The sequence below is a fragment of the Phragmites australis genome, chromosome 7 (assembly GCF_958298935.1).
Source record: "Phragmites australis chromosome 7, lpPhrAust1.1, whole genome shotgun sequence".
NCBI lineage: Eukaryota > Viridiplantae > Streptophyta > Magnoliopsida > Poales > Poaceae > Phragmites > Phragmites australis.
The window spans coordinates 32,335,731-32,406,131 of record NC_084927.1 but is presented as its reverse complement, the minus strand read 5'-3'; the positions used below and the strand labels follow the sequence as shown (position 1 = coordinate 32,406,131).

The following is a 70,401-nucleotide window of genomic DNA, read 5'->3' as shown; positions in this document are numbered from 1 at the left end:
AGACAAGCCTATCTGACCCAACTACTTGTACATTGTACTACCCCAGCTGATGGGCCAATTTGGGCTGGGTTACCATAGTAGCTGCGAAGTGCGCGAACTTTTTTTAAATAAAAATTGAAATCTCCAACCCAAGTCACTGTTTGCCTGACAGGATCAAGAAAACCACAGAAGCAATTTTGAAATATATATTGGGGGAAATATTTAGTGAAAACTAGTAAGTGAGTATAAACTTATAAGGTCATGTTTGTTTCAGCTTAGTATTATAATAAACGGCTTACAGATGTTAGATTATAATAAGTTGGATTATGATAAGCTGGAGGGAAATAAGTTGTGAGCTGTTTGACAACCTAGATTATTGGAGTATAGATTATTGGTAAAAGTTTGCGATGCCCTCAATAAGGAGCGGGGGATTCGGGTGTAGGATGGGGGGAGTGGTATTGACGGGTAATTTCCTCTAAATTTGATGGGTAGTACAATAAAAGACCAAATAAGCTGAAATAAGCTTATTTTCACAGCTTATGAGATTGTTATAATCTGAGCTTCAGCTTATAATAATCTGGACAAATAAACTAGCTATTTGTTTTAGCTCAGAATAAATAAATTAGTTTATTATAATCCTGAGCTGAAACAAACGGGATCTAAATAGTGAATGTTGTTTGTTCGATTTCATTAGAAGGTTACGGTTGATACCACTATTCTATAAGTGGAGAGATTATTTTGTGATATTTCGTGACAATATCTTTTTCCTCAAATTAACTCTTAATTCGTGTAAATATACAAATTTCGAATGAGGATTAGACGAATAACTTGCAATTTGTATATTTACACTTATTTGCTTGTTTGCATTTTTTCATATATTGGAGCGTCAAATAATCCTTTAATTCTTGCCGGCCTGCACATCTAGTAATCTTTGCGTCTATTTTATCCATGGTCACCAGCAACACCCGATCGGATACGTTGTTTCGGATCCACTCCTCTTACGGGAATGCACCTAGTAGCTCGCCCTGCCTCCACATGGCACCCATAGTTTTTTTCTACCTCGTCCCCACAAAATAACCAAGGCTCCCCATGCCGGAGTCAACGACATCGCCGGTCAAGCCCCCCACGCCGCCGGGACCGCCAGTCAATGCCGCCACGCCGCACCCGGTGGCGGCATTGCTGCTGCGAGGCTCCTTGCTGTTCTCTGTTGATGTAATCCTGTATTTCCTGTCACGTTTGTTTGCATTTAGGTGCTTAGTCTGTTAGCGTAGAATCGCGGGTGGTAGTGATGTGCCTAGTCCACGCCGCGACCGCATCCATCGCATAGTCTCGCCACGACGCGCTCGCCGGGCATATCGCACGGGTGACCGAGTAAAATGGCACTCCGTGCAGCTTGTGCGGCGTGGCGGGAATGTCGGGCTTCAAGCTCATGTATGCATGTTTCCTTTTCGTATAAGATGAAACAGAAAACAAGAAAAAGGGCTGCGGTTATTGGCAGCAAGAAAAACTCTTTCCACTTCGCATGCGTGTGTGTTCATTGCACTCCTGAGTTCGCCGGAGACGATCCAGAGCTCGGTGGTCACCGCCGGTTCCAACAACTGGTATCAGAGCCGGCCGCTGGCGTCCAGGCGTGTAGGAGCACCGGCGTGAGGGGCTCTCGGTGTTGAATGCAAGATATTCCATTCGAGAGGCCACCCTCACCCAAAAGACCGCGCATTGAAGAGGACAAGGAGATGGCTGGCGATGATGATACGTCGGGATCAGGAGGATCAGGCGGTCACCGCGTCGTCAAGGAGAGCACGTTGATGTGGCCGATGCTTTCCCGCACGAATTATGCAGATTGGGCGATGATGATGAAGATCAACTATGAAGCCTTGGAGGTGTGGGATGCAATCGAGCCCGGAAAGGACGTGCCACGACCGATAGACCGGCAGGCCATGGGCGCTCTGATGCGTTCTGTGCCCAGTGACATGTGGGCGGCGCTGGGTGCGAAAGCGAACGTTAAGGAGGCGTGGGATCTGCTCAAGACCATGAGGCAAGGTACTGATCGTGTCAAGGCAGTCAATGCACAGAAGCTCCTCAAGGAGTTCGAGAACATCGCGTTCAAGGAGGGTGAGAGCGTGGAAGATTTCGGCATGCGGATCACAAATCTCGTCGCCAATCTGAAAGCCCTCGGAGAGACGATCGAAGACATTCGTGTCGTCAAGAAATTCCTCCGCGTCGTGCCGGCTCGATTCAATCAAGTCGCTGTTTCGATTGAGATGTTCTGTGACATGGACGGACTCACAATCGAGGAGTTGGTGGGCAGACTTCGCACGGCAGAGGATCGCTTCGAGGACAAGGTGGAGCAGATCGTGGACAAGGCTGGCAGGTTGATGCTCGCAGAGGATGATTGGCTTGAAAAGAACAAACATCGCTTCACCTCCACTTCTGCCAGGGAGGGGAGCGGTGGGAGTGGCGGCCAAGGAAGAGGGAAGGCGCCGCATCGTTCTGATGGCGGCAGCTCCAGGAGCACTGGCAATGTAAAACTCACGTCAGAGGGGACACCCCGCCGGAAAGGTCAGTGCCACAACTGCGGCATCTACGGGCATTGGGCCGAGGATTGCAAGCGTCCGAAGAAGAAGAAGAAGGAGCCGAAACACGAAGAGGTGAACGTCGCCGTCACAGGTGCTGATCAGCCGGCGCTGCTACTGGCATCCACAAAGATCGTTCATCTGACGGAGAACAATGTTGTCCCGTTGGAGTGCGAGGACAACATCTGGGTTCTAGACACTGGTGCAAGTAATCACATGACAGGCACTATATCGGCTGTGACACACCTAGACAAGTCAGTGGGGGGCACTGTTCGTTTTGGGGATGGGTCCTGCGTGGAGATCCATGGACTTGGCTCAGTCGTCATGAATGGTCGACACAATGAACACAAGGTACTATCTGATGTCTATTACATTCCAAAGCTTCAGAGCAACATTATTAGCCTTGGGCAGCTCGAGGAAGGGGGGTGTAAGGTGGTGTTGGAAAATGGTCGTCTGAAGGTGTTTGATCAGGAACACACACTGATAATCAGTGCGCCACGTACTGGGAACCGGTTATACACAATCAAGCTTGGTGTGGTGCCACCTGTATGTTTACTGACAAAACTGAATGATGAAGCTTGGAAGTGGCATGCAAGGTATGGGCACCTGAACTTCAGAGCTCTTCGTGATCTAGGCAGAAAGCATATGGTAGAAGGAATGCCAATCGTGGACAGGGTAGAACAAGTCTGTGATGGTTGTGTTTTGGGTAAACAGCACAGAACTCATTTTCCACAAGCGTCCACGTACAGAGCTGAAAAAGGCTTAGAGTTGGTCCATGCAGACCTGTGTGGTCAGATTAGACCACCAACTCCAGGAGGCAAGTCATATTTTTTGTTGATTGTTGATGACTTCAGCAGATACATGTGGGTCGAGATGCTGAAAACAAAAGATGAAGCTTTAGCTTATCTGAAGAAAATCAAGACCAGAGCAGAAATTGAGCAAGGCAGCAAAGTCAAAGCACTGAGAACAGATAGAGGGGGGGAATTCAATTCCAATCTGTTCACAGTGTTCTGCAATGAGGCAGGAATCAAGCACTATACAACTACCCCATATTCACCTCAGCAGAATGGAGTAGTTGAGCGTCGAAATCAGACAGTGGTGGAGATGGCAAGGTGCATGTTAAAGAGTAAGTCAGTACCTGCCCGATTTTGGGGAGAAGCAGTAGCAACTGCAGTATATGTGTTGAATAGAGCACCAACCAAAAGCTTGCAGGATAAGACCCCATTTGAAGCCTGGCACGGCAGAAAACCTCAAGTTACTCATTTGAGAACCTTTGGTTGCATTGCTCATGTAAAGGACTTAGGCCCTGGAGTGACAAAATTATCTGACAGGTCAAGGAAAATGGTACTGTTGGGATATGAAGCTGGAACAAAGGGATATCGGTTACTAGACCCTCTGACAGGTCGTCTACATGTTAGTAGGGATGTGATCTTTGAGGAAGATCAGGTGTGGGACTGGAATAGCTCAAGTAGAGAGAATGGAGACACTGAAACTTTCACTGTCGAGTTTCAGAGCACTGTACACAATCCTGCAACAGGCAATTCTGAAGCAAATGCAGAGACAAATTTTCAGCCACAAACTGATCAAAATGAAAATTGGTCTCCACCACATAGCCCTCAGATTCCTACAGGACATGGATCACTTATGACACCACCAGCACCACAACAACCTGAGATTCAGTGGGCCACTCCACCCTCAAATACAGAAGCAGATTCTGAAGGTATTGGTCTCAGGTTCAGAACACTGTCAGACTTGTTTGATAGCACAGATGAGGTCCAGAATTTCGAATACAGTGGTCTGTGTTTGTTAGCAGCAGATGAGCCATTAAGTGTTGAAAATGCTCTAGAAGTTAAGTGCTGGAGGGATGCAATGCAAGATGAACTCCAGTCCATTCATGAGAACAAAACATGGACTGTGTCTGATCTGCCAAAAGGACAAAAGACTATTGGATTGAAATGGATTTTCAAAGTGAAAAGAGATCCATCTGGGAATATAATCAAACACAAAGCCAGATTGGTGGCAAAAGGATATGCTCAAACACAGGGGGTGAATTTTGATGAAGTCTTTGCACCTGTAGCAAGGTTGGAGTCTGTCAGGCTGCTTCTTGCTCTTGCTGCACATGGAAATTGGGAGGTACACCATATGGATGTCAAATCGGCATTTTTGAATGGAGATCTTCTTGAAGAGGTGTATGTTCATCAGCCACCTGGCTTCTGTGATCCCAAATTGGAAGGCAAAGTGCTGAAACTTCAGAAAGCACTATATGGCCTGAAACAGGCACCAAGAGCCTGGAATGCAAAATTGGATCAAGAACTGAGAAGTCTAGGGTTCAGAAGGAGCAATGTTGAGCATGCAGTTTACAGAAGAAGTGAGGGTGACTCATTCTTGTTAATTGGAGTATATGTTGATGATCTCATTATTTGTGGACCTGACAGCAGCAAAATTGGAAAATTCAAGCATCAAATGAAAAGGCTATTCAGTATGAGTGATCTAGGGCTGTTGAGCTACTATTTGGGCATGGAGGTGAAACAGAAAACTGGAGAATTCACACTCTGTCAGAGTGCCTATGCTGCCAAAATAGTTGAGATCAGTGGCATGAAAGGGTGTAACCCAGTAGACACTCCAATGGAACAGCATGTGAAAGTATTGGCTGGAAATGTAGGCAGTGAAGAGGATGCTACCAGGTACAGAAGCATCATTGGGAGCTTAAGGTACTTGGTTAACACTAGACCTGATTTGGCTTATTCAGTGGGAGTTGCAAGTCGATTTATGCAAACACCAACAAAAGAACATTGGGCACTGGTCAAAAGAATTGTCAGATACATATCTGGGACAATCAACTATGGCTGCAGATTTGTGAAGGGAAGAAATTCAGAGCTGAAGTTACTGGGATATTCAGATAGTGATTTAGCTGGAGATCTTGTTCATCGCAAAAGCACCACAGGGGTTGTTTATTTCCTTGGACCAAATCTGGTGACTTGGACCTCACAGAAGCATAAAGTTGTAGCATTGTCCTCATGTGAAGCTGAATACATTGCTGCAGCAGCTGGTGCTTGTCAGGGTGTCTGGTTGAGCAGGTTGGTGGCTGAACTGACAGGAGGAAAGACTGAAAAGTTCAGACTACTGATTGACAACAAGTCTGCAATTGAACTCAGCAAGAATCCTGTGTACCATGAGAGAAGCAAACATATAGATACACGGTTCCATTACATTCGTGAGTGTATCAGTGATGGAATGATTGAAGTCGATCACGTTGGCACAGACGGACAACTGGCTGATATACTGACCAAGCCTCTCGGTAGAGTCAAGTTCGTCGAGATGAGACAGAAGTTGGGCGTCATCGATGTTCAACAGGATTAAGGGGGTGATTTGTTGATGTAATCCTGTATTTCCTGTCACGTTTGTTTGCATTTAGGTGCTTAGTCTGTTAGCGTAGAATCGCGGGTGGTAGTGATGTGCCTAGTCCACGCCGCGACCGCATCCATTGCATAGTCTCGCCACGACGCGCTCGTCGGGCATATCGCACGGGTGACCGAGTAAAATGGCACTCCGTGCAGCTTGTGCGGCGTGGCGGGAATGTCGGGCTTCAAGCTCATGTATGCATGTTTCCTTTTCGTATAAGATGAAACAGAAAACAAGAAAAAGGGCTGCGGTTATTGGCAGCAAGAAAAACTCTTTCCACTTCGCATGCGTGTGTGTTCATTGCACTCCTGAGTTCGCCGGAGACGATCCAGAGCTCGGTGGTCACCGCCGGTTCCAACATTCCTTGCCTTCCTAGCCCTCCAGTTCGTGCTTTTCAGGAACATCCTCAGCGGCTCAGCTTCCCCAGCTCCCGCTTCCTCCCGGCACCGCGTCGCAGCAACACTACCTGGGCCAACGGCGAGGTCGACACCGGCGTGTGCAAGGCCGGGCTCATCTACGTCTATGACCTTCACGTTGGAGTTCAACCACGACGTCATCGACGACTGCGAGAGCCTGTGGCCGTGGTACTCGTTCTGCCCGTACCTAACCAACGGCGGCTTCGGCCAGCCGGCCGCCACGTTGCCCGTCTTTTTCAACGTCACACCGAACGCGTCGTTGCCCAACTGGTACAACACCGACCAGTTCCTTCTCGTCGTTCTCGAGGTCATCATTCACCGCCGCCTCCTCTCCCACCGGTGCCGCGCCACCGACCCGTCGCTGGCCGCCGCGTTCTACGGGCCGTTCTACGCCGGACTTGACGTGGCAGCCACCTTTGGGGGTGGGGGGGGGGGGGGACAACTCCACCGTTTCTGACCGCGACAGGGCAGGCTTACGGCTGCTCCGGTGGCTCAAGAACCAGACGTCCTTCCAGAAGTCCGGCGGGTGGGATCACTTCATCACGCTCGGGCGCATCACGTGGGACTTCCGCCGGTACGGCGACGACGGGTGGGGCACCAACTTCGTGCTCATGCCGGGGATGGAGAACGTCACCCGGCTCGTTATCGAGGCCGACCGGTTGGACCCCTGGACGTCGGCGTCCCCTACCCGAACAGCTTCCACCCCCGTGCCGCCGCCGACGTGCGCGCGTGGCAGCGGTACATGCTCTCCCGCGCGCGCACAAAGCTCTTCGGGTTCGCCGGCGCGCCGCGCGCCGGGTTCCGGGACGACTTCATGGACGTGCTGCTGGAGAAGTGCGAGGACGCCGGGCGCGCCAACTGCTGCCCCGTGGACTGCCGGGCCACAAGGTGCACCGACAACGGCGCGGCGGTGCTGGAGCTGTTCCTGGACTCCAGGTTCTGGCTACAGCCGCGCGGGGACAGCTTCACGCGGCGGTCGCTGTTCGACTGCATAGTGGCCGGCGCCGTGCCGGTGCTGTTCTGGCGGCGGACCGCGTACGACCAGTACCGATGGTACCTGCCGGCGGAGATGCGCAGCGAGGAGAAGTGGCATCGACCGGCAGGCGCTGCGCATGGGCAACGTGAGCGTGCGGGAAATTCTGGAGGGGTTTAGCGAGCGGCTGGTGCGGCATATGCAGGAGCGCGTGGTGGAGATGATCCCGAGGCTCGTGTACGGGTCGTCGTCTGACGGGCTCGGCGACGGCATGGCGGACGCGCTGGATGTGGCTCTGGCTGGCGTGCTGAAGCGGTTCCAATGGCGTCGGTGGAGCATTGTCCATGAAGGTGAGTTGCATCGGTTCTCTCTGCCGTCTTTCCATTGCTGTATTTTGTCACTGCTTCATGTACCATTTTGGATCAATGTGATTTTGTTTCGATCAAGCCAGCATGATGTTTTTACTGAATTGCCCCTGATCCTTTGTGCCAGTTACTGTCCATTCAAAAGCAGCATTGTGATTTTTCGTTTTTCCAAACCTTTGAACAGCCCTTTCGGCGCTCGGCGTGTCAACAGCAAATCGACGGCGCCTCCTCCTAACGGCCAAAATGGATCGGCGGCGGCGATCAGTCGGCACGTCTCAGGGGATAAATCATTGGACAACTCTTCGTCATACATAAAAATCGTCCTCTCTGAATCATCGGCATCAAGAAGCAAGAGCCTGCAGATATCCTGAACAACAACCGAAGACCTTGAAGCGTCAATTTAAAAATGTTCGATGCAATAATTGATTCCTGCTGTATCTTAGACCATACATGGAGAGTTGACCAAGCATATGAGCCCGAGGGGTCAACAGTAACAGAGAGTGAGATCCAGGGAGGTGAGCTGGCTCCCGTGGAAATCGATAATGGGGAAGTGCTGCCTGCAATTAGCTCATGATTTAAGAAATGGTTATCTCGTTGTTGATTGCCACACTGCCGCGGTTGATGCGCTGGTGTTAATTGCAGTTGACCGAGGGATGTATTTCGAGCTAGGGCTGGGCAAAAACCTCCGGGAACCAAAAACCGATCTGAAACCGAAAAACAAGATTATCGGTTTTTTATTCGTTTCGGTTCGGTTTCTATTTTTAGACTATTCGGTTTATTATATTCGGTTTGGAAAAACCGAACCGAAAAAAAAAACCCAGCTCATCCTACATTCCCATCCACCCACGACCCACTTTGAATTATTGTCCACTCCATCAAACACGGCCTATAGGCCATCACACATTCCATTATAATGTGAATTTCGGTAAAAATTAAAAACTAAATTGTAAAAACCGAAACCGAACTAGACGGTTTTCCAATATTTTCTAACTACTTCGGTTTGTATATTCTGAAAACCGTTCAAAAACCAAAGTTCATGGAACATGCCAGAGCGCTTCTAGAGTACCTATATGTGGCGAGGCTCTGAAAATCACTAGTTTTTCTTTTTAAAATGAACTAAATTCTATATATCAAAACGAGACATGGACCCACTGGACCAATGGGGTGATTCCCCCCACCCTCGCCCTCACACCAACAACACTTAGGCCACCGGCCCAACATCATTCATTACTTCAGCTTCAAATTGCACGAGGCTTCTTCCTGGAGTCGTCACCGAGCGTCGACGGGCCACTGCTACCTATAGGGGCATGCAACGGCTTGACGAAGGCCTATTTACCATCTTTAGTCCTCCTATAGTATCAAAATTTTATGGAACATTCCAGAGTGCTTCTAAAGTACCCGTCTTCGACATGACTTCTGAAAATTATTAGTTTTATTTTTTTCCGAACAGAAATCCATATAATAAAGTCAACTATAAAAATACTTATTTAAAAAAGAAATATTTGTTCATCAATTGTATGTATCAAAGAGTAAAATATGATATTATATATACACACACACACCTCCTTTAGGATAATAGCCACGCAACCCATTTTTCCTTTATTAATCTCAGAAGAAGACTAACGTAATGGGGGGGGGGTGTATCGATCTATTCCTATGAATCTCGGCATGCTCTCTCGTGTTTAGATCCTGAAGCTTTTATTAGAAATCATCTCCGATTGAATGGAACCTTCTTTGATCAAAAACCTCCACCAACCGAATATAATTTACTCGTATAGGCCTACCTAGTTGGGAAATTACATCCGACCGTAAAAGCCCAAGGGTTAACTTCTCTTTTTTATGTCCTCAAAGAATATCGCTGATGAGGCGGCCCCGGCGGAGGACGAGAGGATGCGGCCGGTACTGAACCGCATCGACGACCTGCGCCGGGCGAGGTTAACGTCGGTGATGGTGGTGGCTGATTATCTGCGCCGCCGCCTGTCGCCCCTGCAGGAACGGGCCCGCCCTTGCTGGATGTACACGGGCCCCAACGACATCACCAGGACCCAGATTGGCGAGAACGGGAACCTGGATGAGGAAGCGCTGGCGGTCCTACTACGGGTGGTGACCGGCATAGAAGACCTCACCCGGGCGGTCCTGTCCCGGGAGCAGCTGGCGCTCTACGCGGACCCGGGCAGGGTGGCGCTGCAAGCGACGCTGCCGAAGTTCGACACCCAGGGCCTGATGGACCGTCCGGGGCGCCGGAACCCCAGGACTATCCAGATTCCCGGGGTGGATGAAGAGGCGGGCGGCGCGCAGACAACCGGCTGCAGGGACGCCGCGGGCGGCAGGCCGCAGGCCGACCGTGGAGCTGCTGCAGGCAGCAGCCATCAGGCTGGCGGTAGAGGCACCGCCGGTAGCGGAGCGGTGGCCCCGGGGGACAAAGGAAAACGCCCCCGGGCGTTCATGCCCCAGCCATCGTCTTCGTCATTGTCGTCGTCTCCACGTTAGCGGCCGGCGGCGGGCGGCGCGAAGGAGGGAGGCTGGGGTGGCCAGTCGTCGGGCGCGGAGTCCGCGACGGAGGCCAGGTCTAGGGCACGGGGGCCCCGAAGACCAAGGTCGGGCCGGCTGCGCTACAGCAGGCGCCCGGGCCGACCCGCCACCGGAGGCAGGCTCCACGGCGGCCCCTCAACGGCCCGGGGGACAGAGCCCCCAGCCGAAGAGGAGGAAGGCGAACCCCGGGCCGAAGCCGCAGGGCCCGAATTTTAAGATTCCAGAGTCCCGGTGGCAATACCGCGGACCGATTTAAGTTGTATACAAAATACTAACACTGTCGATTTTTCACTGGTTATTGCAAAAAATCGATACTTATCACTGCCAATTCTCAATAAAACCAGCAGTAATAGTATCATTATCGGTTTGTATTACGAACCGACAGTGATAAGTCAATTTTTAGTGCTGATTTTCAATAAAAACCGACAGTAATATTATCACTGCCGGTTTGTATAAGAACCGGTAGTGAAACTAGCCTGCACCCGATCCGATCCCTAACAAATATCAAAGTCTCCACCAGCATACCCATCTCTCTCATCCTCATTTCTCCTCCCCCCCCCCCCTCTCTCCCTCTCTATGTTCCTTCCTCGTCTGTGCATAGAGAAGGCCGTCCCTTTCCCTTCCCCACCTGTCTCCGGGTCTTCACCATGAGTAGAGGAGGTTGGAGCCGTCATCCCCTTCACTGTGAGCAGAGGAGGCCAGAGCCGTCGGTCACCTTCACCACGAGCAAAGGAGGCCAGAGCCGCTGTCCTCTTGGGCTCCCCCGCCTTCGGCTTCACCGCTTCCGGCGTGAGGGGGTGGTTGAATCCGTGGGGCAGTGGCTACGACAGCGGCGCCTGTCGTGGTTGGATCCATAGCTTTTTTTTCTTTTTTTTTTTGTTCTATGAAAAATGCATCACTACCGGTTGGGAACCTGACAGTGATAATGCTCGACTATCATTGCTGCTTACGCACTGTCAGTTCCAAAACTGATAGTAATGTCGATTTGGAACCATCAATGATCACATTTTTTTGTAGTAGTGATTTTGTTTAGAAGCAACTACCGCGAGGAATGAGAAATCTTATGTCATGCCAAATAAATATCTTCTAGAGCATAAGATGATTATTAATTGGATAGGATGAAGTGCTCATATTTGTTGTAATATTCTTATTACCATGCATTAATCAAACAAGAATTTAAAGAAACAATATATAGAAGACAAAAGATGTAGTATGATACCGCTCCACTTTATTGATGATTTTGTATACAACTTGAGAATCCATCATCTTCTTATATGGAGGAAGTAATGATCTCTTTTATATGGATGAGTAATATATGACTAAACTAAATACCACTAAGGGTATGAACAATACCAGATATTTATGACTAGATGCTTAAGAAAGAAAAGTGTTAAATACCTACATAAAAATTATAATTTTTAATAGTAACAAAGATTACATACACTTAAATATGGTTGGTTATCTTAATAGTACTGATATAAGTAGCTATGCTTAAGTAAACATCTTCTATTCTATCTAAACATATGTGCTACTGCAATTAAGAAAAAAAAACTATTTATTTTCTAGCATCCTATTATACATGCTCTAATAGGCTAGAAAGTCCATGCCCCTATAAAACTAGTTTAGTTTAAGTGTGTAAATGTGTGGCCCATTAGATAGGCACAATTATAACAATATTTTGGACTTTGCGGCGAGCACTTAGCATTGTACAATAATTGATCCTGACTATTTTATTTGCGTTGATCAATTTGCGGCCACTCTCTCGTAAAACAATCCAATATAATATTATATGCACAACTACTGAACCCCCGCGTCATCGACGATACAAAGCAACAGAAATACGGCAATTACAAATCCCATTTTCCAAGTGAAAGAGGATGGGGCATCCGTTCATGCGCACACACTTGACCTTTTGGCACTAGGCACGCAGCCCAGTCTATTGCCGGAGCGACGCACGAACATAGAATGGCCCATCCATTTTGAGCGTGAGCATAGGTCGGTAACCAATGGTGGCGTTGCCATCCCACATCTCAAATCTGAAGAGGTAGAGAAGCACGGCCGCGAAGATCTTCATCTGCCTGTAGGCGAATTCCTTTCCCAAGCAGATGCGAGGCCCCGCCTGTGTAAGAAACAAGAGGCCAGCCAAACACGTCACATGCTGCGGTTGGTTAAGGACAGTGGAAATATAAAGAAAATTCTACAGTATCGTGTTTAGAAAGGTTCTTATGATATTTAATTTATGTTATATATCTCGTGATTTAATGATTAAATTAAAAATAAGAGAATAAGAAATCTCGTGTCATTACAAGAAAAAAAATCTTTTATAAAATTAAGTCCTATAAAATTTGATTTTCTGCAAATAGTCCTAGTTGTATCTGAAAAATGGAGGCTGAATGTCCGAATTCACCTGGAAAGCCGTGAACTTGAAGGGGCTCTCGGGCACGAACACGCCATTGTCGTCGAGCCACCTCTCCGGCCGGAACTCCTCGGCGTCCGCTCCCCACAGGAACTTCATCCTGCCCATGGGGTACGGCTGGTAGTTCACCATGTCCCCTTTCTTGATCGCGTAGCCGTCCGGCAACGTGTCGTCGGAGAAGCAGTACTTCACATCCTGCAACATCAGTCCCCAACAGGATCATCACCCAATTAATGAGTCGTTACGTACGTACGGTTGGAAGCTCGGTTCCATCCAGGAAGATGACGAGGTTATGGTAACTCACGATGGGCACAGCGGGGTACAGCCGAAGGGTCTCCGTCAGCGCTGCGTGCAGGTACTGCATCTTGCTGATGGCGTCCTCGGTCAGGCACGCGGCGAACTCCTGGCCGCCGACGTCGCGGTCGCCCGTGGTGGCAGCGCGCACCTCCCGTGCTATCCTATCCTGGATGCGCTCGTTCCTACAGAGCACATAGAGGAACCACGACAGAGTCCCCGCCGTGGTGTCGCGGCCGGCGATCACGAAGTTGAGGATGATGTCCCGCAGGTACTTGTTGTCGAAGCAGCCGGGATCTCGCTCCATCTCGAGCAGAAACCTCGACAAGATGTCCTCTTTCTTGGCCTGCTAGAGAAATGTAAACGTGTCAGAACTCTGAAACGGTGCTACGAGCACCATGGCGAGGTCGCGGAGCTCACGAATTCTTGTTGGTCTCTGCCCACCTGCTCGATCTTCTTGTCGATGACGGCGTAGACGAAGTCGTTGATGGTGCGGACGGTGCGCTTCATGGCCGCCTCCGACGAGACGTTGAGGAGCCTCTTGGCCTTCCAGAACAGGTCGAAGAACCTGTACAGCACCTGCTCGCTGGCGTCGTCGAACGCCCTGGCGAACGCCGCGCCCTCCTCGCTGGACCCGGACAGCGAGCCCAGGCTGACCCCGAACCCGACCTTGAAGATGGAATCCAGCGTCGACCGCATCAGCAGGTCCTGCATGTCCACCCTCTCCCCGCCCTGGCCGCAGCGGCCACGATGCCCGCGAGCTCCGCGCCCGTGTCGCGGAACACGGCGCTGCTGTAGTCGCGCAGCACCCGGGTGGAGAACTCGTGGCTCGCGACCTTCCGCTGGTGGCGCCACTTGGCGCCGTCCACGTTGAAGATTCCGTCGCCGAGGAGGTCCTCGCCCACGTCGTGCAGCAGCCTCCCCTTGCCGTAGTTGGCAAAGTTAGTCTTGAGGATGTACTCCACGTTGGCGGGCTTGACGGTGTAGACGTAGCTGCAGGTCGGGGTGAGGATGCGGAAGGTGCGGTACCTGTGGGAGAGCTCTGTCTGGTATTCCAACAAGCGGCCGAACTTGAGCATCAGGTGCAGGATGGTGCCGGCCACGGGCGGGTAGTTCCGGTTCTTGCCGCCGCCGCTGCGCCACCGCGCGAGGTAGAGCGCTAGGAGGAGGAGGAGGAGGGACAGGGCGAGCAGCGCGGGTTGGCTCGGTGGGGAGTCCATGACCGCCCGTGAGAACGGGCGTCTCAGTGCGAGGCGGGCGGCAGCCGTGCGTGCTTGTGTGTAGCACTTGGTGTTTTTCTGTGACCGCTTGGTGCTGCTGGACAGGACAAAGGAAGATCAGATGCGTGAGGAGCCCACCCACGCCGTCTGAATTTCTTCCATCACAGGTTTGGAGAGGAACCGAACCAAATTGCTACTTAAGACTCCAATATATATTTTAAAATTTTATCTTCTATAACACTATTACAGTATCCTCTAACACTATTATAACATCATATATTTTTTTCATCTCCAGTAGTTATCATATTTTCAACCTTATATTATTTTCCTTCTGTCCGCAACTTTGCCACCAGCTCCTTTCACCCGTATTCTTGTAGCACTCGATGCAGTTGCTGCTGTAGAAGTACGCGGGGCGGAAGGAGAAGCAAATACGTCAGCGCAGTGATGCGGCTGGTTTTGAGGATTCTGCTGGAGACAGCCTAAGTCGGTGACATATTTTTCCCTTGCTACAATAGAGAGGCGAATCTGGGGACAATCCAGGGTTTTTGTTGCCGCTCCACCATCCCCTGCCTCTGACATCCTCTCTGGCACCGGAGGAGGGGGCTAGCCTTGGCGAGCGAAGCCCGTGTGCTCCAGCCAGTGGCAAGGTGTGGAAGGTGGTGTCGGGCATGACGCAGCTAGCGGCGGGCTGCATCGGGGCGCAACGCGCTCAGCCGGGAGGTGGTCAGTGGCGGCGGGCTACGCGATGGAGGTCGACGGAGATTAGGTCCTAGGGTATCTAGGGTTAGGTGTCCTGGCGGTGCCAGCGCAGTGGAGGCGTCATTGTCGCTTTAGAATAAGGTACTTTGGCCCTTTCTCCATCTCGACGGTGTTTGCTCCAATGTTGTCGAAGAATTTATGAAGTTGGTGTTTGGTAAATCTGGAGTTTCGTCTTTAGATTTGTCTGGCCCTTGTACATGAGTTTTGCTTCGCCCATCGTCTTGACCAAGTGAGGCGGAGGCGGGGGCTCAATGTTTCGGGGTCAGAAGGATAGCTATGGGTGTTATGGCGAATGGACTTATTCTTCTTCTGCGTTGCTTTCCGAGGCGGGATACTTCTGTGACTCCTATCAAAGCTATGGTGCAATGATGCTCTTTCGAGTCTTTACGGAACATCGGCCATCTTCCTCCTACTCCGGCGTCATCTTCGGCAGTGTAGTTCGGTGCAGTGCAGCAAAATCGGGATACACAATGGTCTCTAGGGGCCTTTTTAAAATTTTCTTTTTTCTAGGACCTCTATGTGAATTGGCTGGAACAGCTGTTCCTTCTATATCTTTCTAGTAGGTGTCGGCACTTGTATGTTTATGTATGTTTTCCTTGGCTCTTAATACAGTTACTTTTGATTAAAAAAAACAGGTTTGGAGGGGCAGCGAGGACGCCGGTTCTCTAACTGAGATGTCATGTCACTGTCTTTACCGTTGACATGACATGAACACACGGTAACGTGGCCAGTAAGTTCAGATACAAAGTCGATCCGATCCATCTTTACTGTACATCAAATTAATCAAATGATCACTACATAAAATTAAATTCTTTTTAAAATATATATTTAATATTATATTATTTATCTTTCATATCTAAATATTTAATATTTAACTTTCCTACGTTCCAAAAATACATTCAATCTTTTATTATTTGTCTTTCTTTCATACCTAGACGTTTAATACTTATCTTCTGTACATTTACCGTCAAGTTTTTTTAGAAAGTATGTTGTCTCCCGCACTTCATCCACACCGTCAGGTTTCTTCGAATTGTTATAACCTAAATTAATTCTACGTATATAAAACAATTGTGCACTTGCTAGTTCCCCGTAAGCACATGTTTAGTGTAAATATAAAGAATGAAGTTATTCCACCAATATTCGTAGGATAATATCATGATAGATATTTTTTATCTAACGACCTCGAGGTCTGTTGCGATGAGACTTTTCTACAGGAAATAATACGCACTTTTCCATTTCATTTTGGGCCGAAATACAGGCGAACCCTAGCTTTTAGATAAGCCAAACCACAAATTGCAACACTGGACGGATCAACGTCCAGGCGCAATTGCACGTGTTATGAAAGAAAACAACACGACAGAGCGAAAACTGGAGGTGTGAAAAACTAGATTTCCAGCTAAATCATCGTCTGGATTTTCAGAAATCAATGTCCTTCAGACTTGCTTAAAAAGAGTCCATCACTATCAGTTATTCAGTACCATTTTGCAAGCATGTAGTGCTACTGCATGTGGTCGTCGAAGCCGACAATCAGGATATGGATCAAATGTCAGCTGCACCGGTCATCAAATTGGACGGTTCTTGCGGAAGTGCCAAGTTCCGTTTTGGCCTTGGACGAGCTTAGAATTGTCGTCGTTCGACTGCTGAGAGTGAGAGAAGCCAGAATGGGAGCACATGCATGCGCTTGCCAATGATCATCCAGTCTTCAACGTTGTAGATGGATCGATACCAGATTTTCTTACTCGGTGCATATATGGTGACTGTAATCCTTCATCAACTTTAAAAAACAATTCTCAAAAGAAAAAGAAAATTGGTACAGGGAAACAGGGGGGAGGGAGAAGGGAGAAGGAAGGAGAGAAATCCATGGGCCGTGGATCCGAAGTTCCTAAGTTAATTGGAGGAGTCCACTGGAAGCCAGATGGGCCGAAACTGTGCATCAAACTTTGCTATTAAAGCGGCCGCATTGCTCATTGGGCCAAATCTGCATGGCCCCCTCTTTCCTATCGATGCTACAGAAGTAATTGATGCCGGTCTGTTGCCATTTTGCTAACGGTCACTACTATCCTATGTCACCTAAACAAGAATGCCAGGACAAGTGGACCAAGAGATCCTTGTGTCGACTATGAGTCAAGTCGATTATATAAAAAATATTTAAATTAGGAATACATGCTCATCAATTTATGTGTATAAAAATATACGGGATCTTATAAAAGGTATGTCTTTTTTAGATAATAGTCTACTTTTATGTCTACTTGATTAATCTGAGAAGAAGATAATTACAAGAGATACGTTAATATCTAACCTTAAGTTCTTGACGAGTTCTCTCATGTTTTAAATTTTAAAGTTCTTATTAGATAAATCTAATTATAGATCAAATATGTTGTGGATCTTACTAGATTATTTATGCTTCTATTTGATAAGTTTGCTTCATATTCCTTGCTCGGCTTCTAACTTCTAGTCTCATTTCTCTTTATCTTCTTATTTCCCCTTTGTTCTTGCTCCATTCCTTATATAGTTGAAACGGGGAGGTGTGTCGTACTCGAATTTTTTTTAGTGTAATATTTTGGATTGTATTACTTTTAAATATCTAAAAGACTCATTCTTAATCTGAGAATGATTTTCGTCTGAAATACGATAAATTACGTGAAATATTAATACATGTCTTATTTATCTCATGCCGGTTATAAAACCTACTAAATTCAATGAGTCACATACGTACTAAGATGATTTATATTTAGGATATACCGTATTTCTAGTAAGTATTTAATTATTAATGGGGGTTATAAATCCTTCTGTATTATCTTTAGGATTTATCACCATAGTGGTTATTAAACCTTACTGTATTGGCGGTTTTCGTATGGATCCTGCTCGTCATTTTCAGTCACTGCAGGTGTGCAGCGTCGTGCACATGGGAGGCTCCCCTCCCCGACTCTGCCGCACACCGCAGCTGCACTGTGGCTGTGCAGCGCCATCAAGCGAGCCGATTGCATTCAAGAGTGTGCGGTCATCCGGTGGCGTGGGACATCGAAGCCGGGGGATTTGAGTACTGGATTTAGCGAGCGTGCCGTGTCAGACTCAGCGCGCGCGAGCGGAGGCTACAACAGATGCGCACAGGCGGCCCTTGCATGCATGTCCGCCAGCATACCAAGGGTGGAAGCGTATTCAGTGATGTGATGTCATCTTTCTGACGTTGTGCGTGTGGGCATGGCACCCATTAATAGCGCCTTGACAATGGGAATCGAGAGACAAGGGGACAGACGTTGAATCTCGTGTAACTTTGGGCACAGTTTTAAGTTAATTGAGGTTGATTCGAGTACAGTTCACGTTACATGTCGTAAATCCATCCATGCTCACAACCCTACGTTGGAAGCAACTGAAGCCCTTGTGCTGGCTCCGATCGATCCTCGCAGCCGCGGTAACTCGATGGGACGCGCGCCCGAGCTTGCAGCTGGGTGGTTGGGTGCGAGTGGCACGCCCCGATCCGTCCGGGTGCGAGTCGCGTTTTAAGACTTGCGGGTACGCACGGCTAGCTAGCCTGCCTAGCCACTTAGCCTGTGCTTTGTAACCTAAAAAGGAAAAAAACTCGATGGGACGCTGTAACTCGTATGGCCTAACGGTCACTTGCAGTAGCAGTAACTCCGTTGTTCCTCCCGTCCCTATCATTCCTGAAAGTGACAGGACAGCAGCGCATCCAAAGAATTGAATAGTGCTATACTACTATTGGGCAGTCGGCATTCCCGTTGATCAGGACATTTGTTCTGGCGTTTCCCCCGGGCTAGGTCATGGTGGCGGTACCAGCAGTGTACCCCTCCAACGCAAGACAACATCACGTGCCCCCTGAGCTGGAGACGAGACCATCACGTCAAGAGCACAGGGTCACAGAGGCGACGCGTACATGGCCGAAACCACGAGAGGCGCCGTGCGCCCGCCGCGTATCAGCCCCTTCGGCTTACTTGACGTCCTTGCCCGGACGATTTAATATTTAATTTTTTTATCATTCTATTATATTCTTAATTTCTTATTAAAAATGATAAATAGATTTTTAAAATTTATAACAGCAATTTTAATAATAAAATGGCTACTCTACCGAATAAAAATGATAAAAAATCAAATGCCCCGCCGTACGGTGAACGGTGCTTCGGATGCTTTCTCGTATCCAGCGGGTGTCCCGGTGACGTCGTCTGGGGGGCAGCGCTGCCTGCCTGCCTGCCTGCCTGCCTGCGTCCGTGATTTGCTCAAGGGATATAAAAATCGCACATCTTATTTTCTTACTGACCAAGCAATAGTATTGACTGTCTTCAGGTTCCGTGGGCTCAAAAGAACAGGAAAGGAATGGCTGACCTGCAATAGCCTGTATATTAAATCATGGAGTTAGAGGCCTGCAGATGATTGATAAAGGCCTTGGCAAGATCAGAGTGTTACATCGCCCTTCCTCTATGCTGTCACAGAAACAGGAACATACTCAGGATGACCTGATCAAGTACGTATGCAATCGTCTGTAATGTTACGTCCCTCTTGTTCATGTGATTCTTCAACTGTCTTAGGAAATATCTTTATTCGCTCGTATCGTTCAATCAGGTGCTAATCCGACATTTCCATTCAACTTTGATGCCCCCCCGACTGAGGCCACGGCTTGTCTTCTTGGAAGCTTAAGAGGGCAGGCATTTCTCTGCAAGCAGCAGCAGCTTCACTCTTTCCAGATTGCCGTATTCGTCGTACAATCCATTCATGTTCCATCCAAAACGTACTCGCAGCCATCAGCACCGCTCTTTTGATTAGCTGATATCACCGTCGCAGACAATTTCTCTGCGCCATTGCCGCGAACACCAGCACTGTGATGCACTGGCACATGAATTGCTTCCACGCAGAGGCAGACCCAGTCCAAAATTATAGGTAGGGTGGAGTTGCCTGCTCCGTCATGAATCAACGTCGTTGGGGTGAAATACACGGTACAGAGAAATCAACGTTAAGATCTCGTCGTCAGAAAGGTAGGGCGGCCACCCTACCTCACCCTATTGGTCGGTCTGCCCCTGCTTCCACGAACCCGAGCGACTGTCTACGGTGCCGAAAATCAATGCGTTTTACCCCGTAGGCACCGTATGCTGATGTGCCGTTCGGCTGGTGCTGGTAGGAATTATAATGGGATCCGCAGCTTTAATATTTTTTCCTTGATGAACCTACCTTGCAGGTAGAAGATGAAGAGCACAAGGGTCAATGGCCCACTTAAAATATCTCCAAGAAGTAATGGCAGAATGTCATGAGTAGCATGGTAATGGGGTTCTGTTCCCCAGTAACTCAGTGAGGAATTCTCCTATTAACGATATGTATGGAAAAATTTTATCATCAAAAATTTATATGAGGACGGAGGTATGAAGACGCTTTTTGTTCCCGCTTCTCACTATAATTCCGATGTCACATATATACATATTTTTTCTAGTATTTAAATATATAAACATTACATTACATAATAGAAATAATAAATTACTCTTATATTTTTTAATCTAACTTACGATATTTAACTCATCTTGTATTAACTACCCTCGTATGCATCAATAAATTACTTATTTATACTACGAACATATTATTAATATATAAAAATAATTAAATATGATTTAATTTTATATTCTCGTTACGGTCTGATACTCATAAAATTTTCTATAAAAATAAAAAATGAAAGAAAACTTTTCTCAATAATTAAATAGCGACGGAGATAGAGAAACATTCCGAGGCAGGCGGGAACTGGCCGTTGCCATCCCTAATCTGAGCATGCTGCACACCTAACAACAGCTATCGCAATTTACAAACCCCACCGCACACTCGAACGAATTCACCTCGGCGAGGCACGATTTTTCCAGCAACCACCCCAGCTTCACTCTCCATTCCACTGGTCCACAAGGACTCAGCACAGTTGCACAGCTCACTCGAGTCATGCAAGCTAGAGTGCTAGACTGCTAAGCTAGAGGATACATAAGCAGCAGACTTCTCCACCCTACACTCTTCTCAAATCCAGCCTCGCTCTCCTAAAATTTTCTTCGCGTCCGTCTCAATCTGGGCACTTCTCCATGGATTTGAGCAGCACAAGATGGAAGGCTCTGTCGCTGTGCTTAGCTCTCGTACTTGTCCATGCAAGCCTCTCTGCTTGCGCGCCAGCTCCCAAGACTTACATCGTTCAGATGGCCGCGTCTGAGATGCCGACCTCGTTCGATTACCACCCCGAATGGTACGCATCCACTGTGAAATCCGTGAGTTCCTCCCAGCTGCAGGAAGCGGATGACCCTTACGCGAGGATCGTCTACAACTACGAGACGGCCTTCCATGGCTTCGCGGCTCGGCTCGACGAGGACGAAGCCGAGCGGATGGCCGAAGCGGACGGCGTGGTGACCGTGCTCCCGGAGACGGTCCTGCACCTGCACACTACCAGGAGCCCCGACTTCCTGGGCATTAGCCCGGAGATCAGCAACACCATATGGTCCGCCGGCCTCGCCAACCACGACGTCGTCGTCGGCGTGCTCGACACCGGCATATGGCCCGAGAGCCCCAGCTTCAGCGACAAGGGCCTCGGCCCCGTGCCGGCCAAGTGGAAAGGCCTGTGCCAGACCGGGCGCGGTTTCACCATCGCCAACTGCAACCGCAAGATCATCGGCGCGCGCATCTTCTACAACGGCTACGAGGCCACGTCGGGGCCCATCAACGAGACGACCGAGTTCAAGTCCCCGCGGGACCAGGACGGGCACGGCACGCACACCGCGGCCACCGCTGCGGGCGCGCCCGTGCAGGACGCCAACCTGTTCGGCTACGCCAGCGGCGTCGCCCGTGGCATGGCGCCCCGCGCCCGCGTCGCCGCGTACAAGGTGTGCTGGGCCGGCGGCTGCTTCAGCTCCGACATCCTGGCGGCCGTCGACCGCGCCGTGTCGGATGGCGTCGACGTGCTCTCCATCTCCCTCGGCGGTGGCGCCTCCTCCTACTACCGCGACAGCTTGTCCATCGCGTCGTTCGGTGCCATGCAGATGGGCGTGTTCGTCGCCTGCTCGGCCGGCAACGCCGGCCCAGACCCGGTAAGCCTCACCAACCTGTCGCCGTGGATAACCACGGTGGGCGCGAGCACCATGGACCGAGACTTCCCGGCCACGGTGACGCTCGGCAATGGCGCAAACATCACCGGCGTTTCGCTCTACAAAGGCCGGCAAAATCTTTCATCTCAGCAGCAGTATCCGTTGGTCTACATGGGCGGCAACTCGAGCATCCCGGACCCCAGGTCTCTGTGCCTGGAGGGGACACTACAGCACCATGAAGTCGCTGGAAAGGTAGTGATTTGCGACCGTGGCATTAGTCCTCGGGTGCAAAAGGGTCAGGTTGTCAAGAACGCCGGTGGCATCGGCATGATACTCGCCAACACGCCAGCAAACGGCGAGGAGCTTGTCGCCGACAGCCACCTCCTGCCTGCAGTGGCCATTGGGGAGTCTGAAGGTATTGCCGCCAAGAAGTACAGCAAAACCGCCCCAAAACCAACCGCGACGCTCAGCTTCGCTGGAACCAAGCTCGGGATCCGCCCATCGCCGGTGGTCGCCGCGTTCTCGTCCCGGGGACCCAACTCCCTGACCCTGGAGATCCTCAAGCCAGATGTCATCGCACCCGGCGTGAACATCTTGGCGGCGTGGAGCGGCGATGCCAGCCCGTCGAGCTTGTCCAGCGACCACCGCCGCGTCGGGTTCAACATCCTGTCGGGGACGTCCATGTCGTGCCCACACGTCGCCGGCGTGGCTGCGCTGATCAAGGCCAGCCACCCGGACTGGAGCCCCGCACAGATCAAGTCCGCGCTGATGACCACGGCGTACATCCACGACAACACGTACCGGCCGCTGAAGGACGCGGCCACCGGCAAGGCGTCCACGCCGTTCGAGCACGGAGCTGGGCACATACACCCACTGCGAGCTCTCAACCCCGGCCTGGTCTACGACATCGGCCAAGACGACTACCTGGAGTTCCTCTGCACGCAGAATCTGACGCCGATGCAGCTCAAGGCCTTCACCAAGAACTCGAACAGGACATGCAAGCACACCTTCGGTTCGGCTGGCAACTTGAACTATCCGGCCATCTCCGCAGTCTTTGAGCGGCCGTCTTCAGCGCTGACGCTGCACCGTACTGTGACAAACGTTGGTCCTCCCTCTTCGACATACCATGTCAAGGTTACACGGTTCAGAGGCGCAGACATCGTCTTCGAACCGAATACCCTGCACTTCACAAGCTCAAAGCAGAAGCTAACCTACAAGATCACCATCAGAACCAAGGCTGCCCAGAAGACGCCGGAGTTCGGAGCATTGTCCTGGAGCGACGGTGTTCACATAGTCCGGAGCCCCGTCATCCTCACATGGCTGCCACCAGTGTGAGAATTTCTTTTTCCTAATTTGCATTAGCCAAGAATTGGAGCAGAAACATCTGCGTCCTGGGTAATCAAGCCAGAGTTTCCTAAACTCGCTGCTACTAGCAAGTTTTCTGTACTAATATTTGCTTCCATATGTTTTTAGTAATAGGTTGTGTAACAGCAGCAGCACAGGAGTTGCACTTACCGACGCAAAATGCTGTCAATCTCCAAATCAGAACAGGCTTTATTCCTCATTGTATTCATATTTTATTCCAAATGTTCAGTTGCAAGTCGAATTGTCTCTACATTGATGTGTGTACAACATATGGAAGCAAATATTAGTACAGAAAACTTGCTAGTAGCAGCGAGTTTAGCTTGATTCCCAGATGGTGACACCATCACAGGAACAAAGCTTCTTGTAGTTCTCTCCAACCCCGGCACTTCTTGCAATCACGGCTGCTGCAATGCCAGGGTCTGATCTGTCCTCGGCTGCATACAGAGCGATAGAGCGGCCAATCAAGTCAACAACTTTCAATTTTTCTTTTGATCCTGAGAAATGGGCTTCCCCATTCTCTCCAGCTTCTAGTGTTCCCAGGTCACCAATAGGCTGTTTCAGAAAAGCAAAAATATCAGAGGTTCCAATTTGATTTGAAAGGATTAGAGGCTAGCGCATAATCGAATACGTGATGCTACCAACTGCCATTACTAAAAACAGCAGTAACTTGAATATCCAGCTAAGATCGGGGTTGAATACTACAATATCACGTTCCTTTAGTTACTAACCATGTTATTTCTCAAGACCATTTGGAAAGACTGACACAACCAAATACAGCATGATTCCTTGGAACCTCTAAAAAAACATACAAAACCTTCGGTTTGAAGTCAATCCTCATCTTTCCTCCGAACAGTGAAATTTATGCTATGCAAATCTAATGTAATAAATACAGACAGTAAAAGAAGGACGACCCAACCAGGCTCACCAGTGAGGTGAACTACAGTTGCTCGATTTTTTGAGAGTTCTGACAACACATGTGCTGCAGCATATGCAAAGCAAGCCAGCAGGCCAGTGTCTTGTTGATATTTGCAGGAACTATTTGGTTTGGTGAATAAGGTCATTGTATTTAAGACACAATGAATGCTTTGTAGCTGCCTAAAGTGGATCAGTAAATCACTATTCACTAGATCTAGATCATCAGGGGCTGTAGGGGAAACAGAAATAACAAATCTAGTATAGACATAAACTACTGTGGTTGGTTTTCTCCAACGAAACTACTGTGGTTGGTTGCTGTATAAATTTTGACTACATATGAACAGCAACGGATACAACAGGTGTGAGAGAGCATGTAAAAGTCTCCATATACACAAGTATATGCTTAGAATACGCATTGTTATGCATTACACTATAGATTGAGGATACAATGGATGTTGTGCCCTCCTTTGTATAGGAGCCGGTTCTAACAATCTAAACAAACAAATCTTATCTCTAAGACTAACTAGTAGACTTTATCTCTAACTAATCTAATATGGCCTGATCCCTAACAAATAATCTAACTAATCTTATCTCTAACCAATCCAATCTCGTGCTACAGTGACGCCGTAATTCATGTTCATGACATGCATGCTTCCGAATGATACATGCCCATAACATGCATGCCTCCCAATGACATATGCAAGTAACCGATTTAATTTGGTGGAATTTGGCTTTTGTAGCGATGTCTATAGTAGTTCCACCAGGGACTAACGGAAACAGAAATAATCGATTTTGTGTGAGATAAAACTATATAAGCATACAGTAGCAGGTCACTATACAAGCTGTGAACACCTATGAACTGCATGGGATACGACTCTGAAAGAGCATGCAATGCTGGTGTGCAAAGAAGTCCACGAGATAAACCGTCTGCTCTGAAGACATGTGCCTTCGAAATTGTAGTATTATACAGTCATAAATGATGATATGACTCTGCAGGTTAGTTATCTCATTCTAAAGAATTCGAAATAAAAGAAGAGAATCCCTAAGCCTCCCAATTATCAACATGTTATCATATATGTAAATCATTTGTGGCTGTGTTCTGATGATTTAAAAGTGTTGGAATATTACCTTATTGGATAAATATTCTGGTGGATTATATGCTTTGCCAGTACTTTCCGCACCTCTTGTCAAATCCCCAAACTCATTAATTGACCATCCATATTTACCAGGTGATAGACCACTAAAGGTGGCTTCAACTCTAGCCAACCCCATGTTAACTTGAGCCAGACGAACAACACCGAATATAACCGGCCCTTTGAACTCAGCCACAGCAGCGGAAACTAAAAAATCTGCATTAGGGGCACATAATTAGTCCTCATAATAGAAAAATATGAAGCGCACTAGCAAAATAGAATAAGCAAGCAAAGAGAAGACTGTAAACTGTTACACAGTATGTGCCAATTAAAAACTGATGCCCCGTCAAATAATTAAATGAGCTCAGTAAGACCTGGTGCAGCTTACAAGCAATTTAAAGACATAACTAGAGACTAGAATAGCATTTTAAAGATCTTCATAATTCAGATACATCTTTCAATATGAAAGAGAGGACTTATACACGAGAGACAGTTAAAGCCCAATGCTAGAAATGTCTACACTTGTCATAGGAAGAAGCAACATCACAATTCACCCACTACTGATCTCTACACTGCCCACAAGGAAACATTAAAATACAGTATCACACGATTAAATCACAACAGCAGCAAATACTCAGGCTAATCTAAAAGAATTTACATGAAAAACATGCTGAAAAATATATAAATCAACACAAACCATTTGGGTTCCCTTGCCCAATCAGACGTGCATCTCGGCCTGTTTGATGCAGAGCATCTAACATTGTCTTCAGTGGGAGAGACCCAAGAACTCTAACAACCTGGTTACTCAAGTCCACTTCGATGTTTTTTATTCCTGTAGCAATAGGCAGCCTTCATAAACCAAAAAGAAATGATTGAAGGATATAGCAGCTCAAATATCATTCAATCAGTAGAGAACTAAATAATATGGCCCCGTGTACCTTCAAGAGTTTGAAGCTTGTTTTTCACTGCTGTTACACAGCCCTCACATTTCATGTCCACCATGAATTCTGTCTTCAGACCATATAAGGCACTAGATTATTAAATAACCCTTTGCATTGAGAAATCAAACAATATCTCAAGAAAATGAAAAATGAATCATGAAGTGACCTCCTGCTTGATTTTCTTTTTAAGATAATGTGCAAGGAAACATGAGCCAAAATAATTTGTTGAGACAGAAAGGCTACAGATCGCCTGATTTATGGAACTTAAAGAAGCAAAATGCACCTATTGCAGCCTCGCCTTTCTAGACTGCATTCAAGTTAAATCTACAGAACATAAGAACTTGGAATTATTGAATACAATACCAAAATCAACTCTAAAGGGACTCGTGGAGTTCCATCTAGCATCTACACGTCAGGAGCATATCAAATTCCCAATCCACCTTGACCATATCATTCTTTTCAGGATGAAACAACCACAGTTTGTGGTAGGTTTTGGAACTACACAACCTAGTTTCTAAATTATTTAATCTAGTATTTTAGCTAGACTTCTCTTGCACAATAGAACTTAGCACACGAGGAAGAAACTACAAGTCATATGTGCTGAAGGCATTGCTCTTTACGAATATGACAGAGCACCTTAGTCAAACAATCTGTGACGCCCGTTTCTTCCCCTTTCTCCGTTCTCTCTCTGATGTGTGGGCCCGCCGTCATCCCTAACCTCCTGCTCCCCTCTACCCTCACTTCGCAGAAACCGCTGCCATGACCCCGGTCTCCGCAACCGCCTCCCCTGTGGCTATAAACCTTGCCCTAACCCCCGACCGAGCTTCCTTTCGCTCCACCGCACCCAAGCCCCCATTTCTTGTCGAGTTTGAGCCACCCGAGAGCCCTCGCACTGTCGTCGGACCTCCACCGAGCACCCCCACTGTCACCGAGCCTCTCCGTGCAATACCGACGCCATCTGAGCTCATGCCCACGTTCCCCGCCCACACCTCATCGTCTCCCACCACTTCCCGTTGAAGTCTGGCTACCGCACAAAGCTTTAGCCGCCGCTGAAGCCATGCCGTGAAGCTCGCCGTCGCCAAGCCACTCCACCGCCCTCTAACACCGAAGCACCCGTCAAACGGACTCCCCAACACCCAAGGATCATCTTCTGCCGCTCGCCGGAGTTCCACGATCGCTGCAACGCCGTTTTCGCCATCTCCGACGACCCTCTGCCGTTGCCGTCGCCTGAGAGCCGGAGCCCAAGTAGCCCCTTCATCCATCGTTGGATCTCACGTGTGGTTGAGATTAGATCCGGCCTGTACCCCTTCGCGAACCAATAGGAAGACACCACATGTGCACATTATCTAGAACTGATACCTTGTACCGAAAGAAAAGATTATCACGTGTTCGAGAAACATATGAGCGTTTGGATAATTTGAAGGCCAGAATCATACTATGCTGCCGACCATCTGACCTTCATACTCAGATTTATTTTCTCCCTTCTATATACAACATGTAAAGTTAAGTAAACAGTTATCAGATGGTCGGTGTGAGAATGGCTCAACTGAGCTCTCATCCCATTCCTCCCATATCAACGGTTTATAAGCCTTTGCAGGTATCTTTTAGCAACAGGGGAGCAATGAAACAGAAGGTACACATAATACTCCTGCTGATTCCCTTAATACATCAAAGCTATTGATGCGCATGAAGACAACCATGACCTTTTAGCACAACATATGCAAGTGCATAAAAAATTACTGACGCCACTCATCTCCAAACTACCTAATTTAGATATTTTAACGGTGCTAACGCCCACTATATGGCTTACCAGCTCTATGAAATACAATACACACCAATTACAGCAAACAATCCACTCATCTAACAAAGCCACCCACATCAATCAGCTAATCGGGCATATCACTGTTAGCCAAAAAAAAAAAAAAAAAAACAAGTGGCCAGCTATTTAAACCTAACTTGACAATTTCTGTAATTCAATTGTCCACTTCTCAATTACCAGTTCAATCCAGTATCTAATTCCTGGAAACTAAATTAAGATTCTTGCAATCATCTCCCCACCATGGTGGCATCGGGGCCAGACCAAAACGAAAACAAAAAAGGCTATCGTCGAGCTAAAAGCACCTACCGTGAGTTCCGGAAGCGCAGTGTCCTGCAACACACCAAAACACCACACACAAGATCAGAAAAGCTGCATATCTCATGCGAGGCGAGCACATACAGGCAACGACGCGAGGAAGCGACCAAACCTTATCGGGGGCCGAGGGATCGGCCGTGGCAGCGGCAGCGGCGGCGGCGGCCATCGGAGTGACGGCGTTTGGCGCGCGCGCAGAGGTGGAGGAGGATGAGGAGGTCAAGGCGGAAGGGAAGGAAGCGGGCAGGGGGAATTGGAGCTTGGAGGTGGTGGGAGAGGAGGAGGAGGAGGAGAGGGCGTAGGCTGCTGCGGGCACAGCGGAGGCGGCGGCGGAGGCCCCGAGGAAGCCCACCATTTTGCGTTGCGCCCCTAGCTTTTGTAGCCTCTTGTGGTTTTCTCTGGTCCGCGCGGCGGTGGGTTGGATGGCAAATGGCAATTGTGGTTGGTTGGTATTGACAACCAGTGCTGTTGCAGGTTCTGATCTCTGAACACGAACTCGGCTGCTGCTTCTAGATTTCGTTTCAGGATTCAGAACCGCAGGTGCCCGGGCTGCGGTTGTTCTCTCGAGCGGCATCCAGAAGGACCGGGGCTCAGCTCCAATCCAGCAACGGCCCAGCAGCCTCTCTTTTTACCCGTTTACCGTTAGGACTTATTTATTTATATTTTTTTAACATTTATAAAAATACATGACCATTTGAAAAAATTGCAACAATAAATTACTGTCGCTCGTTCAATGGATGAGAGAAAGATCTCATCCCATAAACAAGCGACACCTTGTAGGCTCCGTTTGTTAGGTAATAAAAAATTGGTGACTATCACGTGTCGTTTGTTCAGCGGACGAGATCTTACATCGGTGAATCTATAATAAAGTGTTGCCCAATGTTTAGGTGATACCTTTTGGTATATAAATTGTCATATAGTGATTGTGCTTGTGTATTGTGTATTTTTTATTTAACTCTGGATGACAATTATATACCAAAAAGTGTCGCCTGAACTGTCAGCGACACCTTTTGGGTGGACCCACCGATACAAGATCTTACTCGTTCAGTGGGCGAGAGTAGGTCTCACCCACTGGACAGGTGACATATGATAGCCATCAGTTTTTTATTACCTGGCAGGCGGGGCCGATAAGGTATCGCTCGTTAATGGGGTGAAACCTCGCTCTCACCCGATGAATAGATGACGGTAATCTATTGCTGTATTTTTTTCAAACGACCGTCTATTTTTACAAATACTTAAAAAATAAAAATATATAAATACAAAATTATTTTCCATTACGCCTTTAGGTCCCATGTGGTCGCATAATGATGGACCCTAAAATTAGGCCATCAATCTGCGTTGCTCGCAGAATTTATCTTTGAAATATATTTTCTTTTTTTTAATATCACAAAATTAGGCATTGTTTGCAGAAATAGATCTTAGCCACCCAAACAACTAGCGACAAGGTCTAATCACCCGAACATTGGCCGTTTTTTGAAGAAAAAAAAAGCCTATTTGTTAGACGACATTTGCAAAAAATCACAAAGAATACTGCGTTCATTTGTTCTTAACCTTCAAAACATTGTCCAAATAGTCAAAAAATACTGAAAATGGTTATTGGTGTAGAGTATGCTACCTTCAAGTTCTCCAAAAAAAAATTCAACCTAAATAATATCTTGGCAAAGGAATGCGATATTTTTTCTAGTTTTTTAAATTACCTAATCAAAAGACGAATTTTTCCGTGTCGCCCTTTGATCGGGCAACATGGGTTTATTTGTTGTTCACATGCTTCAACAGTTGAAAGCTACCAAGACCCACCCTTGGCCCCTCGTGAACCAAACAATCGTGTCACACGGCCCATATTATCCATTAGGCCCACTCGAGGATTGGATTGTGATCCCTTTCGACTCACTAGCCACCGTAAGGACACGCTTAAGCGGCCCAGATTCTTGAAACCCTTCTTATGTCAAATTACCTGTGTAGCCCTTGAAAAATATATCACAATCAATAATTGTTCTCTTAAGGCCACTCCCAATGGCTTATTTCTTAGGTGCCCGCCAGCTCCTCTAGCGACCAATTTCGTCGGTGCAGCTACGACGACCCCTCCTGCTATAGCCACAACTGCCTCTGCTCCGGGTCATCGAGGTCCACGGGCACCACGATGGGGAGGGGCTTGCCGTGGTGGTAGCATGGTCGCCTTCACCGCGCTGATCCTTGATGACCTTGTAGATGAGTGGGATGAGGCGATGCCACATCCAGACTTGCTCGATTGCTCTCCCGCGCAACCACTGATTCTTGATCTACTGTCCTCATGCATCGTTGCGCGATTTGGCTCATACCCCATCCTCTCCTTTTCTCTCATCCCCTCTCTTTCTCTCTTGGTTCATGCCCCACCGATCTGGCCCCAACAACCTCGCCATATCTAGTCGCCGGTGTTGAAGAAGAAGCGGTAGGTCATGAACGCCGACATGGTCATATCCTCCCACTGCAGCCCTACGCGGGCCTGGACCTAGAGCCTGGCTAGAGCAACCAGCGGCCTACGTAAGCTGTTGCATGCGTCGGCGAGGCAGAGGAAGTCATCGAGCAGTGTTGCTGTTCAACTTTACATTTCCATTTCCATTACACCATGGGAACCAAACAATATCATTCTTTGGTTATTTTGTTTACGATACCAGTGTTTTCTAATTATGCTTGCGTTTGCTTTACAATTTCTGAACCAAACACCACCTAAGTTTTCTCTCTCTCATCTTTAAATTGCTTGCTGCATCAACTTTTGGCTTAGCTATACACCTAATTAATATCTAAGAAACTAACTATGATGAAGTACGGAGAGATGCCTAAGCGGATGAGATTGCTCTTAAGCAGAGTAATAGTAAGATGATATGGGTAAGAGATCTTGCATTTATTTGTGGACAAAAATTGCTACAACACACTAAACTTTAGTGGTATTGGCTATTTCATATTAAACTTGTAATTGAACGATGGGCATCGAAAAATCGTGGCTGTTTGCATAGTACACTAGAGACATTATAATATAATAACCGAGTGAAGGAGGAGAGAGAAAGGGTGTACAAAGTCTATTTTGCCCTTTGTTGGAGTGGCGTCTACGTGCCACATCTTCTCCTCTTTATCTTCCTCTTCTCTGGCAAGGATGTTGTTGCCTCCTTGTCATCGTGGCCATGGGCAGACCCAAAACCATATTGTGGCGATAAGTATGTTAAGGGAAAAACTAGGTTAAAATCTAACTCTTGGGATTCTCAATAAATTACTAACACACATGTTTATAAAATAAAATATTTGTGAACCTAGGATAAAATGATTAAGAACATAACTTATCTTCACCGAACTCAGTTGGGTCTTCAAAATCTTGATCCTGGAGACCTTTTAGCTCTTTATGAATGTTGACGTCTACTCGCAACATACACGGAAAAATAACAACACATAAACACCAAGATCCAAAAAGAATAAAATATCACACATCAAATACCATTGCATACTATATCACGCTAGTCTGGACAATGCGATGAAAAATAGGTCAAAATAGAGCTACGGTTGACAAGTTATGATTTTCTAAAGATTAAAACATGACTAAAAAGATTAACTATAAATGAAATTATGTTTCTAGGAATTTTCTAGAACTTTTCAAAGCCATCTATGATTTTAAAAAAACCATCTATGATTTTTTAGGATTTTTTTCTAAAATTTTCTAGCATTTATTTGAATTATAAAACTATATAACACTATTAAACAGAATTAAATAAAACTATATAACATTGTTAAATATTTTGAAAATTTGATTTACTAATTAGTATTATTATTTAGAATTATTTTTCTACTGAAAAACTATTTACTGCGCAATATTTACTATTTATGATGTCAACAAAACAATTAAAACAAATAAAAAAGAAAAACAAAAGCTGACTGGGCATGCTGACTAGGCACTGCAAGATGAGGTGGCTTGACATGTAAGCAAATATGCTGATGTGGCAAGGTGATGTGGCCGGACAGTGCTGACTGGGATTATAACTTGACAGGTGTCGTGCTTAGATTGGTTATCGAAGGGGTATGAGGAGCTTCTAATCTCGGCTCTTGGTCTTGGATAGGATAGCTCACGTGCACTGGCTCTCATCTTCGGCTGAACAGAGGCGACGGCAATGGCTTCCACGGCGGCGCAACGCTGGAATCTCGCCAAAACGGTGCTCCGGTGACCTATCTACTTCGGTGAGCAGCGGAACAGGGTCGAGGAAGCACGGGAATCGTACCTAGGGGACATGTCAACGTTGGAAAGGCTCCAAAGAGGCGAATGACGGCGCACGGCGATGAACTCCTTCGGAGCTCATCGTAACTCGGCTCTAGGCGACAATTGGTAGTTGGGATTGCTTCGGAAAACTCCTTCACGCTCCTGCAATGCTTGAGAACTCCTCGGCGCCAACTTTCAGGCTATGACGGTTGAGATCGATGGCGGCGCTCTCTATTCCAACGTGGCGGCAAAAGAGCTACTCTCGACAACTCGCGGCTCTAGACCGATGGATTGCTCTGGGACGCTCTAGTGGAGGGGTCTAGGGTTTTTATATACCTGGGATAGATTGAGTTCGTGGGTGTCTCGACTTTGATTTGAATGGCGGCGGCAAGCACTCGAACTCCGACTTGAACTTCAATCCGCATGGAGATAAGGCGTACTTGACCGGGATTCTTGCTTATCCGTAGGCTAACGAGCTTCTAGATGGTTTTCTCCATCGTATGCGTCGGGCTTCATCCATGGCTCGTGGCCGACTCGGTTTCTTCGGCGGCGTGGCTCAGCGGCGTGAGAGAAAGCAGAGGAGAGAGGAGCTGGAAGTAGAGGGTGACGGGTGGTCGGGCTGGCGAAGTGGGCTACGACCCAGAGAAAGAGAGAGGAGAGGGTGAATGAGAGATGGTGGCGGGCTGGGTTAGCTGGATCGGGCCGAAACAGAGAGAAAAGAGAAGATAGGAGTTGGGATTCAGCCTTTAACACTAGAGGCTTTTCTTTTTTTCTTTTCTATCTTCCCTCAAATATATACACATATATACACTTAAGAATTATTTAGCTTAGCAAATTCTTTTATTCTCTTGAAAAAGTTTTATATTTTTCTTACTTTTATGAACTTGGGCTGTTACAGCTGGGTTTGTGTACGTGCACCTAGGCGTGTAGCTGGTGCTAGACCACAAAGGTGTCATCGTTCCACAAGGACACGATCCACCTATTGTGCTACCACAACTTGGAGGCTCACCTCCACCTGCTCGACGACTACCAGGGCCGCGGCTTGGAGTTCCAGTTTTGCAACGATGACCCAACACTGGTGAACAAGGCAACCGACTAACTTGCAATGAGCACATGGTGCTGCTTGCACGTCGCTATACAAGAACAAGGGTATGGTCTGGATGAAGGACGTGTTAGTGATATGCTCTAGAGACGATCGCATATGCAGATTGGATCTGCAAATGAGATTTACTATGATCGAATGTCCTTTAGGGTTTAGAGTCATGATGAACTTTAATGAGATTAAAAGCTCATTAGTGTACTCTATATAAGAGGAGACATGAGCCGTGGGTGCAAGAGTTGATTTTGCTACCAAAACCCTAGCCGACCTCTTCCCAAACACACTGCGAAACCCTAGTCGAGCGCATGGTGCTAGCATATCAGCGTACAATGTTCCATCCATATACGTGTGGATAACGTGAAGGTATTGCTGCAATTGTTACAGTGCTGATCGACTGAAAGGACACTAGGACATGTTCGACTACTTTCTCATCGCGATGAGGACATGGTCAAGGATTCATGTTCGTGGTCGATGAGGTGGTCGACGTGATCGACTACTTTCTCTACATGATCGCGAGGCTTGTCGAGGACACGGTGCCTGTGGTCGAAGCTGGTCGAGGACGCGATACATGTGGTCAGGGCTGGTTGAGGACGCGCACGAAGTTAGATCGGTCTACTCCAACTCTTCTTCCGCTGCGCCACACGTCTAGTGATAACGATCTATAATCCCCTACTCGTATAGTTTCCTGATTAAACATGGTAGATAAATTTTGATTCGTGCTAGCGTAGCCTACCCGTTCCCCAACATAACGGACGGTTGGTGATGTCGCTACGCATAGGGGCGTCGGTCGACTACCACTCATAGGACACTGACCATCACTCCAGCAGTTAAGGCTCACCACTTAGTTCAAGCGATTCTAGCTGTGTTATTTGCACGCGTCACTTTGCTAGTTTTAATGGATCTATAGTGTCCTGCAGCAAATAACCGTGATTTTGTAGTGTCCATCAGCCAATTACAGAATGTTCGAACCACTAATGTTTAGTGGCGCGCACCACCGCTGCGGCCTACAGCACGCCATCCCCCTCTCCGACCTCTTCTTCCGCCGCTCCAACGCCGTCCCTAGGTAAGAATGCCCTCTAATCTGGTCTGCTCCGGTGCAATGGTGCTCTCTGCTTGTTGTGTTCAGGCGTCTTGCAATATAAGCATTCGATTTTTTTATTTATTATTATTATTATTTTTTTTTTTGCGGAGAAGTATGTAGATTCGTTGCATTCTTCTCACTGAGTTCGTGTGGGTTGACTTGGAGTGGCAATGAGCGGAAGTTTCCAACTTGATACATCTCAAGTGATAATGCATTAGTATCCTTGGTGCGGCCTTTTGGTCTTGCGGATTGGTCTCTTATGGCCACGAACAATTTGATGAGGTTATGTGTTTTGTGGTGGACTAGGCGTGATATGATTGTGTACTGACACTTGCAAATCTCATTTATCATTTTTTAATGTTGGGGTGCCAATGTTTAGTTATTGTCAGGGCACGATAATTGCAGTATATTGTGATCAACATTGAAATTTGACGAGAATTGAGATGTCGTGGTATGGGATTTTGTTTGCTGCAATTCATTTGTATGCCGGTAGTGTTGAAGTTTGAACTACTGAGGACGGCATGCCAATGGTGATTGCGCCTGTTCTAGTTACTAAATTCACTAGCGTATTAACCCGTGCAACTACACAGATTAGAAATTTAGCTTACAGCTGAATTGTAGATATTTTATTAATAATAATGGTATGCTAAGATATATCAGCTATTTATATTTAAATATTGGAATGTAAAATATAAATGTAATTTTTGTTCATAATATTGGAATCATGTTTATTATTTGTGAATAGATCTAATTTATAATTTTCATTTTATGTGTTATCCAAATTGATTTTTATTTGTTTCTTGATTTTTTGAAATTATTATAATTTTTAATGTCGTCACTGTATCTCATATTATTATTTTTAGAAATACATTATAAATTCTTTGATATTATTTTTATGTGATAATCCGTAATATGTTTGCGTTCTGTGGTTTTAATTTTGTAATGTTTGATTACACGTATATTTAATTGACATATTTTAATTGATTTGGATTTGTAATGTTTGATTACACGCATATTTAATTGGCATATTTTAATTGATTTAGAAAAGTGTATTGATTGCTCATGTAATTAAGTTGGAGTTTGCTAACGTAATCTTGTTGGACAAAGAGTAACTGCAACAAAAAAGGAAGGAAAGGAAAAGCAAGAAGTAGTTTTGAGGCTGGACTCTATGATTTGTTTTTTAATCTTTTATATTGTTTCGTCTGTTTGTTGATCCATAGTTACAGTTAGTCAATCAATCGATTCGACAGTTGGATGGTTTATTTTTTTTAGAATTTCTAGAATTTTCCTAGGATTAATATGGAGACGCTAAAAGAAACCTCCAATTAGTAAATATAAGATAGTGCACTAATGGTAGCCAAGGATCGGCAATAGTGTGAAGCTGTATGATTAGTATGCACCAGTTACATACTGTTTGCAATATAGGTTTATTCCTGTATACGATCAATTCATAATAGTTTCTATCTAATTTTTTTGAAGAACAATAGTTTCTATCTAATTGTCTCATAGTTCTGATGGTTTGCATCCGTTCCTATTATCCAGACTGAGAAGGCTTTTTTCCAAGGAGCTAAAAGATTTTTCTGAGGTGAGGGCTTTGCTTCCCCTTTCATGCTTTCTGCTCTTTATAAATGAGCACATTACACATATCTTAACGAAACTTCTCTCTTTAATTTTAGCACCAAAATCTGGTAATGGGGCAACAGATTCTGGAATAGCTTTTGCCGTGGCTTCAACACCCCAATAACACCCCAATGGAAGCAAACGAAGGTATTTTGGATTATGGTTTCTTTCTTATCAAGCTGTCTTCAAAGTCCCAATATTTGTTGGTGGGCGTTGTAAGCTATGATACTTGAGGAATGACAAAGCTACATAGAATCGAGTTCAGTTGGTCTCAAAAGAAAAACAAACTGATTTTCATTGGTATCGTCTCCTTCGGCAAGAAATTTGGTTACACGTTGAGTTAAAAAATTTATAAGAAAGTCGAATTCTGATACTTATTTAACAGCATGCTTAATTGACATGCCACTACTGCCAAATTGATGATTATGAGTGACCTATTAGGTGACCATGTTAAATCTTGACCAATGGATGGTCCAAAACAAAGTGGTGTGCACTGTAAAATTATTCTAATTTCGAAGAGATATACTCTTACTATATATTTACCTCAGTACCTGATTCAACATACCAATTTTACCAACAAAAGTTCAGATCAGCAAAAAATAGATGGCTCTGAGCTGCTGATGTCCTGTGCTCATCAATATAAAACGAGATCCAACCTAGAAGGAATTAGGTGGGTTTTCAATAAGAAAAAAATAGACACTCAAATTTGAGCTGAGGATCGAGTTGAAGAGGTCTCGAATCTGTGTTCATCAATATAATTAAACTCTTTTTACAAAGTAGCAGTAAACATTTGCTAAAAAAAGTAGCAATGAACCAAAAGGATCTAGTATCCAGACATTCAAGAAAGAGCAAACGACAAAGGAAGGCACAAAAAATGACCAATTTTCTTCAACTTCACGAACACAAACAGGTAAACCCAGAAATACAAAGCATTCGAACCTTGCATCAGCATAGGCAGGCACAACACTAAATGGCAGTGTAGCTGAAAGCTTGAAATCATCGTTAACGGTCCCTACAATCGTGATCCTTAAGCTGGGTCCTGTTACAGGGCAACTCTCCTTTGGCAGAGGGCTCAATAGAATAGAGCTACAGCTTCACATGCTCTCCCTGCCAAGAAAGAGAAACCCTGAAACTGGACAGCTTAGGCATTCCACTCTTGATCCTTTGAACAATTGGTTCTTTGCTCTTTCTTGTCTTGACCGTGTTGCTCTATCCTCTCTGCCGCATCACAGGATTTATAGGGAACACAAATCCAGCAAGGCATATGCTTGGTAGATTTTTCATATGGTTTTAAACCATGGATATCCTCTTGGCATCCAATATCTCCCTTTCCCTTTTTCCTCCATGGTTATGTCCCTCAAAAGTTCGAACCCCACTATAGGATTCTCTTTCCCATTCAAGACTCTTCTTTGGCACTTGGCACTAGGCACAGAACACTTCCTGCTTGTGATTTACATTTTTCTTAGAGAAAAAGATGGGCGAGTAGAATATCTGACCCACAGTAAAATGATTCTATCTCACGAATGTTTCTGAGCAAGAATACATGATCAAGTTTAGATGCAGATTTCATACACATAGTAGCAAATAGTAATAACACCCATGATACACTTCCGACAATATGTGCAACTTATCAGAATCACACTATGAATATTGAATCAAGTATTACATACTGCAATATAGATACTAAAATGTGCCCGGTAACTTGTATGGATGAATTACAGTTTTCTGCCCCCTGTAGCTCCAGCTTTCAACCTTTCGTTTTGGATTTTGAATCCCATATACCTGTCAAGTTAGAGACATAATCATTCACTGTAAGATTGATAGGATTCGACCTAAAAATGCAACCTTGGAGAGTGAAGACAGAATCAGCCACTAGGGCCTGACTAGAAAGTGCTAAAAGCGTGCTGATTAAATATCAAAGGTGTAAGAAACAAACATGGGGTTTTACCTGCCGAGCATCATGACGGTGGCCTGGGGGTTGGTTCCCGGCGAGGCATTGAACGTGGAGCCGTCGATGACGCGCAACGCGTCGACGCCAAGCACTCGGTACTCGGTGTCGACGACCTTGCCGACCTGGCAGCCGCCGTGGTAGTGCCAGATGGTCATGACGGTGTCCTTGCAGAACTGCTCCAGCGACTTGGAGTCGTTGTCGTGCCGGGGCAGCAGGTTGACCGGGAACTCGGCCGTCATGTTGAGCAGCGCCTCGACGGAGAAGTAGGGGTACGTGAAGTTCTCGAAGGCCTCGGACTGGATGACGCGCTCGATGACCGACAAGCCGGCCACGCAGCGGCGGAGGTCCTCGGGATGCGAGAAGTAGTTGAACGTCACCGCCGGGTTGTCGTCGGGGTCGCGGTTGCGCAGCTCCAGGTGGCCCGTGGACAGCGGGCCGAGGATCTTCTCCAGGATGAAGCCGCCGCGGAAGGACGTGTCGTTGAGCTGGCTCATCGCCTCCGCTGCGCGCGCTATGGCCTCCGGCGTGCGCTGCTTCGGGGGCACCGTGGCTAGCTGCCCCGTCTGCAAGAACCGAGTACTCACAAAACTACAACTTCTACGGATTTCATCGGGGCAATGTACACGCTAATATGTTGTCTACGGATTTCCACTTGCAATGCATCATCGGGGCAAGCAAGAACCTTACCTGTGGGGAGAACATGCCGAAGTTGTGGGGCCGTTGGCCGCCGCCAGAACCCGACTGCCGGATGCCCCAGTTGGAGCCGCTGGCGCCCTCAATGTAACTCCCGACCTCGGTGATGCCGACGACCTGGATGAGCGACACCTCGACCGGGGTAGGCGACGGCACATAGACGGCGTTCATGGGGTTGTCGTACATGCCCTGACCGACCGCGGACTGGTTGTGCACGAGGGTGATGCCGAACTTGTTGAGGTGGTCGGCTGGGCCGACGCCGCTGAGCATCAGCAGCTGCGGGCTGCCCATGGCGCCCGCCGAGAGGAGGATCTCGTTGCCTTGGCCCGCGTTGAGGTACGCCTTGTGCATCTGCCCCTCGGAGTCGTGGAACACCACCCCGTGCGCCACCGGCCGGCTCCCTGGCGCGAAAAGTGCGGGTAATTAAGTAAACGTCAGCCAGTTTGGTTGGTACACGACGGCCGGAGGGGCCCCGAGCCCCTCTTTCCATTTTTTGTAGAGGAGGAGGAAGAAGAGCAGCCCCCTGCTTCCCTGCGTTCGCCACTGTAATGCCAAGTCGTAAAAAACGAACTTTCTACTCGACTTCCTACCTCTGACATTGAACAAGATCTTGGCCACTCTGGCCCGGAGCAGCACGTCAAGCCTGTCGGCGCGCGCGTACCGCAGCAGGTCCGCGGCCGTGTGCCGCCGCCCGTCGGCGTCAAATATCGAACCGCCGACCTTGGTCCCGTCGACGTGGTCGAACGTGAAGCCGTTGTCCGGTGCGATCCCGGACTCGAGCAGCCCCCTCTGCAGCGCGGCCTGCCAGGGGCCCACCTCCGGCTGGAACGCCACAACGTCCTCCACCCACCGGTACGCCGCCGTGGTCGCCTCCAGGTCCCACCCGACGCCCCGCACGTACTCGTCGCTGGCACGCGTGTAGAACCCGGCGTTGATGCAGCTGCCGCCGCCCAGCACCCGCGGCCTAGAGTTGATCACGCCGTCCTCGGACACGAACCGCTGCGCGGGCGATCCCGCGGAGGTGTCCGACAGCGTGTCCGAGAAGCGGGTCATGTTCCCGATGCGCTCATCGTCGTACGGGGATCCACCGCGCTCCAGCAGGAGCACGCGAAAGTGCTCCGACAGCGTCGCGGCGAGCGGGCACCCGGCCGTGCCGCCGCCCACGATGATGTAATCGTAGTACGACACCTCCGGCGCCCGCGCCGCGTCCTTAACGAACGTGTAGTTCATGCCTCGTGCTACATTTTACGCACGCATGCATCGAACTAATGAGTAATTGTCATAGATTAAAACTGTGAAATGGAGAAGAAACCAAGGCATGAAAAATGATCACCTTGTGGCGACCTGCATAGGATTGCAAAGAAGCTTGTGGCGACAAAGGCGACCAGTGTTCGTGTGATGAAGAGCTGATCGGTGGCCATTGGGGGTGTGAGCTGTGACTGGCGTAAGATCAGCTGATGAGGTCTGGGGTTTAGCTTTGTGTGGCCAACTGTGAGTTGCTGCGTGCCTTTATATAGTGAGCAGAGCACAGAGTACTTGGAGAAATGGTCGTTGCATGGGTTGGCTGGGATACTTGGCTCTACATTACAGAGCTAATGAAGCGATGCAGGTTCACGTGTGGGCGCGTGTTTAGAATTAGCATTTCTCCTAGTATACTGTCTCTAGCTAACTTAAAGTTGTTGTAGAGATAGGATTGATTTCTTTGGTTCAGCAACCCTAATCTCGTAACGTAACATGTAATCTACAAGATGTGTTGCACATCTCGGTGACATTGCAACTGACAGAACAAGGCGAAATTTCGCTGGCTTGGCTGCAGAACTGCCATTCCGAAACGTAAAGAGCGATGTGCAAGTTCGTCAGAGAGACATTCAGAAACGTCCTAAACCACAGCACCAGTGAGCGCAGTAGATCATTTTACTGGAGTCTTTTTCGCATTTCACCTAGTTCTTATCGAAATCAAAGGAGGCAAAAAGATCGCCGGGTACTGAAGCCTGAACCTGAAACGAGGTGAACGTCGGCCGGTGCACGGCCGTAGGTACAATACTGCCATCATTTCCTTTCGGTTTCGCGACAGCGCGGCAAGCCCAGCACCGAAGACGTGCCCTAGTAAATCGCCTCGCGACCAGGCTGCAGGCTCACTCGCTGCTGCACACTCACTTTTGACCACGTCCCAAATGGCCACCGCGGCCACGCCACGCCATGCGCGTGAGGAAAGAAAGAGGTAGGTCCAAGGGCTGAGCCACCGAAACTGACAGTGACTTCACCAGACGCGACCTGCTGCAGGCTGCAGCGTCCGGCAGGTGCCGATTCTAGCGCGGCCCATCTAACCGATTGACGCATTTAGATCTTGCCTTCCCCAAATGGTTCGGTTCAGCAAAGTTTATCAACGCGCGCGCGTCCCTGCATTCGGATTTGGGGAGAGTAATGGCCGTTGGGAGTCTGCCGATCAATGCAGTGTCAGGGCTGGTTGTGGAGTATTAATACACAGTACTATAAACTTGCATCAGTTAGGCACATCGTCCAGCTCATAAGGACATGACTTGCTGTCCATGTTATGCCAGAAACCACCTTGTATTTCCGACACAATGTTTGTCCTCAATGGATTCGAATTTACAGCTGTTGAATGCATAACAATACATTACAATAAACCGATACCGTCCACGATATCTGTAGATTTAACGTATGGACATTTACAACGCTGATTGAGGATCACAAATCACAAATGCTACTACACAAGTAATACAGCCCAATGTGGGCAGGAATCATTTTGACTGCGAATAGTGCTGTGCAGATACAGAGAGACTGCTTCTTCAGTAGAGAGTGTTGTAGGTGTAGAGTGTTGCAGCGATGGAGACTACGCAGATCACAAGAGATGGCAGCAGGGTGACGTTGAGGAGGAGGTCCGTGCCTAGATAACCTGCCGCAGTAATCGTCGCGTCTGCAATCACACGGGCCAGCGTCCCGGCCTCTGTGGAGAGGAGTCCGCCGTTATAGGTTCCTCGGGAAAGCCTCGACGACATCACCCGTGAAAGCAAGGATAGATTCACCCCTGCATCGCTCAGTGTCAGAAATGCCATGATTAGCAATAGGGTATGATTGTTCCAGGTCTTGCTGTTCTTAATGCTTTGAAATGGTTGCACATGTACAAAATACATACCTTCGAGCACCTCAGCAAATACAAATGTTATGAGAGCTGAAGTGACGTATTGCGGAATGGAGTAGTGAGGGGTAAACCGAAAGCTCATGATTATACCAATGAGAACCATGACTTCAGATGCCAACAAAATTTGCCTGCAGAAGAATAGAAGCACATCAGCAGCTGTTCATTACGCCTTTTCTTGATAGGAAAAAAGAACTTCAGAATGGGCTTGATTGGGACCGTACAATTTAGTGTTCTGAAATGATTGCGAAAATGATCTCTTGAGTGGAACAAATAAATTAATCATAGTAAGCTTTAAGGCAAAACAAAATGGTTGGCAATGTGCACAGCATGTCTCAGTTAAGAAAGGATAAACAATGTCAGTGATAGCACTTTTACAGGAGATAGAAATTTCTTGCAGTATGTTCTGTTAAGAGCACAAAAGTTACCTGTCCTCGTACAAATTTGTAATGTAGCTTCCGACAACGGCATTTACTGGAAGAACAGTTAAGCCAAGAAGCGCTAAAAAGATAGCCACAGAACTTGTAGACCAGCTAAAATAGTATGTGGTGACAACGCTTGATTCGGAGAGTAAAATTTCCATAGCGTACTTGAGCATAAAGTATATCAATAGTTGGACCTGAGAAATTGCCACTCTGGTAAAGATATGAAGAGGAAAATACAGAAGATGGTAGTTCCAACAAATAGATTGAAAGTGGACATGGGCAAACCGAGCATGTAATTGTTTAAAGAAAAGAAGGGTTTAATGTGCAGGCTTTTCATCTGGACTTTAGTTCACTTGACATAGCATGTAAATAATTATACAGTATATATTTTCTTGGGTGTCATGGAAATGTACCTGGAATGTATTTACCATTATCATCAACACTAAGACACAATTTCCTTATGTTATACAGTTCATTTGCCTTTCTTCATAAAAGAACCCTATTTAGACAGCACACTTCTTTTTGCACATGCTTGTGAGCAGAACAAGACAAAAGAGAAGTTGATAATGGGGGGAAAAGGGAACCTTCACAGATGGAGTCAGCAATCTGTATGCTGAACCAATTGATGTTGCTGGTTCATGAGAGCTTTCGGAGTCTACTTCAATATCATCATTATCCTCCGCATTCTCGTCCTGTCTTCTTTCTGCACCTAGAAGCAACGGCTGAGCTAGACCTTCCTCCAAGTTAGCACTTTCTTGGTGACCTATTTTCATAAAAGAATTAACTCAAGTCAGAATGGTTCCTTATGACGGGAAAAAATACTGTCAGGGTCTGTTTGGAAAGTAGTGATTGTGATCCAAATTTTTGGGATTTAGTTCAACTTTTAACTAAATCCTAGAAATTCCAGAGAAATCAATCTCTTCCAAACAGGTCCTCAGTGGTAGCTTGCAAATCCTGACTGTACTAGAAGGATAACTCCAGTGTAATTCATGTTCTCAAACAAAACATTTTGCCACTACCGAACTGTTTATGTGTGTTGGAAGCTTACCGGATTCAGAGGGCTGTGTAATGACTGAAGTTTTAGCAAAGTGTTCCGGCTCGTTGAATGTAAGCCACAGCCACAACAAGTAAAGAAGCCAAGCAATGGACATGACCCATCCAGGTAATGTGCTCTGATTGAAAGTGAGCGAGTATATCTTGAATTTTATCTGGAGGAAGCCAGCAAAAGCAGGGCCACATGCCATGCCAAGAGCGCTAGCACTAACGAATCCTGCAGAGGCTTGTAGCCTGATTTTAAGGGGTACACAATCACTGATATACCGACGGTTCACTGCTCTTGCAGAGCCTAACCTGCAAATTGTTGCCCATTCGATACAGAAGCACTTTCAGAAAATCTCAAGTCCTAAAAGATATTGATAAAATTATCACACTAGCGCGGTTGGTGGTAGGTGACAACTATTAAAGTTCCAAAAAGGAAATGGATGGCAAATATTTTTAGTGCTACTCTTGAGCTTTAAAATCTTTGGTCATCTTGAAAGCTATATATCTAGAGGCACTTCGCCTAAGCCATACTCAATACTGACCAGATGCAAACCAGATACGTCATTCTAGTAAAATAACAAATCTCTATGCAGTTAACTAATTTCCCATTTTGCATCTAAAAGTATAGTGTTACAGGTATTGTTGTGTATCTGCTCATAATAATACCTTTTTTTATTTTTTGTACAGCAATTTATTTCTTTATTTTAAGATAGGTCCCTAACTTACTGAGCCTAAAGCAGCATGTACCATGCTAGTATTCTACACCGATCAATAAGATCAAAATGTAACTTTCATGCTAGCAAATTAAGCTGAAACATAAATGAAGTGACACAGAGGAGTGAATTAAAGAGAAAAAATTGCATACCCGCACAGTAGCCGTCCAATCAGAAGAACAGGTAATGAATTCAGGTCATATGCCAATGCATAAAGCAGGTTGCCAAAAAATAGCATAATACTACTGAATACAAGTGGTCTGAAGTACGACTTATTTGACCATGCACTGAAATAGACCGAGGAAAACACTTGAGCGACTGCCATTGATCCAATAATTATACCACACACTGTCGCGGCAGCCCCAAGGCTTACTGAATAGTCATCTGCAGTCGGCACAATGATATATGTGTTCACCATGTAAAGAAAAGTGTTCACGAGGTTAAGCAGCAGAGACATAAAATGGTATCTCTGATCATCTACAAGATCCTCTGACCCACTTTGTGCATCTTCCTGAACAATAAGCGCGTGTTGTCCCAAGAATTTCATAAAATTCGTGGCATGTGTAAGTTTCTGTACTGCATGTTTTACTTGGTCTATGATAGGATCCTGAATGTCATAAAAAGAGTCACATCATACTCTTAGTTCATTCAGCAAATAGTTCATTCAGTTCGGAGGTCAGAACGAGATTTTTCTCTCGAACTTATCAGAAAGAGAATTGAACCAAAGAGAATCAAAAAGTAAAGGTATGATACCCTCAAGATAACTGATGGATTATCATAGATGGATACAAAGCTTCCTTGATGATCTTGCAGATATTCAAGGTTGCGCGATAATGCACCTACAACAGCTACAATTCCCTGCGTTGGTAGGAGTGCATGATAAGTAATATCAGTTCTGAAATAGCTGCCAGATCAAAAAAGAACAAAAGCAATGCTCCCTACAAATGTAAAATGCCAGAAAATTACCACTTGCTTAAAGACTTGCTGAAGCTGAGAATAAGGATGGTTTGCACGAGTGGTGACATAATAATCTGTAAACTTATAGCCAAAGCGCTTATCAAATTTCTTTAGTATCTTGCGTATACCAGTAGCATTCATATCAACAAAGCAGAGAAGCTTTATAAGATCAAGCCCAACTTCTCTATATGCATCACGTAGCTGAGAAACTTGTGATAGATCATACTGTTCCAGAAGAGCAGTGCGTCGTTCTCCCAATTCCTCAATCCTACTGGCAATGTGGCCTTGTTGTTGTAACAGAAAAAGCACGATCCTTTCAATCTGGAACAAACCAATACACGTGAATTTAGCTCACAAACAATACAGTATATGCCATTTCTATAAGACACTTAAGTTTGATGTATGCCACTTTTCTAGTCCCTAGCTAACTGCAGGCGACTACAGACAAAATGAAGATGTTTTAAAACTTTGTTTGTGATCATGTCAAGAGAAAGTTTCTTTGTATACCTGGTCATCAAGGATCCTTGAGAACTCTTTAAGGACTTGTTCACGATCTTTCCCACCAAGTTGGGTCTGTTGAACATATTGCTTTAACATTTTCTTCATCAATTTGTAATTGATGTAGTATCTAGCAATAGCAAGAACAGAATCTCATAAGATTTCTGTTAAATTGTTAGGCACAAAGAAACTAGCTTGCATGAGTGGTTATTGAAATTGTAGAGCAACCTTGCAATTGGATAACTGCTAGATTTTGTCTAGTTTATAAGATTAAACCAAATGAAAATAGGAGGGACAAAATTAGTTCGATGTATTAATGTATTCTAGTCCAGCAAAATGAAAACAAAGATGAAAGGAACGTACACCAAACTAATTTGTCCTCCAGTCAAAAATACATGATATTTTGGATATGACACGGTCCATGTGTAACTTTGACCACTATCTTCTACTAAAATATATTTATAAATCTAATAAATTTGCAAGATTATGAAAATATTCTTCAAGACAAATCTACACATGATTTTTATATTTCCAAACTAAATATTTTTAAAGTTATTGATGGTCAAACTTTTGATTGAATCTTGTCCAAAACATCAAATATTTGTGATTGAAGGGAGTATCATTTTAGAAGGACCAAAAGGAAAGCCGTACCCTTTCCATTCTTCTACTTGATCTGCCGTCAACTTCTTTCCAAAGTTAACCATCCTGCCGTTTTACTATCTGATCCGGAAACTGAAGATAAATTATTAGATGATATGCTAAAAAAAATGAATAAATCTGTATGGTTTACACAATGATAATGATGTTAGCGTAAATCCTTTAGTGTACTTCAGGAAAAAAAAACGCTATAATGCTATCACATAAGCAGACTTCTTTGAAAACTACAATTTTGTATTTGTTTGATCGGTAAGTCTGCTTATTTGCTTCTACAAAACTGGTGGCTGCCTTGCAGTACAACGCAAGGAAAGACAACGATGTAAGAGTAAAGTTTAGCCAATCATTCAGTATGCGCTCGCACAGTTCATCGTGCTTAGTCAAACAAATACCCAAATAAATGGTTGCTGATCACACACCATCCATGTCCCATGTTTTCTATTCATTAATCACGTACTCAAGAGCCTAAGTCATGATCAATGAGTATCTTCTGCCAGTAGATCTCAAGGAGAACTGAAGAGGAACTAAAACAGTACAGACGCCGCTGTGATTGTACTGATCAAGTACAGCCAAATGTTTAAGTCGGTCAATGGAAGGGCTATAATATTTGAGGGATTCTTGTTTACGGCTGCTGGCGACCAACTGAAGTCGGTCACTCCATCTCAACTCTCTTTAGCTAAACTTCCATTTATCCTTTCTCAAATTTGAACTTTGAGAAATTCAAACTTTTGAATCGAAAACTTCAACTTTAAGAACAAAATATATAGCTTCAGAATATAGAAAGTTCAGCTCAAAATATCAACATTACTCAAACATCTCAAACCTTCCGGATGCGATTCCACCTTTCAACGATTGTACTCATCAAGTACAGCCAAATGTTTAAAGGATACCAAGATATGGTCTTCCATAAGGTATGGATGACACGATGAGAGAGCCTGAGTTCAACAGATGGTGGGTGCAGAGAGACAGAAGAGATGGAGAGAGGGTAGCGAGAGCTAAAGGAAACATGGAACCAATGTTAGCAAACTCAGCACAAAACGAGCCATATCAATAGTGGGGAAAATGATAAAAAAAAATTACCTTTTGCATACTTTTAGTAGCTTTATGCTAAAAAAAGATGAGATATAGGAGAGGAGGAAAAACCAGGCTAATACTGATTATTAATTAGTTCGTTTTCTTTTTCCAACTTTTCTCAACATTTGTGTACAGCAGATTATCAAACGCGCCTAAATATATGCACTCATTGCAAGTCATTGACAAAAGACAATAGGACAAACTCTATGCAGAAGTGGCGGCAAATCAACCAGAGATAATAATATTAACAGTTCTGGCAATCGCTGAAATATGCAGACGGTCCACCATCTGTAAGAATTGACTGGCCACGATGCGTGAACAACACGATCCAAGTTGATAAGCCAGGTTGCAACATAGCTCAGAGCCAGAATTTGAGACGTGGCAACGAAATCTTGGTTTACTTTGCCAGAGGGGAGCTCATTTAGGGTGCGTAATCACTAGGATGGCTAGAGTACTTCAACAACTTGTGTTTTAAAAACGGAGAATTACTTGACTTGCTCTGTTGTCTTCAATGGTCGTGTTGAGTTGAAAAGGTCAGATCTGTTTCTTTCCTCTTTTATATTACGACCTTACAAGTTTGTTGCGACAAGAAAAGTTCGTCATCATGGAAAGGAGATCAACATGAGGATCAAAATAAATGCTCAAGTGAAATTAATCTTCCCAAAGAATCCTTTGTTTCTTCTTCACAGTTTCACTTTTCAGAAAGAAAAGCGTGTAGTTCTCCCTGATTAGTTCATTACCGATTCCAAGAGAATTACTTGGGGGGAGGTAAATTTTTTTTTGAAAGCCATCATGTGGGTGATTATATTAGAGAGAGTGAAAGAGTGGCATCAAAGATGCATACATTTGAGGTTACATGACATTTGGCTGGGCCCAAGGCCGAAAATGGAAACTAAAAGGCGACATACAACCTGAGATTCAGGCGGACAATTATGAATTTTATTGGCTATCTCTAAGAGCTGTTAAAGCATGTGCACCCGCCAGACCTTAGGTCATCGCCTCCTCTTGTATCCTATGCAACAATGCGTCTTTCGTGAGTTCTTCACAAGATTCGACGATTTCTTTCTTTCTACCACTCCCAGAGTGTCAACATGGTTAGTGTTTTGATGCCTTTATGCAATCTTCTCGGTTGGTGGATGCGCTCGGCCCACCAAGCCTCCATCAAGCCTGTGTTGGTCCATGAATCTAGATGAAAGGAAGATAGATGTAGCCACTCGGCTATACACGACCAAAGGTGTTTAGTGGCCAAGCAGTCGACAAAAAGATGCACCACAGTCTCCAAGTTACGAATACACATTGGGCAGAAAATGTTGGTTCTTGCAGTGCCAAAGTTGCAAGCGTTGGGCTATCCATACTTGGTCCTGGATGAGGAGCCATGCAAAAAATTTGCATTTTGGCGGCACCCAAACCTTCCAAATTAGTTTCTTGTATCCCTTGTTTGGCAAATTCGCGAATTGAGCTTTGTATGTTGACTGCACAGTGTAAGATCCATGTGTCGTAAGTCTCCAGGTTATTGTGTCCTCTGCTTCGCTTAATTGCACTTCACTGATCCTATCCCATAGTTGCACAAATTCATCAATTAATTGTGTGGTCAAGTTGTGGCGGAGACTATGAATCTAGTTGTTGTCTTGTAAGGCATTTGCAACCAACCGATTCTTTTTTATTGAGTGCAAGTACAATGCTAGGGCTATATCTTTTGGGACCTCCCCGTCCAGTCATCTAGCACACCAGAACGGTGTTTTCCTGCCGGTTCCAAGAGTGATCTTATTGCATCAATTGAATAAAGCCATGTCTCCTGGGTCGCATGGCACCGGGTATCCTATCCAAGGGCTCTTTGGCTTGTCCCACTCAAACCACATCCACTGTAGTCGAAGTGCCCAACTGAATTTTTTTAGGTCTAGGATTCCTAGATCCCCCTTTTTCTATCGGCCGACAAACTTTTGCTCCATGCAACATTAAATGCTCCCTGTTGGTGAAAGAAAATTTCTTCCACGAACAAGATGCGGCGAGAGTGTTGCACAAGCAAGGCTCAAGCTTGAGGAGAAGTGGAGAGGAAGTGAACACTGTGAGGAATCAGAAAAATCTTGCTCTGCCCTTGGATAGATGGCCAAGGGTCAGTATTTATACTGATATTCAGAGTGTAAATGTATAAGTATACCCCTACAGAGCTAGTAGAGATACAAGTTCTTACTATACAGCCAGAGTACAATGCTCGCCCCGTAAAATATCACTACGACTAGTGGCAGCGGTTATTACGGCGAGTGGCCCTAGCTGCTGGTCGCTGATTACGGCATCGCACTGTCTTGGTTCAAGTCGGTGGCCGATCACATAGGCATTAAATGTCGGTCGCTTCTCTGTAAGTGGATGGCGACCAGTGGGGCCCCCTCTGGCTGATCTTTTGGAGGGACCAATGGCTTCGGGGGCCATGATATTTTGGGGCTCCACAGGCTTTGAGATCGGTAGGCTCCTGAGGTTGTGGCCTTTAGGGCTGCTCCAAAGCCTTAGGGTCTTGGAGATGTCCAGAGGCCAAGAGCCTACGTACGTAGGTCGACAGAGTCGTGACCCCCCAACACTCCCCCACTGCACTCCTCATTTCTAGCCTATAAGAAGTCACAACATTATTTGTCTAGTGCTTTGTAGAAATTTTTTGGTGGCTTGATGGCGGTGAGGAGATAAGTTGACAGGGAGGAGAGAACTGATTTCATTAAGGTCTGTCTTCCAGCCGAGGTTAGGTGTTTTGGCTTCCAGCCGAATAGGCGACAAACAGCCTTGTCTAGTATGGTTTGCAGCTGCACTAGGTGCAAGCATCCTAAAGTAAGTGGCAAACCAACGTATTGCATTGGGAAGTTTGCCACTATCCATGGAAAAATCCGAATGATCTCATCTAGGTCTATGTGCTGGCAGCTAATAGCAGCGATAGAGATTTTCTGAAGGTTAACCTGCAACCTTGTGGAGTCTCCAAAATCATGTAAGATAGCAAGAAGTGTCGCAACCTTGCACTACACCGGGTTGAGGAAAAGGACCGCGTCGTCTACATATAAGGAAAGCGTAGGCAAGTCGATCATCCTCGCAAGCAGACAATCTTCCCGGCTTAGTAGCTAAGTCCAAGATGCGTTGTAGTAGGTCAATTGCCAGGATGAAGAGGTATGGCGATAGCGGATCGTCTTGTCGTAGACCACGCCTATGCAGTAGTTGTTTCCCTGGGACGCCATTAAGTAGTATGGAGGACGACAAGGAGGCTACTGTGATGGCAATCCAGTCACACCATCGCGCACAAAAGCCCCTCTCCTGCAGGAGCTCTAGGAGGTACTCCCAGGATACCAAGATGAAGGCTTTCACAATGTCCAGCTTTACCATTAAGGACAGGGTCCTACTGCGATGATAAGCCCTAGCTCAATTTTGCGCCAACATAAAGTTGTACTGAATACACCTGCCCTTAATGAATGCGCTCTGTGGGCGAAAAATGAGGGAATCAATATGCTTAGATAACCTTGAGGGCTAGTACTTTAGATAAAAGTTTTGCAAAGGAGTGAATCAAACTAATTGGCCTAAAGTCATTTGCGGTGTCAGGGACCTCCTTCTTTGGTATCAAGGTGATTTTGGCGGTGTTTAGAATTCCAAAGGCATGAGCTGAGCAATTGTGTATGCACTGCAAGACCACCATCACGTCGTCCTTCTTGATTGGCCAGTAAGTTTTGTAGAAAGTCCCGGTGAACCCATCTGGCCTAGGTGCTTTTTCTGCCAGCATTGCAAGTATAGCGTGGCAGACTTCTTCCTCAGCTAAAGTGGCATCTAGGTCTGGGTCGTCAACCCAAGGTAACTGGAGGAGATTAGGGGTGGCAATGGGTCAGGTCGAGGCTAGGTGGAGCGAGAACGCATCCGATTCGAAACCCAACATCTCAAACCTGACCTGGCTCCGAAATGGTTACCAGCTGCAAAACACCCTCGGCCTCAGCGGGGACACGATGGCGTACTACAAAGTGGGAGGGCGGCGACAATGGTAGAGGAGGAGGGCGTAGGCTAGGCGCTCAGATGGCACCTCGGTGCTCGGTGACTCTGTGTGATGCTCAGGCTAGAGCTCACCGTAGCGGCTGCGGCTACGGCTACCAAGGCAATGACAGTAGCCCACGTGTGGGCGACACTGGACACAGCGCTGGGTGACAGAGGGGGAGGAGTGGACGACGTGCACATGCCGCGAGCGAGGGGAAACCAGGGAGAAGTGGTTGCCGGTGGCTGGCCGCACATAAGCCGTAGGAGGAGTCACTGTCCATGGAGCCTGTGCTATAGGAGTACAAGAGTCACCTATTGGGCTAATAGGACCATGCTCCATGGGATACTAAAGTTTACCGGGCTTTCCTTAATTTGTGGCATGTGGGGCACCTACAGGGGAAAATGAAGCCCTAGCCTCGAACCCAATTCGAGTCGGGGCCTCGACCTGATGGCCCCACGGGGCAAATTCTGCACCCGAACTCGCCCCCACTGGGTCTAAAACCCATGGGGCCCTAACCCAACCCAGTCCATTGTCACCCTTAGAGGATATCCCAGTTGATAGAGTGCATTCGACACTTCTTAGTGCCTATGAGCTCCTCGTAGTGGTGGTAGAGAGCTATTTTCTTCTCCTCTTGAGACAAGGCGATTTCGTGTTGAGTTTGCAGTGAGTGGATGAAATTCTTTCTTTGTTATCCATTCATTTTTAAATGGAAGAAGCGGGTGTTAGAGTCCTCTGCCTTTAGGTAGGTAATCCGAGAAGCTTGCCTCTTTCATGCCTTTTCTACGGCCGCTAGGCCTAGAACTCGTAGCTTCTGGTTTTTGTGAAGGGAAACCTCCTCGGCCATGAGCATCCTACTCTCTTGCGCTATGTCTAGCTAGAGGATCACATGGTTTGCTATAGCTAGCTAGAGCCGCGCATCACTAATGAGCTGCTTGCTCCAAACTCGAGGTGCCTTGGTCGTTGCACGTAGCCTGGCAGCCAAGCGACGTATTGGGTTTGTGTGTTGCTATTGAGATCCCCAAGCCACTTGAATGACATCCATAAAACCGGGGATGCTTGGCCAAAAAAATTCAAATCTAAAGGATGGTGATCGGCGCGGCCCATTTTCGCTAGCTAGCAATAGCGGACAATGATTTGGTATGGAGGATGAGAGAGCTTAGAGGTGGTGGGAGAAGAATAGTGCATCCCAACTGTGATTACAGAAGAACCGGTCCAGTCTAACGAGGGTAGGAACAGCTCTTTCATTACTCCAAGTGAATTTTCGGTTTTGCAAGCAAATTTGTTTGAGCTCGCATCAGTTCAAAACTGATTTGAATTGCCCTATCAACCAGTGGTTTATATTACTGCTACTTTTATCTCTCGCCTCATAAATAAGATTGAAATATCGTATGATAAGCCACGGTATTTCGTGACTTGGGTTAGTGGCCATGAGCTCGTGCAAAAAGGCATGCTTATCCCTATCTTCACTAGGACCATTGACAACCGAAATCTGAAACAATTGGTTGCTTTGCCGCAGGTGTGCAGAAACAGAGAGGATGTGATCGCGGTAGATTGGATTCACAAGATTCACTAACATGTCATCCCACAGCACCAGGATCCCCACTAACGCCATCAGCCGGCAAATAGTAATTGTTATGATTGGAGAATTAAGCAGCATGCGCCTAGATACTCGAAGCAGCAGAGAGCGCCAGCATTTATCTGTGAATCTCCCTTCGCCGCCACATGTCGGATGAACTAGACGACCAGAGAGCGCGGGCAGCAACGGCCAGTGGCATGAACAGCAAACAGATAGTCGAAATCAGAGAAGGAACCAAGGAACTCACCGCAAGTGATGACCCTCAATATATCTCTCCTTTCGTTTGCCTTCTCCCCGCGGTGGATTAGATGAACATCAGCAAACTCGGACACGCGCGTGTGCGCGGAGGCACCAAACTCACCACGACGCAAGCAGCAGTTTCTGCAGACACAAGAGCAGGATGCAACCAAGAAACTGAGAAAGAAGCCCACACATGTAGCCAACCAGATGCAAACCATGCCCTGTGCGTGGGCAGGCAGGTGGCACGTCCAGAGGTGTCAGGGATTTACTCACACATACGGACAACGCAGTACGGGGAGGACAGACGCGCACAGCAGTCAGCAGTGGCCGGAGCCCGGAGGCGTGCAATGGCGCCGCTGCTCGTGAGCTGGACTGCTGGGCAGGACGAGGAACGGGGCGGAAGGGAAGAGTGGCATTTATAGGCTTACAGCGCGCGCAGGGAGGGGAGGAAGAAGAGCCGGAGTCCGGGGAGGAGGATGCGCCTGTGAATTGTGGCGGAGACAGCAGGCACTACGGCTGTGGTGGCGATGTGCTCGCGTGTGTTACGTGTGCGGACGTGGAAGATCCGATCTGGACTACGCCGCTTTGGATTATTGCCTGCGTCATCAGTGGCCAGGGTTACCCGGCTTCGCCCTCGCTCGCTCGCTCGCCTCCTGGCTGCACTTGTCCTGCGTGTAATTTCTTGGCGTCAGGAGCCTTCTCTCCTCTCAGTTCCCGGGGGGAAAAAGAGGCAAACCTATCGAAGGAGTTGAGTTTGCTTGAGACTTTGCTTTTGTGGAGCTCAGTTTCGAGATCTGTGAGACTGTGACCGATCGTACCATTTGGCACGATAGTAAGTATCGTGTGATGGATTTACCACAAAAGAGTGAAGTCAACTTCGTGTAGGAATTAATAAACCGGAGAATGTTCAGAATACGTATACAGTAGGAATTAATAAGACTTTTGATGAGCATACGAGGATTCGTTTGCTCAAGGAAAGAAAAGGTAGATGAAGGAAGAATCAAAGCGATTTCCATGTTGTCCCTTTTGTCATTAATACTTAATGTTTGAGTAAATTTCACAATAACTATTTATACCTAACTATCATAAAACTACAACTTCTAAAACGAGTTTCACAAACTACAAATACTTATGTTCCTAATAACATAAAACTATTTTTGCAGAAAACTATATTTTTTGCGTTTTCACAAAACTACAATTATTTTGCGCAAAATAGTTATATTTTTGTGCAAAATGTAGTTTTATGTTACTATGAGCATAAATACTTGTAGTTTTGTAAAATTTGTTCAAAAAATTATAGTTTTATTTTATTAGGAGCATAAGTACTTGTAATTTTATAGAACTCGTTCAATAGTCGTAGTTTTGTAAAATTTACTCTTAATATTTTGGATAAGCTTGGGTCAAACATTTAAAACTTTGACTATCAATAATTTTTATAATATTTAATGTAGAGACATAAAAATCATATCAATTTGTCTTAAAAATATTAGTTCACATTAAAGACCATGTCATATCCAAAACTTTGATACGTCTCTAAAGTACAGGTGCCAGGTGCCCATGTGAACACGCCGTCGCCGAATTAGGGGAGAGGGTTTTCAGGATGGGTGGTTCGGGGTGCCAGAATTAGAGGGAGGCTGCGGGCGGCGGTGCGGCAAGGCGACGATGCCGGTGCCACGGGCAGTGGGTGGGGTTAACGATAGGGGAGCACGATGTCAGATTGGTTAGCGCGGCGGCAACAAATCTGGCGAGAACATCACCACTAGAGACGGGTGGAGGTGAGTGGAACGAGGGAGCTAGATGATGACAGTGTGAGAATATGGTTGAAGAAAATAGAGGTTAAAGACAACAAGTACACCGTTTGATTTTCATCCAACGGATTAGAACGGCCGCCCGAAAAATCATCAATATTAGGCCTATGAAATTTAGACACCCAAACTTCGAGTATTTTTTACTAGAGGGAAGTAATACGGTGACCTTGATCGGTTGGTCGCATGAATTGAGCTCTTGCCATGGTCCCGACCACTCCACACCATGTTGCCCAATGCCCATGCGTGTCGTAACGTGCCGTGAGGCCCGGGATGCTGACATGGCGGGTAACAGTGTGCTGCTGGAGCCACGAGCTGACCACTGGAGTAGGTCCGGCCGTCCGTCACATCGAAATCTGGAATCCCAGGCCAGCGTCCACTGGCCTGGCTAGCCGTAGGGGTATCTCTAGCTATAAGGATCCATGTCAGCAATTTTGTCTGACCGGAGGACACGAGAGGAGAGAACACTTGGTGAAGCGATAGCATGCGGTCCCAGGACAGTGAAGCCCCACCACGTACCCATGCTGCTTCTTCCCTTCGACGGCTTTGCAGGAGAGAGCAAAGAGGGTTGGAGACAGCGAGGACAGAGGCAGCGGAGGGGAGGGCGGCCGCTCGGATCTCGGCGTGACGGGAGAGAGGGAGAGGGGTCGGTGGCTCGAATTAGCCGGATCCGGTAGCCAGCAGCGTTGTGAGGACGCATGAAGGCAGCCAATGAGAGAGGGGAGGCCGGCAGCTGGCCGCCGCTCGTGGGGATGGAGGAGGACGGAGCTTGGCGCTGTCGGATGCAGAGGCAAGGCGCCGGTCGCAACTCCGCTGTCCGCTGTTGCTGCGCCATCGAGGGAGAGAGAGGCCGAAGGGGAGGGAAGGGGATAATGACGGACATGCGGCGGACGAGGGAAGAGCAAGGTTCAAAAGTTAGTTTGAACCCTGAAATGTGAAGGTGACCACTTTCTCGGAATTCACAATATTAGTAAAAGTCAGTTAAAATTCGGCAAGAATTTGTTCGGTCAAACAGATTTGACCACAACAATAAGAGACCGAATTGTAGATTTAGTAACCGGATGGTTTCTTCAATTAATCGCTCAATTTCTTTGGTATTCGATGGATTTTGACGAAATTTGATAACATCGAAAACTGTTCGATTTCAACGAAAACCGATTGAATTGGAACAAAAATCGAGCGGACAAAACGGTAACTGTAAAAATGTGAAAAAAATAGGGGAAATGTGAAAAATTAGGGGAAATAGGGTAAAAAATGTGTTAAAAATTAGATTTTTTTTGCATGACCTTTGCTATATTTTTGCCATTTCGAAGGAAATAAATAGATATTAATAGCAATATGAGCATAATCATGGTATGCAATTAAATTAGTTGTGGAAAGTAAATTATCATCACCTTTTGTATCACCAGCTTCTATCAAGACTTACATTGGGTTGTATTGTACTCCGCGGTATACATGAGCATTATTTCTCATGTAGATAACAACTCAACCTTAAACTCTGCTCAACTTTGTCATGTACATACAGAAGTAGTTGACTATTATTCTTGCAATATGGCATAAAACTCAGTACCACTCATAAACCTATTGAATATGAGGTTGTGACTAAGCATTAGGGTTAGGATAGTGGTATAGATATGACCCAGAACTACTCTTCATACCATAGTTGCTGCAAGAGTTCGCACTATCTTGTGGTCTATCATGACCACATTGTATGATATGCCTTTATGAGGATAGGGCACCTTGATCCTAGTCCTGTGTGGCATGCGTAAATTGACTCTTATTAGTGAATTGCACGGGAACAACAGCAGAGGATGGCCGTGGAGAAGCACCACCTCCCTGATCGTCATCGTCACCACTATCTATCTTTGAGCTACTGTCATTAGACTCTTAGTAAGTTGGGCTCTTCGAGCCACTATTCGTGCTCTCATCACTTTGTACTTGTCTTTTGCCTTTACCTTTAATCTTCTTGATCTTCTTTCAATACATATTTTGCTGCTTCTTCTTTCCCGTGTGTGTCACCAACCACTTTAGTAACCCATTGTGATAGTATAGGCACCCCAGTCTGCCGTCGCAAATCCTATGGGTTTACTGTGTCTGTCAATAGGAGAGTTGGCATAGGTATGTCACTGTCCGTGTCCTCCTCATAAAGCTTTGGAGTAGCATTTGATCTACTGGTAGCCATCTAGTCCTACAACGGATTGTTCGCCTCATTCAATGTGAGCTCCACAAGCCGCTGAAATGGATCATTATCAACAATCGACATGATGCCTGCATCAAAATTATTCTACATTCTCAAGTTGTAGTTTATATATACCAACTTATGAAGCTTCTTGTAGCTTAACCGGTTGTAAAGTTTCGTGTGGATGAATGCAAATATACTCCAGTTCCTCTCACACCTATTAAATGAAGCGCATTGAGACACTAGGCGTCTGGCAAGCATCGTTAGTGTAGGTGTAGACAAACGAAACGTAGGCCACCATTGTGCTACAAGTAGATAAAGTGATATAACATTTAGAAAATAGTATATGTAATGTCAGAAACAATGTAACAAGATATGTCAATACGTACCAGGTGGAAACTTGTCGTCACATGCTATCAATGAAGCGAGCGGACTAGATAATGATTGAGACTTTGTCCGATATATTTTAACCTCGTGAAGTGCTTCCACGACAATATTAAGATCAGTCATCCTCTAGAATACCTCCCGTAGATCTTCTAACAAGATTGGTCCCATGCTATACGCGCAGTGTGTGCGGGGATTAAATGTGGCCGCTACAAGTTGATGATCAAATCATTAGTACCATAAGAATTATTACAATAAAAATTAGTTCTATAAGAATTAATATCGGCATTCATGTAGGTCCCTTTCATTAGATCATATATTGTGCGATCGACAACAGCCATGTACATATCAAAGGTATCCGTATCATTGTGATACAATGGCTAAACAGAATCAACAACCCTTTTAAGGTCATCGTCGGGCTCTTGTCTTGATTAGTGAATCAGAGGAAGGCATACAATTGTTAAACAGAATCAACAACCCTTTTAAAGTTGTCCCATCATGGTAAGTTGGATAGGCAAGAATGTGCATATCTCCCGATGTCAGAAACAATATAGCGAGACTGATGCAACTCACTAGATGTCATTCATTGCATGAGCTTATCCCTTTGATGTAGAAACCTTTTAAGAAGTAGATAGTGTGTGCCCAACCTTGTAGCATTCCACTTTACTAACTCTACACCAATTCCGGTCTTCATCATTTCATGGAGATTTGAATGATTGTAAAGCTATCGCTATATAGACATTGCACTTTTAATGCAATACCATGGTCTCTAAATTCACCAATTGATTTTAACATTAAATTTACCATGTGCGTGACACGAGGCTGCTACCCGATAGATGGATACTCCCTCCTGAGAACCTTACAAACCTTCTTATAGTTAAACCCATTATCGGTCACGATCTGCATAATATTTTGTGCCCCCACATTAGCCACCACTGATCTTATCTCCTGCAGAAATGAATCAACCAAATAAATATGCAACAATTGAAATAATAAGTTAACAACTCATCAAAATAATGTATCTTGTTCAAAAACTTGGCATCTTAGCTATACTGAGTTGCATCTATGGACTTGTGAAAAAACATGTGGTCATTGCAATATAAAATGAAATTAATAATATTCATGTGGGTCAGACCAGTCCAATAATCACACATGATGGTCACGCTATACTCCGGCCATTTTAGCTTCCACTTGCCAAATCGTTTCTTCAATTCTCTCTCGTTCTCATCCAGATACTTACCATCTATATCCCGATCAGTTAGAGATGAGACATCTCTCCTGTTATAGAAAAGATGATCATAAGTAAACAAACATGAAAGAAATATGACAACGATAAAATTTATTACAAACGGCATTCACTCACCCTATTTTTGTGTTTCTCTCACTGCAGCGACAAAAAATATGTCATCTGCCCTTCTACCAAGAATACCTAAAGTGTGGAAAATTTTAGACCATGCCAAACTAATAGCTACCTTTGCATTATTTCCCTTCACATTCCATGGCCCAATGTCAATCCTCTGTTGCACATGAGCTTTTTGTTGCAGCAACATTGTAATCACTGATACTTAGTGACTTCCTACTTGAAGATGCCCTCCTAAACATCCTCTTTAAAATATTGCCTCCTCTGTCACTTCCACTACCACCTCCTTGCTCGTAGGAATCACCTGCCGTCCTCCTAAACTCTTCCTCCTCCCTAGACTGAGCCATGGCATGTTGCATATGTTCCTCTTCTGTCTCCTTGTTATCGCTTGACAAATCTATGTGGGCAAGCTACCTCTTGCCTCCGGAGCCTCTCCTCAAACATGCCCTCTTATTATCTTTTATCCTATCAAGCTCACACCTGAAGAAATCATGCACATCTGGAGTCACCTATCACAACTTATAACATTCGATCCACGATCTGCCAAATGTTCTTTCAACCTTGTGGCACCATCGTCTTTCTTTTCTTTTTTGCAGTAATTGCATCTAAACCTCGGGTACAAGTTGTCACTGTGCTCCCACACCACATCTCTATCTACTATCAATTACTGTAAAACAACATATATCATCCTATTAGCACTCCAAAAATTCATATTGTCTTCAACACTTATACATATACTAGCTTGAAACACTGAATAAACAATGAACAAAATCAAGTACTGGTGCTAACCAATGCTACCCGACACTAACCAACCCTAACGAACTAAAAACGGACCCTAACCAACACTAACCACTTGGAACCAACCCTAACTGATGGACAAGCTCGATAACCGACCACAAATTGACGAATACCAAGCGAATATGGCGAAAATGCGGTGGGTATGGACCACAAACTAATGACCGACCGCATAATGTTAAAAATCGGACGATTTTAGTGGCTTACTTAGTGGCTTACCTCAAAAATCGTTGGCTCCTCAGGAGGTTGGTTTTTATATACAAAACTGCGAACATCGGTGAAGGTCGGTTGGTATGCGCCGTAGATCGAGCGATTTTTCACCTTGCACTCGCAGATTTCCCCAGACAAGCGGTGGATCTAGTCGCTGGGGGTGGTGGGGGGGAGGTGCTTGGGACCCCAAGAGGTTCCGGAGCAAGAGGATAACCTCCTTCCTTTTTATCTATCCACCTGGATCAAAATAGACCGTTTGTACTATGTATTCAACCCGTTTTGGCCCTTTTCATTTTTTCGACTTTTTTTCAATCCATCAATGTTTGAGCACTTTATTCCTAATACAAACAACATTTTTTAAATTTTTTTTAACATATAGTCTTATAATTGTCTCTAGTTTTTTTTTTTGAATTTTTAAATATTTTTAAATCCAATTTGGATTTTTTGAGTTCAAATACGAATTTCGGTTGCATTACAAATTCAGACCGCTCCGATTTGACTGATATTTGCGATATTCAAGCGGTTTTCGATGTATTTTCGAGCCCTGGGAAGAGAAAGGATCGGATCGTTTACTATTTAAACTAATTAAAATATGCTGACATGTGGGGCCCACAATGAATTTTGGCGTAGAGTTGCATTATTGAAGTTGTCTACGGTGCTAGCTATCGGCGACATGTGCAACCTTCAAGTTACTGGAGTTGAACTAAGAGAGCCAAACTTTTATTTTTTGGCCAATTCGTAACAGCCAAACCTAGGTTGCATCGCAGAACCGTCAAACAATCACGATTCACGGGCGACAAGTACACGTCCTTGCTAGATCCACCTCCCAGACAATTTTACATGGAGCTGGAAGGATTTTGGAACCTTCTGGCTAGGGATAAAATCGGAATAGATATTTCTAGCTTTCTGTACTATCGAAAGTTTATGAAGTAAATATAGAAGGTAATAATGATTATCTGATATATTTAATATTATATGTGTTTAATTTGATAAAAAAAAGTAAGATAGGATATATGATGACTGTTATTCGTTCGAAGTATCAGAATATTAGCTGTTACGAGAAAATATATTACAATTTCAATTAAAAACATGATAATATATATATAGATTGCCATATATTTACAGACAGATAATATTAAATGCTTTTATTTTTATATCTTAACGATTACTATCTCTATGCTTATTTTTATTGTACATATATACTATTTAATGTGCTATGTGGGGATGTAAATAAAGTGAATTTTTTTTATCTATCTGACTAACCGAAAGCTTACGATATTATCTGCTTCGACTCTAACTTTGAAAAAAATATAAGATATAATACATGATGAAGAAATAATTATATAAAACTGTCTGACTCTAACTTAAAAAAAATATAAGATAGAATGTAGAATAAGCTATACTCCCTTACTCCTGGCTCACCGAAACGGACACCTCCAGAACGTGATACTCTCATTTTTGGCTAAGAAGGGTTTAATCAATTTGTTTTTCCGCAATCAAGTCCAGTTCGGACTTTAATTTATTTTTCCCTGCATACAAATTTCTTCTTCGGATAACGCATCTTGTTCTAGCTCGTTGATTTGATATATATTTCTTTTGATCGTAAATATTTATTTTTTACGGTTTTTATATGTAATTTTGATCATTATTTTTTATTAAACTATAGTTGTAACATATAATAAAATATAATAGTATAAAATATTTTTTAAGATAAATCTTCACGTTTGATTTTTATATTTTCAAACTAAATATTTTAAAAATTATTAACGGTTAAAGTTTTAAATTTTGATCAGATTTTAATCAAAACATTTTAAAATTTTAATCAAATCTTAATCAAAACGAGTATTTATATCCTAAAGAAATACTAAAACTAGTAAGGTACATGATATGCCAATGTATCTGCCGGCTTTCAGTCCCGACGTCACAAGCAAAAAAAAAAAAAGTATGCACGGACGAGGATATTCAGAAAACGTATTTTAAAGAAGCAACCTTAGGGCCGTTGTTGTAGCTACCAAGACGTAAACGTTAGTGGCGTTTGATTCAAAACCTGTAATGCAAACGTTAACGTTTTCAGATTACACTGGTATTGCAAAATGAATGGAGTAAAACCAGATTTTTCAGGAAGAGGAAAGCTTCAGCAGACAACAAAAGAATCAAAGGAGGAGCACCGAGACCTGGCGTCAGATCTTGCGGATCCGAGACAAGGAAAGTTTGGGGAGAGGTGAGTCCCAGCAGCAGCCCCGATACGGCGGCGAGCTGGGCCTACTTGAGCTCGCGCTCCAGCAGCCGGTGGCTGTTGTCACATCCATGTCTAAGGTTACCGGAGCCCTGCGGTGAGCAGATCTGCCTGCCATGGCAATCGTTGGGCTTTGAACCGGCTGCTAACCTGCACGCGTTTGACATGACGAAAAAGATTTTGGAAAGTGACGTGTACCTCGCGAATAAGATCGATCACTATTCATTCACTAAACAATGACTCGAGCGTCAGAGAGCACCGCGCACCTCTCTTTCATCAGCCCGCTAGCTAGTTCGTTTGTTTCGAGAGGACGCAAGAGCCATCCGCTGCGTTCTCTGTCTTTCCTGCATCTGTTACGAGCAACGTGCCAACCACATCTTCTACAGGTGGTGTCGCGGCTCGCTAGGAGAGGATAGTAGCCAACCTGCGCCGTGCCCGTGCCTCTCAGCGGCGCTCCGTAGCCTAGTGATGTGCCCACTCGTACTTCTCCGCGCTTTTCTGTATGGGCTTCTTCTCCGCACATCCGCTGAGCACTGGCAGGCCTCCTATACCAAGTGGAAACTCCACTTCAGTCAGCCCACCAAGCCAATCTCGGACCGTGACCACGACAGCCCAACTCACCTTGGTCATCTTCTTCTCGTGACCACGACCCAATGCCTCCTTCCTCCTCTGCGATGGCACAGAAAGCGGTGGATGACGCTATTTAACAACTGGTCATGATTCAACTACTATACTCGTCTGTCATCCGTAGCTACTACTGTAAGAGCATGTGCAATAGAGTGTTGAGAGGATGTGCTTAAAAAAACTAGAATTTTTTCTCAATTGCACTGTCACATGTGTTTAGACGGAGGACAATATGCTTACTAAAATACCACTACTTATATTAGTGCTAATAAGATAGTTAATCATATTAAAGCATATGTAATCTTTATTTGCATTGAAAATTACAGTTTTTATGTGGGTGCTTAACACTCTCTTTTCTTAAACACCTCATAAGTACATAATATTGTTCATGCGCTAATAAGCATCACTTGGTACATGCATAAGCTCCATACACTTGCGTGCTACATGCTTTAGGGTTAGACCATATTTGTTTGGACTTCTGATGATACAAATAGCCTGCTTTTGCTAGCTTCTGGTTATAGTTTATGAGAAATAAAAATAGTCTTTACTCCTACAGAAACCTGAAAAGCCAGAAGCAGGTTTGGATACGTTTGTAAAAGGCCAAACAAACAAAGTCTTAGGCTCTCTTGCTATGAGTTTTATGATTTTTTTAAAATAATATTATTTTATTGGAAAAATTGCAAAAATAATAGTTGAAATCTGATATGTGCAGAAATAGGTGCATATCGGCACGTGGAGTGTTGACATCCTACCTGTCAGTGAGCCTGAGGGCCTGATGGTACGCAGAGTGCTGACAGATTCTTTGTCCCGTGGATGATATTAACAAAATCATAACTTTTTCATATGGTCTTAGATAGAGATAATCTTTATATGAAAATTACCACTCAACAAGATCTATTTTATAATTGAATAGTTTTTTATTTGAATCCGTTTAGATCGTCAAAAGGTGGTTATAAATTTTAGATCTGAAAAACTAGATCTAGAACTTCTAGCCATGTTTTAGACATCTAAACGGATTCAAATGGAAAAGTGTTTACTATAAAATTGTAGATATTGTTGATAGATACAATTTTCATATAAAGATCATCTCCATCTGTATATTAAAAAGGTATAAACTTTTCTTTAAATATTGTATGCGGGACACAGGACCAGACCCACTACAATGTATACACTCTGCGTGCCGACATATACCTATTCCTTTAAATATCAGATTTTAATTATTATTTTTATAATTTTTTAATAAAATAATATTATTTAAAAAACTCGAGTTTTAGTAACCTAACAAGGGCTCTTGATCACGCGAAAAGCACTCGGACTCGAACCGAAATTAAAAGGGATTAATGTACTAAATTAATTTACGTCGCCATCAGTTCTCTCGCGCTTTACTCTGTTGAGCTCATTGAGAGAAACGTAAGCACGAAAAGTATGTCTGAACAGAATTCCAGAACATGTACTCAAACAAAGCACAGAGACGGCCCATTGAAATTTGAAGTATACTTAATTTCTTGTGATTTTCTACTGTACACGTACTACACACAAGCAATGGAGAGTGTACAAAGCTTTGGAATATTATTTCCGGGGACTAGAACGAAACCCTTCTTACCACAAGCTGCTTTTAATAATATGACCGTGATATGTTATTATGTGTGACTATCCCTACTATATAAAGAAGAAAAAAAAGAAAGGATGAAATTTTCTAATATTTACTTATCATTTCCTATCCGCTAGGAAAAAGATGTCGCCAACATCACAAGGAGCAAAGGAGAAGGAAATACAGAACTCTTTGAGTTCTTGTTCTATTGTTCATCTCGGCCTCGGCGTGCATGCAAATAACCGTGCGCACAACGCACCACCATGGCGCCAAAAGCTAGGTGTTCTTGGTAGGCCTGAGCGCGATGACGAGCCCCGGGAAGACGTCGTCGGGGTCGTGTATGTGCGGGTTCCGCTCCACGATGAACGGGTCCCCGCACTTGTCGCTGATGGTGTGCAGCGTCTCGCCTTCCCCGACCACGTACACCTCCTCGCACGGCCGCACTGCGGGGCCGCCGAACCGCGGTCCACGGAACTGCACCTGCACGTCGTCGTCGTCCGCGGTCTCCGCGCGGAGCGCGCCCAGCAGCACGAGCGCGACCAGAGCCACCGCGCACCACCACGAGGCCGCGTCCGCGGCAGCGCACAGCTCCGCGCGCAGCCGGCGGCTCGCTTCCAGCGGCGCGGCCATGCGGGAGTGCAAGAACGCCACGAACGTGCCCGTTTGGTTGCTTTTTCTTTGGCTTTGCGCTCCGTTTGGAGTGGAGAGGTTACGTTGGCTTTGGGGCGGAGGGATTTATCAAGCGGGGAGGCACGGGCGTGACGGTCTGGCTTGGCGGACTTTGGTGACAGTTTGTTCAACGTGGGAGCCCACACGAGACTACGAGAGCAAGAAGGTGGGTGTCCGTTCATTACTGACGGTTAGTGCTAAGTACGGTATGCTAATTGCGGTGGAAGAGGTCGATTAGTCGTGACTCGTGAGTGTCCATTTCAAGTACTACGAGACTAAAAAGTAGCAACAAAATAAGGTTTTCTTCGTCGTTTCCCCAGGTAAATGAAACATCGAATGAACACCATAGTTTGCAAGATCAAATACATCACTGAACCCAGTAACAGCTCATATTATACATGGTGGTCTATCTAGAGCACAGAATTCAGATTTGAAACATTGGCCCTGGAATGATAAGGAGCATCATGGAAGTGCATAATTAGTATAGAAATTCCTTTGCTTCATACCAAAGTATAAGTCATTATTAAGTGGACGCTACGGTGTCTGCAGGCCGGTGCAACTTAGATTTGGAGCAGGGGACCAAAAACCCACCGTAGTACCGTACCATTCTGTAGGTTCTATACCCTCTCACGTGTGGCAGTTGCGAACAGTGCCCCTCTTCACAGACGAACCGTCCCCCTCCCCAGCCGAGCAAGAATCTAACCAAATGATGGCCAGAATTGGCGAGACATCCCTGATCCGTCGCTGTGCCGGTGATGGGGTTAGCCGGCACCGCGCCAACTGTGGAGTGCTCTTGTAACCAAACCCGTTCCTGACGTGTCCAAGCGTGAGGACTTTGCATCAGCACCACAGCAACTGTTCACCTAATTTTTTCAGCGTTTCCTCGCGTTAGTTTTCAGTTGTTTTCTTCTTTGGCCTCGGTTGTGTCCAACCTGTGCGTCAATTCAGCAGTGGAGAACAAATCTCTATTGGCCCCAGATTCTACGAGACGGCATGGCAGAGGCAGATACAGAGTATGCGATACGGAGGACAGGGACTTCGGTGGTAACGGGCGTGTCTGCCGGGCTCTTTCTCGGCGTCCGATTTCGGCGGGAGCGAGGCCTCTGCTCCGGTCAGCGTGGAGGAGCCTTTTCACGAACACGGCAGCCGAGGCCCGAGGCTTTGTTGAGAGGGATGTGTGAGGTGAAGTGGTGCCCCGAGCCGGTTTGAACAGATGAGCACAATCTGACAGCTTACACGTTCCGGATAGGCATGCGCATCAGGTGGCCTGAAGAGGAGGGGTATCTCATCCTGGTCCATTTCATCTATACCTCACTCCGTACCTAATTCTGAACAAACCGCAACCTTTTCGACTCAGGGATTGAGAATTTGATTCAAATGCAGTAAGACTGCATCCGGCCTGCTTCTGACCTAATTCTCAACAAGAAACGCCTCATTGTTCCTTGTTTATTTTTGCAACGAATTAGCTGGAGATGAAAGTCCAGTATTAATTGCTCCTTTCATGGGCCGATCGAAAGGACTCTCACAACAAAAAGGATGGTCAGTTGCAACAGACTCTGAATTGGCTGCAAGGTCACGATTTATTGATCACTACGCTTTCTTTCTCTTCCTCCAAACTAAGCCGGTTCCTTTCTTGAACGTGAGCTATGTACACGCTTTCGTCTGAAGGTCTGATAATGTCCGATCCGCGAGACAATGATGCGCCACCAACTTGACTGAGTTCTACCGAAAACGACCGTAATTTTGTTCTATCTTATTTGGACCGGCGATTAGCACAAGATGTACGTGGAAATCAAGGCGCTGCAAGAAACATTCGCCAGGCTAACAAAGAGAACATCATGATCACAGCTCACATACTATCTTAAAGAAAGGTAGTGGTACTTGTAATGCTGCTAATGGCAACCCAACTGCACCCGAATCGTAGCAGAAATGGATCCAACACAGTCTGAGATGGGTACGCGAGTAAGTGAGCATCAGCTTAAACCCGAGTAAGTGAGCATCAGCTTAAACCTACCTTGACAGCCTGACTTAGAAGTAGGAGCACATCATTAAGCCCACCCCAGAAATTCTAGCAAGTATGAGCAACGTGTAGAAAGGATCGAATCATTGTAAGGACCGATCACGCCATAATAGGGAGGGGAATTAGAGTTTCTAAAAATTATTCGGCTCAATTTAGCAAGATAAATCTAAACCAATTTTTATCTAAATGTTCTTTAGGTTTATCTAGTATAACTATTTTATCACAACAAAGTTTTTGCACCCTAGGTTTTAATCTTAGCAACTTCGCATACAATTCTAGAAAAGATAAAAGCGGAAGATAAACTTGTGCAATATAAAAGTGCATAATATAAATGAGATAGAGATGACAAACTCGGTATGATGATTTCTTCTCTTGGTATCGGTGAGTTGTCTCTCAACACTAGTCCACGTTGAAGCCTCTTATAAGGGCTAAACTCCCTGGTCAGATAACTATAGCTCTTGTTGTTAAAACTCCCCACACACCAATGGGTCTCCCACCAAGCGTATCTAGATACTCATCGTCGTTTTCACTAAGGTAGTACTTCACTGCTCCGGCACGGGTCACTCCTTCCGCTCACAACGCTTGCGGTCACTCCACAAACTCTGTTAGAGGGTCCCGCAAAACTCATCGCCGTCAAACCATGTAGGTGTAGGCAAATACCAAAAGTGACTAGTATTGATCACTCATTGATCTAACTCTATGCTACTCACCTAGATACATGGACACTAGACCAAAACTAGCACTAATCAAGTCCATAATCTTGTGTTAATTACATTGATCTTCAACTTCAACTCTAAGATGACCCAAACTCTCTCTAATATGTGTGTATGCCTTGCGGTAAGAGGCAGCCGTTGGATGGGGTATTTATAGAGCTAACCGAAAAAGTAGCCATTGGGAAGGAATATGTGAAATTCCTAGTCATCATAATATGTAGTGACCTCACCGCATCATGCTCTGACCCTCTTTCCAACTGTCTGAAATTCAACCATTAGAGCCTTGTCAAAATTCACTACATCATATGGTGTCTCACTTTATCATATGGTAACCTTTTTCTCTGAAGCATGAAATCTTCTGAAAATGAAGTGCATTTCATCTTCTCACGATCATCGCATCATGCAGTGACTTAATCTTGGATCTCCTCGATTTACAACATTTCTACAACAGACATACGGTGCCACCGCATCATACATTGAGTTCATCTCTGAAGCCTAAAAACTTTTTGCACCACATCATACGGTGACTAGATTTTAAGGGGGCTTGTCTAATTCAAAATTTCCTAAGTCCTGATCTTAGTAGATTCTCTTCCTTGATATTTTGGGTCTTCATTATGATCTATTAAAGCTAGCCAAGTTTAGCATGTATCACCTACTAAGTAACTAATCGAAGAGACTAGATCAAGCTACTAAACTCAAACCCTTATTCATAATACGGCAAAAAAACTCTATATACGTGAGCGATATGAAGTGATATTTTTAACGTCATAATCACTTGTCTAAATAATAGATTATTATATCTTTATAAACTCTTATTTGACCTCGATGATTATCCCTTCGAGGTGTTTAGAACCCAAATCTATCACATAACATCCATAAAACTAAACTATGTATACTTAGCAAACAATGTTACTCTTATTATCTCTGTTATTATTAATCATCAAAATCACATTAGCTCAATACTAAGATCATTCATGTACTATTCTTCGATACACATAGTACCAATTATCCATACTTCAAATAATTAATTGCATAATCGAATTACCGATCGTCCACCAATATGGAATTGGAGCATTGGAAAATGCACTCACTTATTCACGAGGGGAGTGGCTACAGGGTGTGGCAGGAAATAATTTGCACAACGACCTATTTAGGTGAGACAATAAAATGGCACACCTGATCTTATCGTACTAGTGAAAAGGCCGATAAATGTATGACACAACGAAATTGCTGGAACGATATATTTTCATTGATGAGGCAGGAATCTTTTTCTAAGTTGTGGCAGTAATCTACAAGAAAGAGGCAGTAACGAAGTCTGATTGTTAACAATAAAAGTCAGACTTTGTCCAACGAAATGGGGCGGCTCCCAAGCGTGGCGCGGCAAACAAAGACCAACACGAAAGGACAATACCCGCAACCGCTCCACTGCTGCTGCCTAGGTCGAATAATTTACTGCTACATCGCACTGAAGTCCCGGAAGTTTGAGCCACAGCCACTTCTTTCACTGCCGCGCGCCTCATGGCAAATGGCGCGGCGCGGCGCGGTATGCATCCACCTGCACCCAGGTGAAAGCAGGAGAATCCCCCATGAGGGGTCGGTCTGACACATTCGATTCGAAGCGCCGCTGCTGCAGGCCCGGCACCCGGCAGGCGCGGACCGCGGAGGCTGCACGTGTACTTGTGGCGTGTTTGGACTTGGGACTTGGCAGTGCAATCAGACGCATGGCTACGGACCGCGGTGTTTGTCGTGTTGGCACCGGACGCGCACGGCAAGGGCTCGGAGGATGGGAGATTTGAAGGGAATGGCGTAAAGTCAGAGTGCTACAGTGGTTTTGATTTTGTTTCAATCTCAGTTGTGCGTTTGAGAAGCTGATTTGTAGCTACAGTATCGGTCATCCCCTTCGCCGCAGGTGCTTCTCGCTCCCTCCCTCTACCCTTCTTCAAGCTCCTCCTCCATTCCGTCTCGGGGCGGCGCCACTCCACCTCTCCACAGCGGCGCGGGGAGCACGAGGAAGGTCCGAAATCAGGGAGAGGAGGTTCATGGGATTTGGACTTGACGGATCCGGCGACGGGAGGGGCCACCGGCGGAGGATCTCGTGGCCCAGGCCGCCGGAAACGGGAGGGAGGAAGAAACCGATGTTGGCGTCGCGGCGACGAGGGGCGGTGGGGAGGATGTGGAGCAGTCATGGCAGCAGATGGCGCAGGCAGGAGAGACGGCGGGATGGGCCGGTCGGCGGGCTCGCCGCGCCGGTGGTGCGCGGCCCCCTCCTCCGACGCGGCGCTAGCAACCGCTGTATTCATATGCCGGGCCAGAACCAGCCATATGCGGCGCCGGCGCCACGGACTGGAGGGTCTCTAGGT

At 45.7% G+C, this 70,401-nt stretch overlaps 5 protein-coding genes and 2 pseudogenes across 9 annotated transcripts; 2 read left to right on the top strand and 5 right to left on the bottom strand.

Annotated features, from left to right (window-relative positions):
• Positions 1-980: 980 nt before the first annotated feature.
• LOC133923628 (xyloglucan galactosyltransferase XLT2-like) lies at positions 981-8,438 on the top strand (annotated as a pseudogene).
• A 3,564-nt stretch (positions 8,439-12,002) lies between these two features.
• LOC133924803 (cytochrome P450 704C1-like) lies at positions 12,003-14,351 on the bottom strand (annotated as a pseudogene).
• Positions 14,352-20,695: 6,344 nt separating this feature from the next.
• On the top strand, positions 20,696-23,551 carry LOC133924805 (subtilisin-like protease SBT1.3). The gene has a single exon (XM_062370517.1). The coding sequence runs from the start codon at positions 20,989-20,991 to the stop codon at positions 23,311-23,313; it is 2,325 nt and encodes a 774-aa protein (XP_062226501.1). The 5' UTR covers positions 20,696-20,988; the 3' UTR covers positions 23,314-23,551.
• LOC133924807 (copper chaperone for superoxide dismutase, chloroplastic) lies at positions 23,507-29,053 on the bottom strand. Of its 3 annotated transcripts, none has more exons than XM_062370519.1 (6): positions 28,579-29,053; positions 28,458-28,481; positions 26,330-26,402; positions 26,089-26,223; positions 25,387-25,607; positions 23,507-23,895 (listed from the first exon to the last, which is right to left on the bottom strand). In XM_062370519.1, the coding sequence occupies exons 1-6, from the start codon at positions 29,035-29,037 to the stop codon at positions 23,659-23,661; spliced, it is 1,149 nt and encodes a 382-aa protein (XP_062226503.1). In that variant the 5' UTR covers positions 29,038-29,053; the 3' UTR covers positions 23,507-23,658. The 3 variants fall into 3 exon arrangements, with proteins under 3 accessions (XP_062226503.1, XP_062226504.1, XP_062226506.1); XM_062370520.1 differs by having other exon boundaries at positions 26,330-26,398; positions 28,579-28,643; XM_062370522.1 differs by lacking the exons at positions 28,458-28,481; positions 28,579-29,053 and having other exon boundaries at positions 26,089-26,240; positions 26,330-26,408.
• An 8,996-nt stretch (positions 29,054-38,049) lies between these two features.
• On the bottom strand, positions 38,050-40,547 carry LOC133925586 (protein HOTHEAD-like). Its single transcript, XM_062371462.1, has 5 exons — positions 40,460-40,547; positions 39,717-40,364; positions 39,121-39,527; positions 38,431-38,996; positions 38,050-38,264 (listed from the first exon to the last, which is right to left on the bottom strand). Exons 1-5 carry the CDS (start codon positions 40,545-40,547, stop codon positions 38,198-38,200), a joined length of 1,776 nt encoding a protein of 591 aa, XP_062227446.1. The 3' UTR covers positions 38,050-38,197.
• A 1,123-nt stretch (positions 40,548-41,670) lies between these two features.
• Positions 41,671-54,013, bottom strand: LOC133924802 (SPX domain-containing membrane protein OsI_17046). Of its 3 annotated transcripts, none has more exons than XM_062370515.1 (12): positions 53,725-54,013; positions 53,463-53,596; positions 46,572-46,652; positions 45,930-46,050; positions 45,432-45,743; positions 45,219-45,323; positions 44,618-45,072; positions 43,760-44,061; positions 43,296-43,474; positions 42,715-42,905; positions 42,284-42,417; positions 41,671-42,175 (listed from the first exon to the last, which is right to left on the bottom strand). In XM_062370515.1, the coding sequence occupies exons 3-12, from the start codon at positions 46,622-46,624 to the stop codon at positions 41,937-41,939; spliced, it is 2,091 nt and encodes a 696-aa protein (XP_062226499.1). In that variant the 5' UTR covers positions 46,625-46,652; positions 53,463-53,596; positions 53,725-54,013; the 3' UTR covers positions 41,671-41,936. The 3 variants fall into 3 exon arrangements, with proteins under 3 accessions (XP_062226499.1, XP_062226498.1, XP_062226500.1); XM_062370514.1 differs by having other exon boundaries at positions 53,729-54,013; XM_062370516.1 differs by having other exon boundaries at positions 46,572-46,640; positions 53,729-54,013.
• A 10,585-nt stretch (positions 54,014-64,598) lies between these two features.
• Positions 64,599-65,387, bottom strand: LOC133923627 (uncharacterized). Its single transcript, XM_062368909.1, has one exon. It carries the CDS (start codon positions 65,267-65,269, stop codon positions 64,916-64,918), a length of 354 nt encoding a protein of 117 aa, XP_062224893.1. The 5' UTR covers positions 65,270-65,387; the 3' UTR covers positions 64,599-64,915.
• Between the last annotated feature and the right edge of the window lie 5,014 nt (positions 65,388-70,401).

Excerpts from the sequence above, each read along its gene's own strand:
- LOC133924807 (XM_062370519.1), bottom strand. The coding sequence starts at position 29,037 with ATGCCGCTCGAGAGAACAACCGCAGCCCGGGCACCTGCGGTTCTGAAT. Across the intron at positions 28,482-28,578 it reads ATCCCTCGGCCCCCGATAAG|GACACTGCGCTTCCGGAACT; the intron begins GTTTGGTCGCTT and ends GGTGTGTTGCAG. Across the intron at positions 23,896-25,386 it reads CAGAATATTTATCCAATAAG|CCTATTGGTGACCTGGGAAC; the intron begins GTAATATTCCAA and ends TTTCTGAAACAG.
- LOC133925586 (XM_062371462.1), bottom strand. The coding sequence starts at position 40,547 with ATGGCCACCGATCAGCTCTTCATCACACGAACACTGGTCGCCTTTGTC. Across the intron at positions 40,365-40,459 it reads CCTATGCAGGTCGCCACAAG|CACGAGGCATGAACTACACG; the intron begins GTGATCATTTTT and ends CGTAAAATGTAG. Across the intron at positions 39,528-39,716 it reads GATCTTGTTCAATGTCAGAG|GGAGCCGGCCGGTGGCGCAC; the intron begins GTAGGAAGTCGA and ends TTTTCGCGCCAG.
- LOC133924802 (XM_062370515.1), bottom strand. The coding sequence starts at position 46,624 with ATGGTTAACTTTGGAAAGAAGTTGACGGCAGATCAAGTAGAAGAATGG. Across the intron at positions 45,744-45,929 it reads CAAGGATCCTTGATGACCAG|ATTGAAAGGATCGTGCTTTT; the intron begins GTATACAAAGAA and ends GGTTTGTTCCAG. Across the intron at positions 42,418-42,714 it reads ACAAATTTGTACGAGGACAG|GCAAATTTTGTTGGCATCTG; the intron begins GTAACTTTTGTG and ends ATTCTTCTGCAG.
- LOC133924805 (XM_062370517.1), top strand. The coding sequence starts at position 20,989 with ATGGATTTGAGCAGCACAAGATGGAAGGCTCTGTCGCTGTGCTTAGCT.
- LOC133923627 (XM_062368909.1), bottom strand. The coding sequence starts at position 65,269 with ATGGCCGCGCCGCTGGAAGCGAGCCGCCGGCTGCGCGCGGAGCTGTGC.